At 40.6% G+C, this 72089-nt stretch overlaps 1 protein-coding gene across 1 annotated transcript; it reads right to left on the minus strand.

The window, feature by feature from the left end:
* Nucleotides 1–16868: 16868 nt before the first annotated feature.
* On the minus strand, nucleotides 16869–49390 carry LOC111271512 (calcium-activated chloride channel regulator 1). The gene is made up of 8 exons (XM_022852355.2): nucleotides 48211–49390; nucleotides 32874–33210; nucleotides 32418–32586; nucleotides 22912–23175; nucleotides 22686–22779; nucleotides 21132–22277; nucleotides 20525–20813; nucleotides 16869–20072 (listed from the first exon to the last, which is right to left on the minus strand). Exons 1-8 carry the CDS (start codon nucleotides 48391–48393, stop codon nucleotides 18643–18645), a joined length of 3912 nt encoding a protein of 1303 aa, XP_022708090.1. The 5' UTR covers nucleotides 48394–49390; the 3' UTR covers nucleotides 16869–18642.
* Between the last annotated feature and the right edge of the window lie 22699 nt (nucleotides 49391–72089).

The raw sequence follows: 72089 nt of genomic DNA on the forward strand, positions 1-72089 counted from the left end.
TTGAATGAGATAGGGCATCGTTCATCGATTGGCAATCATCATCGGCAAGACAAACTATCGCCTCCTGGGCCTTCAGTAATGTTGCTATATTTTCTATCAACTTCCACAAAAAAAAATGGAATTTTTGAAGTTCATATCCGTTAGGTGTGACAAGCTTCTAGAATGGGTAAGACTCCTCTTGTTGAAAACAAGCAACGAACATTCTCATACAAGAATACGGAGCCCACCAATCAGGATTATATCCATAGCAAATCGCTTGAAGACTGCAAGCAAAATCCACCTACTAGAATGCTATTAGATTTGCCCGACGTGAATCTAAAGCCTAAATCAAAGGTCATAGCTCATGCGCGAATTTCGGTCCTATAAAGCAATGTGAGTTCGCAAAGTGACATGAAATTATGATATGGATACCAATATTAATACCGAATTAATTGCTGTTTGAATAGAGATATCCAATAATACCTGCTTAAGCTTAAACGAAGGAGCTTCGCTTCGGCATAAACTATCGCTATTGCCAAAGCAGGATATAGAGTTGCGGTCTCTTGTGTTGTCCCGTATTCTAATCCTTCAATTAGCAACGATTTCCTGTTACTGTACCTCTACAACGTTGTCGTCCGCTGCATGCAGCATTTACGCGGGAGGCTCGCTTCAGATAGTCAAAAACAGTTGCATCGTAGTAGCACTCCGAAAATGTTATGATGGAATGGTAGCCACCAGCGTAGAAATGTAATATGGCACACATTTCCTGCATTTTACATGGACGTCAGAAGCACCAGTCTAATGGGCAATTTAGCATTCATAAGCGGTTGCAGAAGCTTCATTATGCAGGAAGCTCAATCATAACCGGATGCGTTTCTTACGCATAATTTCTTACCTCGTATGTATAACTGAGTAACAAAAATAGTTTTGAAACTATCACATCCTGAGTCTTGTTGTATAACTATCAATGCGATCATGTTTAAAAAATTCATTCTAGAACTTGCTTTGACCTTGGTTGTTATGTTACGTTTAGATTCTTCTCCAACTTTATTACCCTTGCCAAAAACGGCCATTGATTCCTTTTTCGGCATGAAAATCGCCGGGGATCATCCACTAAGCTCAACATCCCACTTAGCACCTCGATCGATTTGCCCACCATATGGAAGCATTGGTTGACCTGCGGTATTTGCGACCCTTTTTTTTCAGGTAATTTTAGATAAATTACCGCATTCCTATCACATTCGTAGCTATATCATTATGACATTCTTTCTAGAGAAGTCACGACTAGTGGCACTGAAACCCAGAACTGAAAGTCATTACCGAGATTACTCCACCTGATTGTTGAACTGAAAGCATTATGCTTAACCCTTCTGCCGTAGCGTTCTAGGTTACATCTGGCCGGCCTTAGCCTGCGCATAAGCTAATGCTTGCCAAACCACACGGATCACGTTATGATGTCTTTGAAAACTTGAGTAGTAAGGTGATACTATGGAACAGATTGCGTTGGCCTGTAAGCTGCAGTAAAAAGTGAAGTTCATCGCAGTCTACTCGTTACTGATTAACAACATTGAACAACAGAGCGCTGCGGTCCAACCAACTGAGCACTTTCATTCACTTGGCGTAAAAATGTACGATGCAAGTAAAATTGCTCGTTCGTAACTTAACAAAGTTACCTCAACAACTGAAACTATTCGAAAGCTCGAAACTCCCACCGTTGATGTCTGTACTTGATTATCGCCAACCAATCAAGCCAACTCTTCATTTTAAAAAACATTAATGATCAACAAAGAATGTCCTCACACAATTACAATACTATGAAATATTTTTTTTAGTTTTTTTGTAAATGTATTTTTAAGCATTGAAAAACGTTAATGGAGCAAGCCTAGATTTATGCAGGTGGATTGTATTAAGCGTGCCATTATTCTTATTCATATTAATGAAAGTACGTACTCTATCATTGAACGCAGCAGGCTTCACATAAAAATGCTGCTATCGCGCTCGGTGCGTATAGCTTCGCTGGGGCTTAGAGGCTTGCACTAACTATTCTGAAGTATTGGAAAATAATCTTTTACATTATATATTTACGTTCTTAGTATATTGCATATAAGATCCGTCACCTAGCATGTCTTGAGTATCAATTTTAGCATAATCGACTTCCTAGAAAAACCGTGTTTAGTATTGGTTCCACGTACGAATTTTTCGGCATCCCGTCAAGTGTATTGACGTGTTTTTTCGAAGTAGACGTGCCGTATCTACAAACAATATAGCTACAAATGAACGATTGCAAATTGTCGCATAAAGCCAGCTTTCTTTGCAATGGAATAATACAAAACCAGAGGTTCACGCCTAAATTATTTCATTAATGTATTTGTCAAATTTTAAAACACGACCTTTAATAAACACCAGTGAATTGCCTATAAGTGTTGAGGAGCATTTTAAGGTATATTCAAGGTCGAGTATGGCTTATTTGCATACTGTCTAGAATGCTGAACTTGAAAATAATTTTTTTAAAGTCAACAGTAAATATGCAGAATAAGTAAGTAACAGTTCTCGCAGAATCTTTGTGGCACTCCTGACGGGCGATTGCTCAGCAAATTGAACTTGCCAGTTACGGTTATCTTGATATTCCATTTATTGAGGTAACTGCAGATTCAGGCCAATATTTTTTTTTATTAATTTAAAGTTTCTACTTCAACCTCGAAATAGAACAGTGGCAGACTCTGTCGAACGTCTTTGAGAAATTGAAGCAGATGGAGTCAGATATTCAGATACGATATTTAATCATCGAACTAGCTATACAAGAATAGGCTTGCCTTTCATGGAGCCATGCTGGATTCCGTCTGATAGACCCGTTTTAAGAGCGTATTATACAATGTGATAAATCACAAGCTCCTTGACCCCACGATTTAGAGTTTTTCTTATGCACTGGCAGGGTAAATATATTATCGAAATGGTAAAAAGCGATCCGGTTTTTACAGCTACGTAACAGTACGAGTCGAAAAAGCTCGGAGTTTTCTCGCTGTTTATAAATTATTTGGAGAGCACAGCTGTGAGTGAGGCTGCATTTGAAGGCAAATGTCCTTATCTTACGTTCAGTTTGTACAAACGTAATGCAGAGCGAAAAACAGCCAGGCTCAGTATATTCTAGCTCGTATGAGCTAGTTTCGCTTGTGTTATTAGTGACCGAAGCACTAGAGCGGAAAACCTTTCAAAAAATCTCAGACCTCTGACTCGTATGCTCCGTTATGACTTGTCCATTTCCCCTTAACCTTCTCTAACCTTATGTGCCCGTTCATCCGCACACGTAAGAAACTTCTTAGGGTTCGGAAATTAGAGTGCTAATTTTGCACGAATTCTTAATCAACAATACATAACTAACGCTTTGTTTGTAAAACCGCGTTTGAAACTTGGAAGGTCGGTTATTCATTATCGGCCTGTTGAATTTGTCGGAAATTTCTGGAGTTCGAAAGCGCCTCCATGATTGTCCAACAATACAAAGTGTAGCGAAGTAAATAATGCATACATCGACAGTACATTGCACCTAAATAAATCCTAGCAGAATCGAAAGAACGAGTGCCGACTGGCTGAAAACAAACGCACACACGATACTATTTTAGAAGTGAACATGGCCAAGTGTGTTAGGGGTTCAGAGTTGATGAGGAAGGGGAGCTAAACGATTAACGACAGCTGGATTCGATACCAGACCAAGGTCAATGGACGGCCAATAAACGCTTTGCTATCAGAGGCTCGGGTAGTGCTCGGCCGGTCGTGCCAGGCCCGACAGCAACTTGGTACGATTTCAGTGCATTTTTCTGTTAGCGTTTTTTTTTGTTAGTCTGAATTCTTGCACCTCTTGAGTTTCTGTCATGGTTCCGTACGTTATAGTTACTATTTAGGCTACAGTTGACGATCATGAGCTGTGTAAGGCGATTAGGCCTATCATATCACTACGATGTTAACGTAATGTAATAAACAGCAGTTGACAAGAACCTAGTCTGAGGGTAGGACAATATAGAATTCTATTTGGCGCAACGTTCAACGGTGCTACCTGACGTAAAGTCCTTGATTTAGACAATGCTTAATCGAACCTAAAAAGTTGACCACATAGAGCTACAACAAGGCCTCTAAGGTGAATAAACCTGGGTCTAGTAATAGCCAAGAATCGTGAAATCAGCTCAGAAGAAAGTAAACACATATACAATCGATATAACATTAAATGATTTTATCCCGCAGCTTTTATTTGGTGTATGTTGCGAAAAGTGGTACCGGATTGCAACCGCAAATTGGAAGAGACTCTATTAAGACAACATTAGCAGAATGCCAAGGTCTAATCAGAAGCGTCAGTAAACCAGAAGACAGATCGTCTGAACTTTTTTTCCTTTTGTACGACTAAAGAGAGGTAATTCGCAACTTAGGTGATCGTCCTTGCAGAATAGTTCCATTCGAACAGATGCAAGATTGTCATGAGCTGCGTCAAAAAGGACGCTAGTAGAGATGCCATTTAAAAATCCGTGTTGACCACAGAATGGCCAAACGCTTCGCGTCAAATTAGACAATACTTTTAGAGGAATTGCACATCTGCGACGGTGTGCTTAGCTTAAGATCGCAGCCTAGGCTCAAATGGCTCGCGTCCCGAGAACGCGATTTAGGGCGTGTACCAATGTGTATAATACATATATTTACAATTTTTTCTATCCACATCGATGGATGGCTAAACCGAGTGTTCAATTGCCGTTCGTATCGATTCATTTATAATAGCGCCGCGATTTCATATCGTTGTGATCGCACGTCAGTTTGTACATAAGGCCGCACAAGGCCCGTTGCCTGCGCGCTGTCACGCCAACAGAGATTTTCATCGGATGACCACACGATCTAATCGAGTAAATTCGTAGCTATCCAAACGTGTATATACGCAAAGAAGTGGAGGCGTAAGAAGCGTCCGTAAACAGTGGAACACGTATAATAATAACTTTGTTCACCGTACACAGTCGTATTCAGCGTTTGGAACATTAGTTTGCTATCTGCCATTAAGTGCGGAGAGCTGCATCCAGCATCAACGATCAGCAGCGAAATGGAGAAAGAAAAAAGGGTTACTGAACTTACGCAAATAAGTAGCTATCATGAAATATATAAGCGTTAGAGCTACGATACAAGTTTTTTAGCCAAGCTAATTGTTGCTTGCGGCTTTCTTTACCTAATTCATACATACATAAGTCCAATGGTTACTTCAATATTAACGTAATTGTACTTTATATATTGACGCTTACTGATACTTCAAGCTGTCTTCTTTGCCGCTCGCGGTGAGGTGCGAAATTATTACCGTTCATTCGAAAGAGCAACGCGTCTTCATGACGGAATAGAGGTCTATAGTTTTATGATAATAATACGATAGTATGTAATTGCTTTTTAGAATAAAAAGGTTCGTGTGTAATTTCGTCGTCCAACACATCGGTGTTTTGCTCCTTGTATACCGCCAGCGTTTTCCAATTCGAATACCATTTACTAAACTCATAGTTCCTGTTCTATAACCCGGCCTCGCTCCTGATCCTAGCGCTGCTTTAATTCCAGACCATGATTCCATGTAGGTATGAATAGAATTAATAAAAAGGTAAGTCACTCTATCTATCCACTTTCAAAAGCCACGCTACGGCGCACACGTACGGCCAATGTTTATTACTAATTTTATACAAGGTATTAGGAAAAGTATTGAAAAACTCATTGGTCGAAATTTTCCATGTATCATTTTTTAGCGTGGCGTTTTATTATCAGTTTAGGTTAGTAAAAACACGTCCCCCTAGTAGCACTTGCTGACAAACCATATCGGTGGATTTCAGCAGTATTTGAGTCTGCTGCTATAGAGCCAAAATGTGCTTAATGTACATTAATGGAAGGAACGACGACGACGCCAGAGAACCAATGGAGGATGGACTTACCGCGGCAACAGCGGCCAACTACGCGGCTAGATAAACCGTGCGCTGGACATACAATGGAGTGCCCATTACGAGGCGAAACACACCATAAAATAGTTTTCTTTTTACTGGAACGGCAACTTTTTTCTGCTCTCTTTGTAGCCATTAGAGCTAGTGCCTAGACGCTTACAGAATATCCTTTATAAATACGATAATACAAATATGAGTAAAAGTTTGCCGATCTCTGCCAATCTTTTTAATCTTGCGTGGCATGGTTCTAGACGTATATAAACAATACGTAGTGAGCGCTAAATGAAAATGAAGTTATACATTTAGATTAGAATAATTAGAGAGAAGAATTAAAGCAAGTATAAATGAGAATTAGCACAAATATCCGAAACCCAGCTGTGCCAATCATATGAAAACAATTTAAAGATTTCTTTTTCCACTATTTCTCATAGTTTGTATGCTTAACTAAGCATTGGGAAATGATCAGTTGTTATGTGTCTAATGTATAATCGTTCTTTGACAGTATCAGGACAAAAGTTTATCCTACTAGGACACTATATCTGTATAATGTTTTGACCTTTACAACGGATATTGCCGTTACAGACAGTTGGCTTCTTTCACCACGGAGCGAAATGTGTCTATGTTCAGTTTCGCTCCTAAACTGTTTCATACGACCCTAAGCTTAGCAGACAAATATCTTGCTTGCCCACCATGACGAGAACACTATTAAATCTCTCTGGCGCAACCTCGTAGGCACTACTGTTATACTAAACAGAACTTTTACTATAACCTCAGAGGAAAGCTTGTGGGTTTTAGATACGTTTTCTAACCATTCTCTACTATGGTGAGGTAATGGAACAATAAATTGCGTGGAAACCAAAAAGGGTTTACTATATAAATAACAACGGCATTTTGCATAGCTTTGCTTTGAAGCCTGCTATAAAAAATTTCTTAACTATTCCACCTCAAATGTTGGCAAAGGGGGCGGAAGCGGGGCAAAATCGCACGGACTTGCACAGTCGACCTGCACAACCAAGTTAGCACCTACTGCGCTGGACAAAACCAATACATTCCAACTTACTATAATTCTAATCAGCATCACTTATTTTAAAAAGACACAATGTAAGTCTATTCGACAGAGTGCAGGCGATCGTAAACTTCCAAGACTGAATGTCCTGCAACGATGCTGGGTCTAAATCTCATTTAGAAGAGTATGTACTGTTGAACCCGAGACGCCTCTATGAAACGATTAATAGATTCCTGATGTTTGACGTGTTATTTAACAAGTTCTTCAACAAGAGTTGACAACATACTCAATCTAAATGCTCGCTTATATCCTCCTATAGTTTTCTATACCGTGATTTACATAAGCAGAAACATGCCCTTGTTCAAGCAACATTCTGTGACTAGCAATGATTATAGCAAATTACTTACAATAAACAATATATAAAAACATACTATATCCATACATTATCGGCGTATATATGACACAGATGAGTCTTGACACGCGATACATATCGTTACATCCAGAGAAATGTTTCGCGATGGCATTTAGGCAAGGCTAATAAAGGGCAATCTATGCAAGTAGCTAGTTTATAGTGTCCCTTGATATCTAGGCTATACATTTGGCACTATGCTAAACGCTGTAACGGTTCAGCGAGCGCACGTTGAGTGATATCGAAGGCCACGACAATTCCGTCAACGAGCCTAGCCAGCGAGCTTGTCACAGAAGAGCCATTGCCAACGCTCAATAATCTTGACGCTTCTAGCACCTAACTATCAGGAAGGCCTAATGGGCTTAATAGGTTAACCCTTAAGATTTGTCCAGCTGGACCCTTAAAACAAATCGCACCACTGTCTGCGACCAAACTGCACGCATTTGGTAGGCAACGCTATGTTTCGGTCTGGCTCGAGAGCAGAGGCAATAAAGATTGCGTAACTTTATTTCTGATTGGCTCTTGGCGCTGAATAGTACTAGTGTGAAATGCGGTTATCACGACATCTGCTAACACGCGTCTATACGAAAATCTGCATTTTTTATTAGTCTGCTTACTTGTATCAAATCATATTCACGTCGTAGAGAGCTTATCAAGACGAGAAGGAATTGGATTGCTTGGCTATTAGGTCTAATGTAGACTAAAATAACCAAACGAAGCGAAACAGCGTGCAAAATATGACCATAGTTAAGGGTCCATCTTCCCTATTGGATATCTATCCTTAGTCCGCCCATATTGACGAGTGAAAATGCTTTCGTACAATTCAGTGAGCAGTTATGTATACGAAGGTCTCCTACGCAGAAATCAGGTTCATCTCTAATGTATTGCAATCTGTGTGGCATGCACCCTAAGGCGGATCTATCTGAGCATGTTGATTTGAGAGCTGGGGAATTGAGTAAATGACGGTATCACATACTAACCCACATCGATAAGTTAGCTAAGTCTACTGTGCGTACTGTGATATGGGAAATGTTGCTATTTGAAGCAGAAGTTGAAGAGCAGTAGTGAAATCTTCCAGGCCCATATCACTGCCTATGCCCTTCTTTTCCTTATTTAGCATAATTTTCAACCGATCTGGCGAAGCCTGAGCATTCAAATAGATGTGGACCCGCTTGCAGGAGTTCTCCGGCGTATCTTCATTTTGACAACATTGCCATTTATTACTGAAGTGCTCGTACTTGCGCGTAAACTCCTGCACATTATCACGCGCCGCTTATCATCGCACTAAATTGATATATCTTAAAGAAAGGACATTTCGAGTAAACTACATCCTGTGAGCACGATAAACTTATGCCTTTGCACGATCTGATTAGCAAACGGGTATAATCTCACCTGAAACGTCCGAATCAGATCCGATAATTCTACAATATATGGTCGAGTGAATTGCAATTACGCATTAACTGTCACGTATAAGTAAAATGTTCAAGTTTTTCCAATTGAATTTAACTCAGCGCAAGATCATCTAAAAGGATCACGGATAGAGTAAATTTACGTTACAAATAGGTTTCCGTTAGTTTGCCTATTTTTGTTTGGACTAGATCTTGCTGCATTTTATCGTGCATCCCGGCAGGTTGTATCCCGGCAGGGAGCGGAATAGGGGATCGAAGCCAACGGAGTGAACGACCCAAGTCATGGCTCATTTATTAAATCCCCCAAGCCAGCCAGTATGTTAGTCAGCTAACCCGAGGTAAGTGGGGCATCTCAGAGATGTTCTCTGCTACCGTTACCGGTTTCTATATGACAAAGAGGAAAGCCAGCAGTGGGGAGCGCTCAAGCGTGGCCTGATGCCAGGCCCCATTTCTCCCTCGTTCTTTCCCTATAGAGCGGGTATGCAAAGGAATAAGGGTAAATTACATATGTACGCGCAGTGAATAGTGATCATCATATATGCTGATGATATGCCACAGAGAAGATATAAACATATCAAGTTTGACAACGTTTGAGTTTAGGAGAAAGCCGTAAACGCTGTGGCCACATTCCTGGTATGCATGCTATTACCTGTCTCACAGATTCATTGGCGTAACCTGTGTGCGCTTATTCAACAATCCAATAAGCGAGCTAAGGGAAATGCCGTTTGAGGATGAGTTTCAATCCCATGTAAGAACCTATATGGTCACCTAAATATGATCTACTTCTTAAACCGTAGATTCATTTTTCCGGATTCCCCTTTTGGATATCTGTAAGCGAGAAATTTTCAAACATTCATCCTGTAGTCAGCCGTAAATGCTAAAACGAAGGTTTTTTTTTTTTATTGAAATCAGCTATATTCGAAATAAATCTGCAAATAAGCAGTGCCGCTAGCCAAAAAAAATTATTTGTTTATAACAAATAGTAATTATATAAACAAAAGGGAATAACAATAACGGTAATAATAATTATGCTTTCATAAGCGAATTCGGCGGACTTTGAAATTCTCTAATTAGTAGGCTTAGAATAATAATGTGTAGTATATGTTAGAGGTACCCTCCGTTTTTACACGCTTTTTGCAAGGCTCTGCCAGTTTGTAGACCACCATATAGCTGCCATTGGCGTTCCATATGTAATTTTTTCTGTCTACGCCTTTTCGAAGTAAATCGGCAATAGGAAATACTTATCCACACGAATTGCCTGTTTTAGGGCTGAAAAGCTTTATGATCACACAGACTTAAGTTGAAAGAACGAGCGGGTTGAAGCCAATGTTGGACTTCCCTTTGTTCAACCCAAAAACTTGTTTAAACACGGCGATAAGTTCTGACATTGCCGTTGCCACCAAGTACATAGACTTCGGTTGCCATGTCAGCAGTCTATGAGTCTTTTCAGGAACCGGACACAGCCAGCTGCATTCATTGTGCCATGTTCGGCAAGTATTTCATAGTAATGGATATTCATGATGTGCATTGCAAGTGCTATCGTCATCCTACGTCTAAACCCACTTGAAACTACCACCGCACTCGATTTCCCTCTGTCGCGACGCTATGGTCCCTTTCCGGCTAACGGTAAGTATTGAGCTGTGCCCCGTCTGTGGTAATCGTATGCTCTGGATGGGTTTCTTGTTGATTAAAGCTCCGCAAATCACACGTGGAATATACCACACGTATCCCAAACTGGCCTGGAGTCAGTTTTCCGGATACTCATTTTTTATTTAGCTTTTTTCCAGTTTCCAATGATTGAGTTATCTGTAACACGTTACATATGAAATGCCAACTTTGTCCTACAAAGCCTTTACAGCTCGTGTTTGTCAAAAGTCATTTTTAAAGTCCGCCGCAGACAATATCAGCATTAGCAATAAAAGTAACGACAATATATGCAAATAATAAGAGTAAGTTTATAGCCGGAAGTGAGCAGTCTAATAGCTAAGAGAAGTACTATAGTTACGAAAAAAAGCTAGACTTTTGTAAGGTGGAACACTGATTTACTTTATACCAGCCCCAATAACATGTTTTCGTTTTCTTTTTTTTATAGCCAGACTTACTTTAACTTACTGTCTATGCATAGTGTTTGGTCAGTGACAAACACTAGTGCGTAGTCTATCATTCTTACGTATTCACAAAGTATAACTATCGCAAGCTAACTACGATCGATGGAAAAGTCTACAGTTATTTTTTTTCCTGCCGGACGTGAGAGCAAATCCTTATTTGTTCCCTTATATAAGCACAACTGTCGTATAGTACATGTCGTTGGTAAAACTTGAGCCAACAGTTCTCTGGCTTTTTAATAGGTAAATGCTGATACACATCAGCAAGCTGTCCCATATGGCCTATTTGTTCCGGTAGATTTCGTACGGTGCTTTTAGCACTAGTCGTTATGTGTTCAGTTTTCGTCCGCTGTTCGCTCTACAGCTAACGCAAAACCATGACGTGCCTTTATGATATAAAATGTGTTCCGTCAGGAACCGTGTGCAATTCGTCACAATCATTTCCTGCAAACTCGTTGTTATCACCAGTATATAGCTAATTGAAACAGCACCTGTGACAATTTGTATTTTGTGGCTTCTTTGCACCATAGCTTCCGGCTATGGAGTCTCTTGACATAAGTACAAAAGCCAAAACATGCGTTTTGCGTTGTGCGTATGACATGCCGTTGTACAAAGCTGAAAGGCCTGAATGATCTATGTTTTCGTGTAAATTTCTACATACTGACAGCTCACCTTCACTAATCTGTTTTTGCACGAATAAAACGTCTCTGCAAAGTCCAGGCTTTTCTGCCCGCTCTTGCATTTGGTTCTGTTCTTGACGCTTTTATTCACTAACCTGTTTTTTTGCTAGGCCTCGTTCGAGACGACTCGAAATAATTCCCGTATCGTCGTTTCTTTATAGGGCACAGCATCCTGGCCTCTCTAATGGATAGATTTTAATAAATCTCGGAGATTATTCTCAAGAAACATTTAAGTATCCCTCATTCTCAACGTCGTGCAAGCTCTAAACGGTGGGGACGACGGTAGCAGAAGTCGTTTACTTCATGATTCGGTTTAGCTATCGTGTGGAGGTCACACAAATGTACCACAAATAGAATAATCGCAGCGAAGCGAAGTCTGTGGCGTACTCACGAGAAATTCAAAATTTTCGATTTATTACCACATTTGCAGGTAGTAGAAATAATTATCTGTGAATACGATTCGTTCAAACATTCAAACCTGTAGTTTAGAGACACTTCTGTATTCAATGGAAAGTAGATACAACTAACTCGGCAGGGTTGTTTACCACTTTTTTTTAAATTTAAACAATGGAAAATAGTTTTCATAAAACACATACTAAATTAATGACATCTATTACGGCCATTTTCTAGATTATCAATCTGTATATGTATCTAAACCTAGCCTCCTTTGCTTGCCTACACCCTATCACTTTAGCGTGTCTCGCACTAAAGACTGCTGACGCACACTCTTCGTTTAAAACCGAATCGTGTATTCCTGCGCTAGACGGGCCATACTCGCCATTGCAACGCTCCTTGATCCTGGCAATTCCGTATTATCTGCCCGTACACAACGTTAAGCGCACACATAGCAGGTCTCTCAAAAGTTTTATGACGGCCGTTGACTGACGCTGTTACCGTTGCTATTTTGGAGGTTGTCGTTTTTGTCAGCTTACTCTGCCCCCAGCCTCCTCTCTGTCTACTTCATCCACTCCGCGGCGCGCACACACACCCTCAAACGTCTTACAATATTCCCTTGTGCCATCTGTTTACGTGTACCGCAAGCCATGCATCGTGGAGCAATGTTACGGCTCGATCGCATTCTTCGTTTCGTTTTCCTGTTTCCTGCAATAATTGTCTTTCCTGAGCAACCCACTAGACTGCGCTGAGGGGCTACGGCGAGCTGCGTTCTTCGGCCCAGGCACTCGACGGATCAACCTGGGCGAAAGTTACTCCTCACAGCCATTGTGCACGAATGAAGTCGTTTTTTGTCCGGGTCCTATTTACTGCCATCCTTAACAGCAAAATTAATACTTTGAGTACCATCATAATTTCTGGCGTACGCTCTCGCAACGCTTTATGAAGCAGTTGACCCATTTTGCCAAAAAGCTGACCAACATTGCCAGATTTTAGTTTTTTGTTACGATTGCTCCTTTAACCTATCGAACTGTTGGTTGGGCTAGACGTTGTTGTGTCAACTATAAAGGACAGATACTTTAGCAGATTTGGAAGATCGCGGGTCAATTCTGATATCGCTAATTTTATGTTATGGTTCAAGTAAGTCTCAGCTTCGCCTATACGAAATGCTACTAAATCGCAAGCAATATTCATGTTGTTTTTTTTTTTTGTTAGAGGTCTAACGCTCGAGGGTGGTTGTATATAGTTATGTATTTTATCTTATTATTATTACTACTGTATTGTGTGTTACTGCATAGAAGTTCGAAAGAAGAAGTTTTGTGAGTTCGTTAACAAGGTAGAGTTGGGAAAGGAGTACCTATTAAAACTTCGAGTGGAAAAATCTGTTTAAGAAGGGTCCTAACTCCTTGTATTTCATCACGTTTTCCTTTCTTTGTTTAACACCCAAACTACATCGAAGAGAAAAGCCATATGTAAGCAAATTCTATTATTTATATCATAAACTATTGTATTGTAAACGATGTATACGCTTTCCTGGCCTACTTTCTGCGAAATAAGGCACTCCAATTCAATTCAGTTAACAAAACCTTTGTATCCAAAAACCATGAACGCATATGACACACGAAAAGAGACACATTCGCAGAAGCTTAAGAAAATCACCATATTTCCAACTGTTCTAGCGTAGCGAACCAAATATCGTCCCATATTTCCCCGTAGCATTCAAAGGAATTGTTTCATCCGTCATATTTTCCAGCCCAAGCGGCATGTAGGGGCTCAACGGTATACACGCAGCCATTCGGGAGCCATTCGAATCGAATGGAGTTTGCCGGCTGTTTCGCGGTTTACGAGCCCCCCAAGGTAATGACTTCTTCCGCCTAATTAGTTTATATAATAACTGCTACTGCTACGTATTTATATGTACATTCTCTTGTAGGATGGTGCAGGTATGATAGGAGAAAATATTGAACTTCAGTAATTTATATGCATGTACATATAGGGCTCGCTAAATATACTATGGTCGTTTTATGATGGAACTGTGACGCGATGTAACCCCAGATGAGGGTTACTTCCTAAAATCAAACCACATTAATTGCCGTCAGTGTAAATACGAATTCGCGCATATGATCTCGAAAGCAACTTAGCAAACCATTACGACATTTTCTAGGCTAGTATTGTTCTAGTCATTTACGAGACAAGAGTTATTGTGCCACTGGAGATAAGGCGAAAGGTAGATGAACTTTTCTTCACAACGGTCTGTTCATTTACAGTGGAAAACGACTCCTTTTGCTCCAGCCAGGTCGTTTTCTTACGCTATTTGGCTTTTGGGTCGCTTTCCAGTGTGCTTGGGTTCGCCGGTCTGCGTAATCGTAGGTCGACACATTTTCAGCCTTACATTGTTTGTTGCATATTGGTGATGTGCTTAATATAGCCGCTTTGCAAGGTAGCTACGCGATGCATATTCGTCCTCGGTGAATTCTACACGCCCGCTCCGCGTTGTCTTCACTGGCCTCTTGTTCAGTGTACCGCATATAAAATGGCCTGTTTCTTTTTTTAGCTGCTTTGCGCGTCTTCATTAGGATAGCCCGCGTAGTCCAATGAGTAAACGAAAGAGAACGACGTGTCTAGTAGCGAATGCATGGCAAGCGTGGGCACACTTACTGCAAAGAATTGCAGCTGTCTTAGATAGGCTATTTAACTAACTTAGAAATAAAATTTGCGTACAATATTCACTTGAGATTGAATGCTCTGGAACGCTTGAGCGTGCTATGACGTTGCCTCTGTAGAGCAACGAATTACAAAGGTATGATGAAAGTATTAAATAGCAAGTCCTATCAGCTTTTTTGTACGCCTATTGATCTATTTAATTAGTACATAGCACATTAAAAACGGTTCAACTCGTCTCAACACTAGACGTCTTGCTTAATTCCTTATTGCAGAAACACTTCTTCAGAGAACGGTGCTATTTGTCAACTAGACTATGACCTCTTTTCGTTGCTACTCGTTCCTCGCTGATCCGTTCTATACGATATATATATTCTATACTATCGATATTTCTAACTAATATAAATGCGGTTCAGATCAGTGCGGTCTATTCAGTCGTTTGTTTAGCGGCGATAAGTTCATTCGAGCGATCCCCTGATGGCTGGCAAAATTGTAAATAATTGTATTAAAACTCTGAGTAAAAAAAAAAAACATTTGACTTCCATAGCTGGTTAAATATTTCTGGCTCACTGGTGTCCTGCTTTGTCGTATTATGCCTAATGCTGTTTTGTAGTTGTACGTAAATGTGTCGGCATGAACTTTGCGATGTGTAGCAAATGAGCCTTTCGTAATGAACGTTTCGGCTCGACCTAATAATATAAATGAGTACATTTGTCCTTTCGAAGCAGAGAAGGACAAAGCGAGCGGGAAAGAAGTAGATGCAACTAATGGATTTGTGGTGGTAGCGATTAATATCGGCTCTATTGCAGCGAGTAAATTTGACTCAATTCGAGACAGAAATGCTCCGCCATAACCGGCACTTGGGCTTCCTGAGCAAAAAACGCAGATAAATTAGTCGAAAGTCAAAGTGTAACCTACAGAGCACCTTGCAGCAAATTAGTAATGATATAGATTGGATTTTACATGGAAAAATCTACGTTGTTAGAAAACAGCGGTCGACTACTTGACAATATCATATTTATATTTGTCGAAATACAGAAGGTTTCATGCTTGCAATAAGAAGGTACCAGCATAAAACGTACGCAGATTTCACTTTCAAGTTTGCCCCGAAGAAGTTTGAGGTATAGCTCAGAATTTAAAATTTAATTTTCGTGAAAACTCATATGGCGCCTTGACAACTGAGTCTGATATGTACCAAGCCGATCCCTCAATCAGTCAATCCGAAGGTTAAACAGTCTTTTCTGTTCAAGTCGAGGCCAATACATCTTCATGTTTATGAAGTATTTAGAAGGTTTCCTCTTTTTATAAATTAAGCGACCCTTGTTCCATAGCCCTTGCCGTTTCGTCACTATTTAGTGGGGTATTAAACTTACTAGCTAAACTAGATTCCACTCGAAATTTCGTTTACTGGATGCAACACGGTAAGCAGACCTAATACCAACAAGACTATATATAAATCAAGAATATTAGGATTTCGCTTCAAATAATCTCCATTAAAGCTATATGCGATTGTCGCTCTGATGTCATCCATAGGTCACCTTGGTCGAAAGTAGAATTCGCATAGAGCCCCGGCCAACCAGCGTGGCTCTCTACGAACATTGGTTCTCCCGGTCTCCTATAATTGGAAGTGGCTTCTTTTACTTACCCCCATCATGTACGTTCTTCTATTGCCGCTGAGTTTGGGCTTTCTAATGGAAAACACGAACTGTGCCGCTTCTCTGTTGTCTGTCTGTAATAAACGGGCTTCTTTCCCATTCTTACGCGCAACTCTAAAGCAGCTCTCCCCTGTTGATGTTTTGTTGGACCTTTAACAGAGCGGTTGTTGCAGGACGTGATTGTGCAATTGCAGCACGGCACAATAATCCTGAGAAGCTTCTAGGTCCGTATGCTGATATACAACAACTTCTTCGTTCGTCGTAAAAGGCCATAGCGGACCTTTGTTAGACGGTGATTTACTACATCTTTTTTTTTTTTCGATGTTGTCTTCTACAAAGAAGCAATGGCTTGCTTTTAGTTATTTCTGCCTTTGGTGTGTGTTTCGGAAGACAAAAACACATCAGCTTACTGACTAGTTACCTGTAAATGAAAACATGTTGGAAAAGCAAGAATGTATGACTTTCCAAAGGATCGAATTAGATATCAGACACTATCGAAGATTATAAAAACCTTCACAGGGTGGATTATTCCTATTCTACTCGTCTTGCAGGCACCAAGTAACTTTAGAGTGAATAAGTTAAAGATGTACATTTCGTATATAGAAAAGGATTGAAATGGATACACTGTTGCGTCTTGTATGGTATATATAAACTTTATTCGTTCTTTTCATTTGCGACCACTAAACAATGACCACTTCGGAAGTTTCGCTCTGTACAGTGGGTATTACAGATTATAAAATATAGAGTTGTGCTAGTGCGCTACCCATTTTCTAGATGATCCATTCTATTGTTGCTGTTTGTATTAATTGCGTACTTATCATTGTACTGTTTTATCATGAAGATCCTCCGTTCAAGAGAGGTGGTCTGAATCTTCCATAGCACCGACGTACAATTTTGCTTGCCATTCTTTAATCTGTGCATACGAATAATGGTAAAGAATCCTCTTTGTTCACGTGAATTTACTATACCAATATATGATTATGTTGCTTTTATTCATTCTACAAACGTTACTGGCCGACAAACGTTTTACCTCACCGAGGCATAGAACTCGGTATATTGAATTGTTTTAATATCGGAAAAAAATTAGTGTTTTATAGTGTTCAGTGAAAGCTCTCCATCTCATACACAGGTTGCTGTTTTCAACTTTATATTTGCTATGTAAATTCCTATACCTAGCCATTTTTTGAAAGTTCGTATATTTTTAGGTATTTTTTAAAGGTTTATACCTCAGAAACTATAGTTGGGCTAATTCCAAGAAAGTGGTTATTAATGAATTGCTTCAACGCTCACCCGATCACGCCTCTCTTCAAGATGTTTTTAAGAATACTAGAAATTTTTCATTGAATAAATTACTTTAATAATTCAATTAATTTCGTCAAGTAAAAAAAAAATCATTTGCTCAGTGAAGGTACTATTATAACATGCGTGCCATTGCCCGTAGAGATCATTTTTAGTTAGTTAAAATAGCTAACCGCAAGTATTTTAATAGGCGTCATTTCCGTGGTAATAGGTAATGCACGTGTTTATTTACATAGTACTATATTTCTATGTATGTGTGTTTAAATATTCACCCTAACCCTCGTTGTTTCCAACACGCGGCTGTTGTTCCAGACAACGAAAATGATTTTCAAGAGGTCGTACACCTATCCGCCACACGTACCCAAAGTGCTTTAAGCATAAATGGCCAGATGCACTCGGTTTCCTGGTCGTTAAATTTGCTATTTTGTATTATTTTATTATATAAGCATTGCTCTCCACGACTAGAAGCACGTAAACTCGTCAAGATCGGAGCTTTATATATATTATGTACAATGGATACATTATAAACATTCCAATCTTTTGAGATCCGGAATAGTATACACGTAGTGTAGTTACAGTATTTATCACAATTAACTGGAACGCCGTACAGCGTAGCGGGGTTTCTCTCGCAAGCTATTCTAATAATCAACACGTCTGTTACAAGGTCAGCTTATGCACGTAGGGGGATCAATTTGATAGAAATTAACAAGGTTTTGAAATAGCACGACGAATTTCGGCAGTGTCTTACGCTGGCGAGAAACTACTGAAGAAACATAGACTATGGAGGAGGTCGGCCCTTCCCCTGGGATGCTATCTGTTTATCAAACGCATTTGGTAAATTCTTGAAGGCAAGCTAGAATCTAAGTTACGTAAGATGCATACAAACATAGACATAAGGAACAAAGTAAAGATGCTTAGATTCATATATAACCGATATGCGTATATTGCCAATCAGGTGGGCCAAATAGCGATATTGCTCATTAATCGGATAATAGCCAAAACATAAATTCTAATTGCTGATCAAGCGTTTCTCCCTCAAAACTCTTTATTCACCCTGATTCCTTCGTACGTTTAGGAAGTCTGAAGATCGGCCTATTCAGCCGTACTTTAAACGTGCGTTATATTTCTAGATGGTGCGTTTACGTGAACTCCTGTTGGGGTAACTATGGCCGGAGAGTTGTACGGCGGATAAATGCTGTTAGTCACGCCTACGGGAAGATGCTGCAAACTGCCATTCATCTGATTAGATGTGGCGGAATTAGTTGCTAAAGACGCGCGGCCTCGGAGAGGATCCATTAAGTTACAGAGGGCGTGGCTAGTCGAATGAACGGTCTCGTCGAGGTGTCCTGATTGTAGAGTTAGAACTGAGGGCTGTTCATTGCGTTGTTTGGCCCCCTGCACTTTGTCGTAGTGCTCGAGCAATATATCAGCAGGCCAATGGTTGACTGGTGAGAGACCTGCCTGTTGTTGAGATGTCATAGGATTCATTAAAGCTGGGACACCATTTGAATTACTGACTGCAAAAGAGTGATCAATGCCTACTGTTGTGTTGTTGAAGTCCATGCTTGGGCTGAGCGGCAAACTTCGTGACCCAGATGTCATTGGACTAATATCTTCTTTCACTATGGATGAAGGCGTTAAGAGAGGACTCATGTTATTTCCTTCTGAGTTCTTCGGCATCGTTCCAGTGTTGTATGTGTCAATGTTCACACCGTTACTTTTATCGTCTTTCGTGGCCTTTTTCACCTTGTCCAAAAGTGGATCTCGTCGTCGGCGAGCAAAAACAACCATAATGACGCAGATTCCAAGGACAAGTACGATGAGTGGCACCGTAACTATTAGCGCGAATTGATTTGGGAGGAAACGAGTTCCGTCCCGCTGGCCAAACAGTCCCTGGTCAGATGCAAAGGCAAAACCGCCCTTGGCATCACCATAGCCTCTAGAGCCACCATGATCTTGAGAACCACCAAGACCCCAAATTGAGGGTATGGTAACCGCTGCAGGTGGCATTGCTGAAATCATAGCAACATTCGACACAGCTGAGGTTACTCCATACGTGTTGTTTACTTTCAGAGCAAAGTACTGCGGCAGCAGGATATCATTAGGCAGCTCGAAATAGACTTGTTCGAGGGTGCCCGCCTCTTTTGGCAACAAAAGGCCGTCGTCGAACTCCCAGTAATCGATCTCATGACCGCTCTCAGCGAAGTGTGCTATCGCTTCGTCATGACTGTCGAATCGTTTCAGAATATAGGAAGCTGCCCGTCCATGATCTCGTACGTTGCCAGATGCAGTCCATCGCAGCGAGATTCTTCCAGATCCTCCAGGACTGGACTGAAGGTAAGCGACGTGCAGGTCAGCAACACGAGCGGGCATCGTCCATGAAGCCGAATAAGTTTTGTCATCTTGCTGGTTACCAAGTGCCACACTCGTTACGAAAAACGACCCGAAGTCAACGCGACGAGAGAACCTTCGAGTCGCATTCTGAGCGGTCCGCATCACCATACTGCCGCAGCATGCCGTATGAGGAATGACGTCATCTAAAAGTAGTAATAGTAGACCATCATAAATATATCAAGAAGGTGACTTTATAACATGTTCTTTAATTAATTTTATCGTAAGAATTTTTTGTGCAAAACAACACAACTTGCCCTTGAACGCAGCTTTGCGAACGCTAGATTCAAATATCGCAAGAATCATTTTTATCTTGCTATTCTTGCGAAATGTGTGTTTTAAACCTGGATGTTTGGAGCAGATTTTTCTGTCAAAGGTGATTTTTTTAGCTTGACAGATCTATTTATAATTATTAGAAGTGATATCAGCTGCTTACCTCGGAGAAGAGACAGCAGACCTTATCGAAAATAGAAAATATCAATAAGAGGAAAATTTCCGACCTATAAGTAGCAAAGCTTTATTAAGGCGTTCTAAACCCGGAACCAGGTCGTCCAAGATTGTTGTTAACTAATATCAATTTAGTGCGATTAATTCGTACCTGGTACAGCTGTGCTTCTTAGGACAGTAGCACTTCCTTCACTTTTGGCTTCAACGATCAGGCGATGTCGACCGACTTTCGTGATACCTTCAACGTATCTGGAATAGATTCCATCATCCTTGGTGATATCGGGATCTCCGGCTCCATTATCTTTAAGCTCAACCCGTACTTCTGTTTCGGTTTCGTCCGACACTGGGGTAATTCTGGCCACTACTGTCACATCCACAACGGGTCGGCTTCCTTTGCTAACTTTCGCATAGACGACAAGGCCTTTATCCCAAAGGGTGACCTGTGCACATTATCAATGTACTTATTTTTGTTTTTAAAAGTGACTCATCGCGATGATAACCAACATAATTCAAGTCGTTTGAAAAAATCCAAAAAAAGAATCCACTATAACATATTTTCTATTTAAGCGATGCATGTATTATTTTTCCGGCAGTTTTTAGTCATTTAAGTATAACTATGTTATACTAACATGTTGATGTTTTTTTTTGCTAATCATTATTTATTTTTATTGATTTCTCCAACAATAAACATGTTTCGAAGCGTACCAGAGCAGTGAACGAAAGATAGTAGAAGAAGTCATTAGCAGCGTTTTACTTACGTTGTAGCTTCGTTGTGAAATCCAGACATCGACAATGATGGGCTCATTGTTTTCGTCCGTGGTAGGCTTCGCGGCGGCACTCACTATGATGGGCTGTCTTGTATCCCGGCGGGTTTTGGCCTCGAGTCGCCAACGTCCAACGGCGGGTTCGGGGATCTTAAACTCATAATACCAAAACTGTGCGTTGGTCGAAACGAACTTATAATCTTTAGGACTGTAGACTTTCTTTCCGTTGGCCGCGTGACCTGCTGGAGCGTACAAAACGATGTCCTTCGGAGACACGGTCCAGGGTCTATCTGATCCGTAATCGTGACCAATCAAACGAACCCGCAGTTCGGCATTGAGAGTGGGATCAATATCGAACTGAAATACCATCTCATTCTGCTCTTTTCCGTAAAACTCTGCCTGTCCAACGCAACTAAAGCTATCGTAATGCGCTGCCGAGGTATCTAAATATGTAAACGCATAAAGCGCGTCGTAAAGTTCCTGCAACGCACTGACGGTAACCGTGTCGTCTATAGGTGTATTGTTTACAGTCTTAATCCGTCCATTTGTTCTAGACACAAATTCGTCGAGTATATTGTTCACAGGCTGTGCGACACTTAAAGTAGACTTGGGCTTTGTTACTGCAGTCGTCATAACGTCAGTCTGAGAAGCAGGGGCAACTGCAAGGGCAGTAGCAGTGGTAGGGGTTTGGCGGTTAGCGTCTGGATCCCTAGACGTTGAGGCGAAGCTCCGTGATGGGAAAATAATCGCATCTACTCGCACTCCCTGGGCATTGTAGCTGTGTCGTAGAAGGCTGCTGAAATTTTCGCTGCAATGGCCATCTCCAATGACCAGAACACGTTTGGTGAAAGTGTTGTGAGCAACACGTTCAGTGATTTCCGATGTATCGTTGAGGGCCATGAGAGCTATGCGCAATCCGTCTTCAAGAGTTGAATTCACATGATTTCCATTTTCCACCTCTGCATTAAGCAGGAGCAACGCGTCAACCGCGTTGCGAACACCTTCATCGCTTGCGGCAGCTCTCCGTAAGGCGATTTCACTTGCGACAGCGCCGTACGTCACTAGAGCGATCTGCATATCGCCTGGAGCCTCACTGCGTAAAAACTGATTCAGTGCTCGAAGGATGTAATTGCGACGGTTCTGACCGGCAGCGAAGGAACGAGAGAAAAAGAGATTAAAATGTGCACGTTTGGCACAAATCTCTGATAGTCAAAAAACGTTACAGGGCTTATAATTTAAAATGAGATGAATAACTAGCTCCCGTGGGATTTCTCTAAAAATGTAGACACTGAGAAGCTCACTGTAAAATCTACATTTTATTAGATATGTTATTTTAGCTCATTTTTTGAATAAACACCATTTAAGTTAATAGTTTAGTTGATAATTGATATAGCTGACTAATCTCTTTAAAAATGGGCACAATCTAGTATGTAGAACCCATAGGTGTCGCCCCGGGTTACGTTGTTTACTAAAATTGTATAGACAACGCGTTTTGCTCAGTGTAATTTAAGTACACCAAAACGACGTAAAATAGTATAGCCCACTTACGTGTTGCATTGTCAACTCGGTTATTTGAACAACAAAAGCGACTACTTGAGCCTGTTCCTGGACAAACACGAACCGCGTACGACCCAGGAGTCCGCTAAAATAAAATTACATAAAACTAAAGTTTCATTTAAGACGAAATACGTAGCAATTTTGATCTTTTCATACATACGCTAGAACCAGCGTTAGTAATATGAGTTATCTACTTTACTACAAAATCTTAAATTACTTGTATGTCCTGCCGAAGAAGTCAAGATGTTGCTCAACGATATCGTTAGTGGATCGTCCCTCACACATAACATTTTGTTTTGTCGGCAGTGCATGATCATGGGGTCGTGGGCCTCCACAAAAATGAGTGGCCGACGGTAGACCGCTCATGATCGACGCTTCGACAATATCCCGTTCAGCAGAAAATACCGGAATACAGTCTGGATCTAAAGGCAGGCCATTCGTCAAATTGATCGTAGCATTGCATGACATTCCCTTGCCGTTCCTGTAATAACAAATATATGAGTCAGTGTGGTAGCGTGCACAACTGAAAGAGTGTCCAGGGTCACAATTTTTGTTGCGAATATAAATGTGTACCTTCATCTTACTAACAATGACGGTCCATGGCATGTAAACAGCAGGAAAGTTACTATATAATTTCATCGTGGGATTATACGGCCTCTAGAACAATAAGAGTAAAAATGATATTAATAGTAATGATTATTATTATTATGACCTGGTAACCACATTCAAAAGAAAGAAAATCTCGAAGCAGAAAATATCGATCAACTCACACATTTCCTGCTTCTTTTACATTCTCACGTGCACATACATACATGGAAACACGTACACAAACACTTGCACACAAAACACATACGAGTGTAGCAATGCACATCCTTCTTTCTGCTGTATCCGCTAAAATAGTGTAGTAAGGGAAGGGAAGAGAAAAAAGAGTTAAAGGGAGAATGGAAAAAACGAAAGTGAAAAAAACGGCCAAGAGTTAGTTCCTTGCTTCACCCTCCCTTCCTCTGCGCCTTAGCCGTCTTCTACCCCATCGAGTCGCAAAAGTCCCCCGGGCCTTGTTGTGTAGTAAGTGATAGTGCACGCCCGGAGGGCTCTACGTGAGCGCCATGCTGATAAGTATAATAACGGCTTAGGCGAGATAAGAAGCAGCAAGTGCTTCTGCAACGGCCGCAGCGGCGGTGCCGGCAGCATCAACGACGGTGTTCGGCTCCAACGCCATCAAGTGGAACAATACCTCTATCTCCGCCCTTCATCGTCGGTGTTGGTTCCTTTTTTTCTTTTTTTTTTTTTGCACTCACCATTCCGAGCCACCACTGGTCTCAGAGCAAAAGCGGACCAAGATCCTAGACCTAGCCAGACACAGATATATACACATACACGCAGAGGCTATGCCAAGCGAGAGAGAAAAACAGTGTCGGAGCTAGAGGGTAACCAGGCAGGGGATCGCTTTTGCGCGCGAACGAAAGGAACTCAACGCCGCGCAGAAAACATCCGCAGGCTCTAGTCCTGCAGAAGAAGAGGCCCAATACAAAGGCAAGGGCACGCAGCGGACAGTCTAGACTAGCTGAGGAGCGAGCAAAAGAAAAGCGAAGCCGAAGCGTCGCCGACGCACCGGTGCACAGTCAAGGGAACGCAAACGTTTCTTCGAAGAAAATAGAAGACGAAGAACGAAAGCAAATAATAGCTAGATAAAGTCCCTTGGGGGTCGCCTGCGAAATATAAACACTCGATAGCTATTCTCTCTAGTTTTCACCCGATGCCTATTCCTTCTCTCTGTCTTGTATGAAAGGAGACTATTGCCGCGGCGAGGCTGCTACTATTACAACTACGACTGTCAGGGGCTAACAAGGCGGTGGGACCTAGCCGGCCAAGTTCTGGGGCTTTGTCAGTTCCGAGCTGACAGGACTTGCTGGGTTACAGAGCAGTGCTAGTGGTTGGACTAGAGGAAAGCGGGGAAGTAGCAGTTGTAGGAAGCGGACTTCGAAAAGGTCGGATGGACAGTGAGCAGTGGTAGGGCTACGGTGGAAAAGCTGTAATAATGGGTTAAGCCACAGTTGAAGTTTGAGCCTTTGACTTGACGTCGACCCAGCCACAAGATCCGGCTGGAGACCGAAGCCGTTTGCTTGTCCCTCATCCGAATTCAACCGAAAACAAGAACGGGTTGGCTTTGGAAAAACGAGTTGCGAAAAGAAGAAGGTTCAAGGTTGCAATGGAAGAGCAGGACCACTTTTGTTGTTTTCTCTCTTCTGTTTTACTGTTGCCTTCTAAATCTTTTGTTCCTGTCTCCCACTCTGTAGACGCTCGGTCCACGTTGTATTTCCAGGATAGCATTGTATATATATGTGCATAGTTGGACCCAAGAATCGTTCCCCGAACGCTCGTTGCGTCCATCCCGCCCGTGCTTCCCTTTGCCGAAACCCGCAGGCATACTCTCCTGTGACTCGTTGTGTCATCTAATGCCATTTTCTACTCATTTTGTCTGCTTCTGATTCGTCCTTGCCCTCCCGCAGTTTTTATTTTTTTCGATAATTTACTCCTTCCTTATTTTCGTTGTCTTCTATCTGTGGTTGTCACTTCTTGCTACCGCCGTCATAGTTGTAGTTCTCTCCGCACTTCTCTCATTTCAGTATTTTGTGCCTTGCGCTGTCGCTCGCCGGCTAAAAAGTTACGGACGCGCTTTTGCATCCCCTAAAAAGCTTTGACGGAGCACAGTATTAGCGCTAGCTGTTACGGTGCCTGATATTATTACCACTGAACCGAGTCTTTCACGTTTCTTTTCACGTCGTTTGTCCTAAAAACGATGAGCACTATAAGAACAGGAGGCTTCTCTCCTCTGAAATTATCGCTAATGTACCTAAACCGCAATTAGCTTAGGGTTTATGTTGCAATTAGGTCCGCTATGCAGCCTAACTAACGAAATCAATTTTAATTGGAATTTAGTCGGTGGTCCTAGGTGAATCTGGTTTCGCGGAAGTAGGCAGTCTTTAATCGATCGAAGGTGCAAAATAAGTACCAAAAAAGGACAAGGAGAAAAGGCAGGAGGAATGCAAGAAATAATGGGAGGAGTTGGTAATGAAGTAATTGATAAATTATGGTCGATTTGGACAGGTTTAGTGTGTGTGCGTATGTGTCTTTTTCAAATACAGATGGATATACTGGCGCGGGCTATGCTTTAATAACGAACTAATATCGAATTATTAGATACAAGCTTTGCTAACTGCCCAGACACCGTTGCTAGTCGTTCTGGCTGCTTATAGTTGAAATGAAGGTTTTTTGAGTTCCATGTTTAGCGCTGCTTACACTCTATTTCTAGCTGACAAAATCAAATGAGGCACATACTCAATAGCTGTCTCCTTTTATGCCAAATAAAATGAAAGGGTAGGTCTATCCTTTTATTGCTAGGTACATATGCTTAAATAATGTTTTCGATCAACGCTTCTATTGTAGATTTTGACATGTACGAAGTAGGCCGCAGGCAGACAAACGGCCAAAATACTTGAGCCTGGCGAAACACTAGTCAATTTATAGAACCTAGATTTAAGTAGTTTGTTTAACTAAGTGATTGTTTTTAAGCACGCCTGTATAATCCTTGTTTATTTATTATAGTTGGCCGTAGAGAAGACGTTCGTATAAACATATGAAAGGGATTAATATTCGGGAAACGTTATTAGTTATAAACACAAAAAGCTTAGAACGCAGCCTATCTGTGTTGAGCCAATTACTTACATCTTCTTCTATTATATATACAAAAGGCTGTGCTTGGTATGATATGATCGCCTCCGTTAACTGTTTCCCACCTTCTCAATTTGTGGCTATTATTTACACTGAATAAGCGACACGCGGCTTCCGTTGGCATCACCCTTTTTCATCCCTATCCATTTCTACTAAATAGCCCACGTTCTCGTGCCTTCCATCCCTCGACGATCATACTACTGTGCTTCCGTTCCAAGAAGATATCATTAACCGTGGGAGTTGAAGACTTGCGTCTCACGCATCCACCCTCTTGTTACTTTTGTTGTTGCTGCTCGAACTCTGACGCCTAATATAATAGATAATATCGCTTTCTAGAAACTATGTTTCTTCGTACACGATTCAGAGTAGCAGACAGAACAGATCCCTATGTTTCGAATTTTGAGTCTGGTGTCACCGGTCGGTCGAATACATCTATCGTGTACGAAACCTACGCCACCTACCCGATATCGTTCTCTTTAATATAATGGGTAGATAAACAAACCAAAAGAGATTGACTGACATTAACAGTCGGGCATCTTGATTCGATATGAATGAGGCCAGAAGGCCCGTCTCAATGATCAGTTGTGCAAGGAGAAAGCCATCATTAATTTTTGTGAGAAATAGAGACACAGTACGATTCGTTAATATATGTATATATATATATATATATATATATATATATATATGTACATATGAAAGAGTTCTCACGAGTAATCATTGTCGCACTCCTTTCGTCATGGTTTTAACTGGAAATACCAGAGTTATATTATGTTATTATATCAAATCGGTGGGTCAAGCAAACGGTAATTGAATCATCTGCTCGAAATGTATCAATCTAAACGATTTCAAAATGTATTTATTTACGGACAGCTTATGCCGAAATAATTAATTAACGACAAAGTTATCAGCACAAACAGATTTGCGGCAAAAAATAAGAAAGGTCTTAATAGCAGTTACATAAGGATCGCAATGTCGGCCCGATCGGAAACTAAAAGCGTTATTAACAACGTCATTGTAAACTATTTCTGGCGGCCCCATTAACATAAATTTTTCTATCACGAATCAAACTCCTTAGATCTTAAAAAACAGTTTTCCTTTAGCTGTTTGTTTGCACTGGCTGATGTCCTTTAGGTTCATGAAATGCCACATATATGTACTAGCCTTTTTACATAGTTTTCATTTTGTAAAATAACGAATTCTTTTGTAAATTTTCGAATAATCGGCGTATGTACTAGTACTGCGTACAATAGGAAACATGTAAATGGACGCTGAGGCACATTTGAGGTGAAAGATCCAGCTTCGCTGAGCTTATACCGCACTATGACAACAAAGGGTTGGGAGGCCAGGTAGGCATCGCATTAATCTAGACTTTGCAGATCTAGATCCGGTACACTCGCCTCTTAAGTGAGATTGCACGGACGACAGAGACACCAGATTTCTTCAAAAACAGTTGACAAACTTCTATTTTTGCGTCGCTTCTTAGGATCGTTTCGATGCACTGTATACAAAATACATAGATGTTGGAAATCTTTCAGCTGTGAATTGTACAAATGGCACCAGCCTGTCCAGCTATTTCATTTACTTAAATTCGCTGCATTAAATAATATTGTGCTTATTATTTTATCATGTAGTTAAACAAAATTAGCTATCTCTCATACCATATTATGCTAATGGGCCGATTCGCGTTGATAAGCAAATTAATAAATCATAGTAATTAAAAAAAATTGTAGTTGAAGAAGAAGGTCCTTTAAATGGGCACTAAGATCTACGGCGTGGGTCGGAAAGTCTACAGATTGTAAACGAACGAATAATTTCCATTTATTCTAAGAAACTTATTTTAGAATAAAAAAAAAGTCGTATCTATCGAGACCAAGAGTTGAATCAAGCCGTCGTACCACTTTTAATTTCAGGCTGTCACATTGTATTTTAAAGATATTTCGGTCTATTTCAGTGTCTGTTTAAAAACAGTTTACGGAACGATAAAACCAAAATTGACCTATCTTGTCTCCATCGATCGGTCAGACAATGTACATACCTATACAATACTGTGCTTAAGAAATCATCTCATTTAGAACAGCTTTTCAGACTTGTGACTTTACAAGAGGAATCGTTTAGCTCATAATCGAACATGGGATAAGTTTAGTGCAAGCAATTATCATTTGTAAATAGAACAGTTTACGGGTATGACGAGTGCTGACAGCCACTGGGTCTCTTTTTTATTTGTTCCACTTTAAACCTGTTAGTAAAAAAAACTCTGTCAAACACTGACCTAACCCACTTGTTGGGTATGCTGTAAGAGCTTTGGATAGCATCACCGTAAACAAGAGTCGCATAGCACCACTCAGTAGGGTAGCCAGCACCCTACATAAAGCATTGTACCGCTAAAAGTTGTAATAGTTAGTTCCGATTGCTGGTTTGCAGCATATTTGTTCAATGGCACATGCGATTCCACGATCAACTTAAGTCCAAATGAATAGCATAGCTCGAACTCATAGCACTAAACAGTCATATTTGTGTACTTTGCATTTCAGCTCTACATTACACCTATATATATCGAATGTATAACATAAACGGTCTTAAATTTAGCGGGTAACGTCTTTGCCTGCTAGGCTTGGTGGTCTAAATTCGAACTTGGGCATAGACAGACTTCGTTTCGTGCTGGGAGCCAGCCGGACGTAAAACTCGAAGCATAAACGTTATGTCAGGTCACGTGCTTAGCTTATTAAATTTTTGTATGCCAATAATAAATAACTTGGGACATCTGTGTCAGTACTGACAGTACATGAAGCGAATGTCCTGGACACGGCTCATCATTACTATATCCGAAAGAAGTTTGTAAAATTATATAATTGGCCTTTGTCGGTGCTGGCACGATTTTAAGGCTCAGTTGTATTAAAAACGAAAAAGGAGCTAGAAAAGAAAACAAAAAAGGCTCTTCAAGATAGAAAATGGCATAAGCCGATAGGCCTATAGAAAATATCTAGTCTAACATACGCCAAATTTCAAAGGTCTGTAAACAAACAAAGCTCTCTCATGTACAATCATATGCAATCTGCAGACGCACACTTCACTGCTTGACAAAAAGGAAAGAAAGCGACGCGCCTTTTCGAACATCTGCTTGTTGGTAGAAAAAAGTGTTGACACATCCATGAGCGCTTTTGTTGACTAATGAACACATTTCATCGAGGGATATTTTTAACTCGATCGAGGCGGCTATTTCTGAAATGCGGCCGACCATAGGGAGTACCCCAAGTAGATAGCTTACAGCGTAAGATAGTTTCCTTATGGCAGCTATACCTTGATTCGAGCCGCGAGGAGCTGAAAGTACGCGACGAGGCGTGAAACTTTAGGCAACAAAGAGCGGCGGAAATGCATGAGCTGATCGATCAAAACGATGAATGTTGCGCTTCCTCGCGAAGCTCGACAAGAAACTGTGGCTAGGAAAAGGCGTCGTCGCATTTCGCGTAAACATCGAACCATATTCGTGGATATTGTTGTTCTGTACCACAGAATAAAGATAGCATTGGGTAATTGGAGAATAATAGATAATGCTTAAAACAAAGTATAATCTAAATGGAAAGCACCGTGCTTTTTTATAGCCGAATGCCATCCCATTTTATTTTTTTTTACATTTACTTATTTTTTGTTAGGTGCTATGCAGTTGTTAGAAGAAAATTTCAATCGCCATAACATATATTTCACTCTCCTTTTCATATATGGCATATCTCTTGTTTATTTCAAGTGTAGCCTAAAAAAAATTCAATATAAATAAAGTGTATTATACCGGATACTTGCTGTATAACATCGTACGTTAGAAGATCCGAAGCCCAATCGGTTGGAAGCCCAAAAAAAAGTATTGACAGATTTCAGTTTACTATGCGTTCATCTAAAACGTAATTGTTATAACTAAAATCACCTGACAACCGACAGGATTAGGTTACAGCACTTGCGTTTTTATAGTGGCCAAAAAACAGAACAAAAACATTTTTGACACACACTTGACGTTTGTCTATCTAGGCTTACGTCAATGAACAGGTTGAACCTAGCTTTGTGGTGATACGGATCAAGTAACTCTATCTTACTTGCTTTTTCAATATAGAAATAGAAAAAAAAAAAGACATAAAATGGCCGCGAAAAAAGCGTAAAACAATCTTGCAAAGTGCTGTACTACAACACTTTGCAACACATTGATAATTGTCAAGAAATGGCTGCCTTGATCTTTCGAAAGCACAGTTTCGTCCGTAAGGCCGAGCAAAACTACTCACTTAACCTATCGTCTATAAATAAGGCGTACTGATATGCATAAACATATACGATCTGATTCGTATCGTTCGCAAATGAATAAGCCTTCAGTCGTCACAATGGCATGCATCGTCGTTGTTATTATTACCTTTATAAGGCAAGCATGCGTTGCGTGCACGGATGCACGCGTGCATACGTATTCGTATCCGTATTTTAATCATCCTAAACATATGGCACGCATTTTATGACAATGTGCTGCTATTAGCTATATGTTAAAGTTGAGCATGTGCAAGCAAACATCAGCCGTCGATAGAGATGGTCCTGGTTTTTGATTAGCTTGCTTCTGATCTTTACACAATGTGTAACAGTGCAACTGCTTGTTAGGCGACCTTCATATATTATGTACAGAACAACAATTTGCTTTATTATTAAGCGTACTGCGGCGTGCCACCTACGACGCATGATTGTACAAACAGTAGAGGCCTGTTTGGCCACAAGCAATATAATATCTGAGCGGAAAAATGCCACCACAGCATTCCTATGCGTTTTATAATGGAATATTTTACTTTTGTCGGTCACGTTTGTTAGGCTCCACCTTGTACCGACGTTATTTTAAGAGACACTGCAATGGCGTGTTCTCTTTTTAGTCGACGCAGATAAACAATAGACAGGTAAGCAATGTGTCACAAGTCGACATATTGCATCTGAATTCGTAGCTGAAAACGGAAAGTGCCTGTATCGGGAACTGCTGTGACCAGGCCTTGACTCGTTGCTTGCTTGGCCTCGGCTATCACGAAACAAGTCTACCCATCTATATATAGTGGCTTAATAACATCACGAGTCTTTGAGCTCTACCATATACAACTCGCCCGATTAACATCCATTACTATTTATCATCGTTACAGAAATATAGGTGCCTCTATACCTTTATTCACTTCAAAATAGCCGTAAAAATGTGATCGGTCTGTTTGATTTTGTTCTTGCGTGACACCGTGGTTAACGCGCAGGCCAATCACTATTGCGGCTATCGAGGATCAGCGATTGACCGCAAGTAATCGCGCTTAGCTCAGGCAGACGACCAATTCAATGATATCAACCTTAAGATAGGTTGATACCTATCATTGAATTGGTTGCTTGGGAAAAATTTGCAATCACAAAGATGGTTGTTGCTTCACACGATCATGAGCAAAGCTCACAGGTTCTAGTGCGCTATTTCGAGAACGATCGTGACTTGATCGCCTGAAACACGTTATCCGGTGAGGCACCGCTATCGTGTACGGTTTGCCCGACTGTATAGTGCTATACTATATTATCGATTACTAACCGGATGCCATTGCAGGTAAATCCAAGACTTGTTTTTGTCAATTAATCCAAGAGGACGACTGATTTTTACTTCAGCTCAATTAGAAATATTACAGTGCTAGGAAAGGTGAATCTTTAATATGAAATATGCCTAAGGACCAAGGAGAGACATTCTCAACTGTTCCGTTGCTTCCGTAACTTCATCTGCGATATAGAGTTTGCATCGATGCTAATCTCTTGGCCGCTTGACAGCGACAATTTCTATTGCTGCCTGAAAATAGTTTAGTATCGTGCACTGCTAATTAACTTGCCCAGATTACTATCCCACTAATGGATATCCTCTTGGCATCCTTTCACATCACCCTTATGATACGGTGGCATGTGATTTATTTTCTTATAAGCCATTTATTATTATGACATTACAATACTATTGCGGTTTCTACAAACCTGAACTGTGGCTTTACTGGCCGGTCGGTGCACACGTTGACTTCGACATCTTTGGGATCCTGGCTTCCGGGACGGAGCACATACAGGGGGTAAACAGGATCCCGTGGGAATCCATGTTCCTTGAACACTCCGTAGCGATATGCTGCCCACTCCCGCAGGAACACGTGATCTGCAGTGTTAATGTTTTCATAGTAACAGCAAGAGTCGTTGTAAAAATAGCAGTTTGCTTAATATTAAACCGTCAGAAAGAGGAACGGAGAGCGGTGAAGAACATGACTTCAACCATAGGACTTTGATTGATTCCAAGCTAATCTATAAAAGGGGCTATATTAGAGAGGGTTTACAGATCAAGGTGAGCCAGGATCGACCCAAAGAAAGATAACAAATATGGAATGATCACCCGTACGTATACTAGGCACGGCGTAATTATCAACATCATATTTAGATAATACTTACAAGGTTTGCCGTACTTGTCGTGACGATCGGGAGCATAGTCACTGCTGGCCGCGTATCCACGCAGGAAGGTGTCAGGAATAACGAGGTGCCTGCCCTGCACGCCACAACCTCCGTACTGAATGGCGAAGGGGTTCTCTCCGAAAACGGAGTCCTCACCGCGTTCAATAAGAATGTCGGCTTGATCCCATTGTTGCCAACTGGGTGCTTCCACTCGGGGAAGCGGCTGACGAGCCCAAGCGCCCTTGGAGGACCAAGACCGAGGAATCATGACCGTCACCTCACCGAGAAACACTCCTCGAACACGGAAAAGTTCGGATGAGGCATTCCTAAGTATCGCCTGAAAATCAGCGAGGCATATATTTATGTTGTAACGAATGGTTCGTGTAAATGGTTCTCTGCATGGCTCTTAATGTATCAGTAGTAACACTTAACCAGACTTAATGTTCTCAATGTGACATTGACAAATCAGTTATATCATCTAGAACGACTTGAAAGTGGCATGTCTAGAATGTTATATATGATTTAATAATGACAAAACAACATATTAATGACAATTTTAGATGACCTGTTGAATCGACAAGGTCTAACTGTTCTTGGTCTTCTTCTAACTCAACCTTGTCAAAACCGTAAGGTGAACAGTTCAATGACAACTGTCAAAAGTAGTCATAGATTTTCCTACATGTTATTTTTAGCTATACCCTCTATTCCTGAATAAGAGACAGATAAGAATAGAGCGCGCATCGCACATCTGCACGCCTATGTGCATTATCATATCGTATTATGTCTTGTAGAACTCATTGTGGCTTTACTCTTTAAAGTAAACATACTGTTTATGGCTTGCCTATAATACGCCAAAGTGGTGATGGCTAAAAGGTTTGCTTGTTAGACAACGCATCCGATCAAATCGGAAATATAGTAAGCTTCTTTGCGTTCTTCCAGCAGCGCCTTCGGTATCTAAAGCCCTATGCAGTCGATCTGTGACGTCTTGCTTGCGCACCAACAGGCCTTTCTTTTACTATAGTCTACCAAACTTTTTCCAGACTTCCTTTGCCAAATCACGATTATATATATATATATGTAATGTATATATATATATATATATATATATATATATATATATATATATATATATAAGAAAAATAAAGACTTATGTTATGAAAATCTGCTGTTATCTTCTTATATATTCGGTGTAATTTATATTTGAACATATGCATTGGTAAACATACTGACTAGGAGTAGCATCCGGAGAAGGCTCTTTAATAAATCTGCTATCGTCACCTCTATATACAACCCCTGGCTTGGCGTGATTCTACACGGCTACAACAGTAGTATAGATGTATACCACAGATTAGAGTAAAGCGAAGATGGACGGCCCCCTATACAGCAACATGCACACAAAAACCTATTCACCATGCATAAACACTGGACAAACATCTAGAAACAAACTGACTGCCTGTTCATTCCTGTTCTTGCTGCCTTTCTCACGAACGATCGCGTCCTTTGCTGATTTCGAAATTCTGTCAAGGAAAATACCTCTGCCTGGTTTCAGATGGCACCAACATTACTACCGCTGCCATCAGGCTCTATCGTTCTGTCCCTTGTATTTTCGTCTTCCATTCTATCCTATCATGGCTCGTTGTATCCTGCCTTTTCTTGACACATGTCACTCACTTTATGGCCTGCTGGCTGCAGGACAAATAAATAACTCACTTATGCTTCTCAAATTTCCCAGCCTAACGACACAGCCAATGCACAACACAACTGGGTACAGTTGGTCATGCTCAGTTGGGGCAAGCGATAGTAGTCAAGATGGGACAGGGGCCCGACACAATGCTTCGAGAGTATAACTGAAAAGAAATGGGCAAACGGATGCTCATTCGTATACTACAGGTGGATATATGCAGTCGATTTCAATGATTAATATATTTTGCATACGATATTTTCTGACAGCAGGTCGAAATAGATTAGATGACGAATAAAACAACCGAACAAATATCTCAGTATTTGGGCACATATCTCTTGTTGTCAAGTTCGACCCAGTTGGCAAGATTATGGTCTCATAGTATTTTGCTCCAAAATGTCAGCTATTAGTCATGAGGGCAATCTGTGATTAATTCTGCCTGCTACGCTATATGGCTCTAATCATTTTGACTATAACCATCTAAGAATGTATAAAGTAACATGTACATACATATACATATGTACCTGTATGAAGTAGGTAGTTTAAAATTAGCCTGAAATAAGTTTTCACTAAAATTACACCAGATAGATCAAATGAGGGTCGGACAAAAAATCAATTTTTTTTTCAAATCAAAAATGATTTTTGTAGTTCTTATAAAATAAAAATTATGAAGTTCAACAGGTTTTTTACGTGTAAGACGACTACGGTTGCCTAAAGCTTCGGCCCAAACAAATCATGGCTTTTCCGCACTGGCAAAAGAGATTTTTTTTTTATCTGTTAGTGTTCGCTCCCAGACTATGGACGGCAAAATAGTGAACGCTCTGAATGGCCCACGGATTCAATTGAACGCCATCTGCGTTCAATAAAAGGACCAAAAGTTTTGTAGATAGACCATGCTACTGCTACATGGACGACAAGAGGCAGTTTTTCTCCCTGTCTTTCAAATCTCCTGCCACATAAGTGGTTGATACGACAGAGTCATTCCTTTCAAAGGCTCAACGACCACCGAAAAATACAGCCAAGGTCGCCGTCTTTCACTTAGCATCTCTGGAGATCGAACGTAGAAAGGCAAAGCGCACTCAGAGGAATCTACGAGAAGATCTTACGATCGCTGCCGTCGACCCTAATCATCATGCCATGTCCGCAGTCTAATGTGAATATCACATTTAGCCTCGATATAGACCTGCTTTCGTTACGAACATTAGCCACAACTGGTATATGGCATTATGAGGAAGATCCGCTGATCGTAATACATAGCGTGGCCTAGAAGTACGTTCGTATCAAAGGATTTGCTAGGCAAATCAGAAGTCTATCTATGCTAGGTTCCAGAAAAATGTAAGCTATAGGTAGATAGTTTTGGTTGCATCTATTGCAATGTGCCCCAATGTTCCATATATAAGAGCGTTGTGAAGTCACCTCTAACTCACCAACTTACTTAATCGAAACGTAGCACCATCAGTAACGTAAAGTTACGTTGATGTGGTTTAGCTCCAAGACAGACGGGATCACCGAAAGTTATGCGTCACCAGCGATTCTCTATACTTGAAAAACAAAAAGTAGTCGACGAAATACGAAAGAGTGTCGTACAAAAAGGGGGCAGGGATCACGCGTTTTGCTCTGCGTTGTATGAATATACAATGTGTAGAGTAGCCCTAGTCTTCCTAACCCTTCAAACCATAGCGGGTTCATCAGCTGTAGCATTGGTCGTTGTGCCAGACAGAATCATCAGTAAGATGAAAGTTAACCAGCGATTGATTACACAGTATCGAACATTCGTTGTTTAGCGTTCTGTTGAAAAACGGTTGTCTGCAGCCGATGAAAGAAAATCAATTTGCAGCCATACACGTCAAGGCTGGACAGAACGTGTGCTTGCTAACGTTGAATCCAAATTTATGTATTCCCTTCTCTTCACAGGTCAACGGATGGATTGTTGGGAAAAATATATCCGAGCTTTACCGTTCGTCGAGGTGCTTCTTTATTCTATACGCAAGAAACAGTCACTACTCGGTAAATTAGGTCAGTGTTTGCAGTATGCAAATGATGATAATATCTCGTTTCGTAGCTTCATCCACATAGAATTTATGCTGTTCAGAGTAACAGATTCTATCGTTCATTTGGTGTTAGCAGCTATTTTTGAAACAGGCTTCTAGTGAAGATCTCTATTTGATCTTTCACTATTTTGTTTCAGTAAACATTGGAAAATGTATATAATTTAAGCTAATTATTTTAACCTACACCAACACGTGTTGCTTTTACCGAAATTGATCCAATTACTATGATTTGAACACGAAATCGAAAGACAGATCTTTTTCGTGTTGAGCTTTTCAACAGATCCAAATGAAATAGTTGAAGCAAAATTGTTGAGACTTCACGTACGCCCTACAAAAAAAATATGATGATGATGATGATTTTCGTAAGAATAAATATATACGAAATGGAATTGGCTTAATAATGGGGCATTTTGTAACTTTATAATAACTTGACACACGGTATCGCACTTTTACTTAGAGCATCTTTCACTAAGTGCATCACGGCCTAATAGAATAGAATAGAATATACAAGAGATCATTTAACGTAATCGCGTTTTTCAACTTCTTCTTTAATAAGTGTTAAGGTATAATTGATTACACACAGGGCATTTCCGCTGCAGACGTGAGATGTGCGGAAAAAGCGTGATGTTTTTCCGATTTTCTTTTCAATTTCTTCTATTTTTTTCGAACGAAACGCTAAACGAAATCGCTAACAACGATGTAGCATCATTTTTGTCACTTGCTAGATTGGAAAGAACTTATTAGGATTCGGTAGTTAAGTAAATACGTTTCGGCATTTACAGCTCCCTTTATTAGGAATGGCAAAACGAAGAGGTGGCGGCAGCAGCAGTCGAAAGTTGTCGGCTATATGTAGTATCAGTTCAAGGGAAAACACAGAATATCGGTGTTGCAAGCGATCAACAACTGACATCGTCCCTCTAACGGAGCTAATACGATATTACATCGAGGGGTAGCTAACTAAGAAGTCGCGATATTCGGTCCTTAAGATGCCCTACAAAATCAACTTGTAGACGATAAATTTAATTATGTTTTTACGGACCCAAAATAATCATCGACTTTTGTATTTCGAAAAAACGAATGATGATAACGATGGAAAAACATGTTTGTAGGCAAATCCTAGGCGATACTAATCAGTGAAACAACTGGCAAGAATCTTTTCATTGAAAAAAATATTCTATAGGAAACGTCGGATTATTTAGCTTCGCGTACATATCTATCTATCTACATTAAGGAATGTTATTAGAATTTACTCTCTAACAACTATGCTAATGGCCACCGTTTTTAGGTACAAGTTATTAACTTTGGTGCACTCTATCGATGCTTCGGGACTCTAAAGAAAACTCGCGGCCGAGTTATATACAGAAAGTCATTGCTGATACCGGGTGCAGGTGTTAGCTTATAGACACATACAATATCGAAACTGGCACCTTTTCTTATACTTTGTTTCTAAGATTTTATATAAATAGAAACAGACATTTCAACGAAATTTTACGCAGGTGCTATTCCATGTAAGCATGTTTGTTCAATATAAATCACAATTTACCGTAAATATAGTTTCAATTCGCGACATAAAGCGCCCGCGAGTCCTTTTCAAAATGCTTCTTCTTTAATTCGCAACTTATTTTTGGATTGTAAGCGTGTGCCAAGCGATATTGGCGATAGAAAAAAAAAATCCACTAAACCTCAATTTTGGGCTGATAGCAGGTCGAAGATTGTAAAAATGTACGGCTTAAACCGGCTAAAAAGGCACAAACAGCCTTAAATAAACTAAGCGTTGGGCTTTATGTCTTCTCTATCAAAAATAGTTTTTAAGCCTTAAGTTTTTAAGTTTAAGATGAATTTTTAAGCCATTTCTAAAACCAATTGAAGCTCTTTCGGCTTGCCTCATGGCGAGCTTCATCTGATTTTTTCAAGGTCGTACGAAAACAGGCAATGACGTAGACTGTTGATTTTAGGCAAAAGTTATTTATCTCGGTGGGGATTTCTTCAGCGCGACGAGATTGGATAATGGGTTATTTTCACTAAAACTGCGAAACGAAAAACTCATCTTTTTTTTTTTTTTACCATGACACGTTTGTTACTTGGTTCTAAAAAGGGCAGGCTTTCTTCCATTACGAAGAATGATAAATGACCGCATGCCCGTTACAACGGAGAGCGCGCCAAAAATTTAACCCAAATTAAGGGCTTATACTATAGACTGTATGTGCATATATAGAAGCTTGAATCAGATATTAGAATTTTTCCTAGACGAGCGGTACTTCGTTGCTCTCCATTGATGAAGGTCATTCGAAAAATTCTGTTTGGAAGCAGCGATTACATTTTTGTATCACATAAATATATACAGTGGTTTTGTCTTCTGCCTGTAAAATGATGCAGGTAATTTGTTATCTCTTCTGAAGGGGAGATGATAAAACTGCCTATCGGCTTGGCTTGTCCCAAAGTAGAATTGCCGTCCTGGTTTTTCGTTGGTGCAGGGACGCACGAAAATAGTGAGAAAATATACGGTGTTATGAAAACCGCAGTTATCAACAGCAGTGGTGTGATGCTTTGGGTTACTATGAGAGTCCAGCTAGGCCTAAGCCGTCATTTTCTCCGTGGGCGAAAAATACTCACCTGGTCTGGGTGAAATGCCAGATCATACAGTATACAAACACGTTTTTGTCGAAACCAAAAAGGCAAATGCGTTTAGTACGAGAGGATTAAATTAGGATCTGCGTTACTTTGCGATATTCTAAGGTACAGTACGGTAAAAAGCTACGCTTGAAGGTGTTATGGGCGAAATACACGTTAATAAGGGGAAAAACAGGATGAACTCGCACGAAAATATGGTGAATGATAAAATCTGTTTAGGATTAAAAAATGCAAGAAAAAAAGATGTGACCTTGCACTTATTGAACGATTGACCAACGGATTCATTTGCAGCAAAACGTTGTCAAAACACCGCACTACGTGGACAGCTCTATGACTTGAATTTACTAGGCCCAGCGAATGCCTGGATGCATAGACGACTGAAGGGTTTTCATGAAAGGTGACCCAAATACGATAATCAAAAACGAAAAATCGATACTAATTTATATTTCTATTACTCGTTAACCACGCCTTATACACTTACAGTATCATCTATAACCAAATTCTTCTCATTTATGCATTTCTCAAAGCCACGCGACCATTACGCGTTTGCTTTATCGAGTATGGAGACTCTATAGCAAGGGGCAGCTGTATTACATGAGCTTGAATGGCTGGCAAAGTCCCCATTTCGCTTAACGGTTTTTGTACACGGCACAAGCTGACACTGTCGTAGCAAACATATCGGCTGCCCACAACACACATCATCCATAATCATTACGATCATATATAATTTGTATGCAAGCATAATAATAGGAGAAAATATTAAGGACGGAGTTATTCCTATGAGAAATGTAGCCTTGAAATTGACACATGTGTGGACGTCACTCAAGAGTTATGTAACGCTCAGCTAACGACGCGTTAGCGGAGCTATTGGGACGAGGGAAAGGTAAAAGACGAAGGGAGGAGAAAACAGTTAAGGCTAGGAGACCCGACGGGCCCATAATCATCTGCTCGCTGGTACGATGCTTCGCTAATTTTACATTATTACAATATATCTTGGATCGTCCTGGAGCCGAGGGCACGGTAGAGGGAGATAACAAGATGGCGTGCAAGCAAAAGCAGTTGAATCGGATTAAAGATTACTTCGAGAGGAGGGCACAGAGTAGTAAAAGGATAACATGTTACATAGGACCTTTTTTTTTTTAATACAAAATGAATACGCCCATAATTTACTACGTGATTTATTAATCACAATTAATTGTATCTATTGAATACCTGGTGGAGCAAGAAAAGAGCTCAAGAGCTAGAAAAGAGAACCGTATCTTTGATTGACTTGAAGCCTATTAAAAGGACATGATAATAACGACAGTACTTTGTTTTATTTCGAATCAGTAGTCTGATGATAGTTTCTAATGACAATTATGCGCAAATATGAACGTACCTTGTGTATTGGAAAAAAACTAGAAATCTTACCAAAGCTTTATTTCATAAAGAGATAAACTGAGGCTTTCAGGGCTTCTTCTTTGTCTTGTGTTTCTCCCTTCGAACTCCTAAGAAGTTCTTGTTTACTTACGAACAACGAAATGACGTATGTGGTTGCTACTCGGGCTATGTACGGTACTGAAGAATGAAAATAAGATAACGCTAAATTCCATATAAGCGTTACTGAAGATCGCCTTACTAGATGTGCAAAAGAAACGGCTCGATTTATTCTAACTTACCCAGATAACCATATTACATCTAACTGGTGTTATTAGTTGAGTTAACTAAGAGATGAACTGATTCACAGAACACACAAGCCTTACGTACGTTGCACCATCACACGTATATGACAGCCCACCATAATGTGACTGCTTGTTCACGAGAAACGTATCTAGAAGTAACCACACATAATAAAAATGCTAAAAACTAACGGGCCACGGAGATACGTACGTCTTTACTTCAATATGTGTACCGCTGTTTAAGTCAAACGCCTGACTTTTTGCTTCAGATAAAAATCAACGTGGTAATTTTCCCGGTCCGAGCTAGCTGCCCTTCTCCTTACAGTAACTGTTACCTATTGAGACTTCTAGTGGTACCTGTGATTTGTTTTTTTTTTAAATTACCTATGCTTTGTAGTATGGATGACCAGCCAAAAAATTGTGGGTGGCTACTTCGATTTCGCGTTGGTACATTCCTATATGATAATCCGCCAGTATTATTGTCATTTCACGTCATCTGCCTTCGTAGCAAATTTTTTCAGGCGACGCATAGCAAGAAAAGCAGGCCTTTGACTGTTATTACCAGCAGCAGAAGTACTTTGTTCCACCAGTATGTTTTCGGTAGTATGCTTCTCGTGGCTACATCCAATGGATCGGTGGTGGCTCTAGCTCTACAACCTCACCTGAAATCGCCACCGCTTCGGTGACGTTGAGACGCTCAGCGGCTGAAGTTGATCAACGTATTATCGATGCACAGTGCCAAAGTGTTCGTTTTGTGCCATACAATTCACTACAAAAAAAGGCGACATTACCTACAAAACATTCAACGTGCTATAGTATAATATATTTATACATATCGCCTTTTTGCAGTACTTCGATGACAAGGTAGAAACCCTGTCTCCGAGAAGTCGACCGATCAATGATATTCAGAAGCACCCATAATAAGCGAGTCGCCGATGGCGGCCTGAGCACCGAGGTCTTTGCTGAAGCAGATCAGCGATTCTAGCTGTGACGAGTAACGGCAGCGGTAGCAGGCACGAGCTAAGATATGGCCTAAGCGTGTGGAGAATTTTTGCAGTTGAATGAAGCCGGTTGTTCGTATCTTGCAGAATTTCGTTCGTCTCCGTTAAATCACACTACCCTTATACGTTATGTAGTAACCATTATCGAAGATCATAATCATATAAGTAGTCACAGACGTGCATGAGCATGCATGCGTATACATTTTCTTGCGTCATCAATACTGTACCTGTTTCGTATCTATTAAGGAGCAAGTATATCGTGCATACGTGATGGTAAGTTGTAATTTGCGTTAGTTAATGATTGGTCCTGATAAGTCAAGTATATATGCGTGTCGTTAACTGTTTAATGCTTAGCAAATTGATGCATGGCTAAAGATTTTCGCCAACTTCGAACTATACAGATTTTTGTAACGTCGTACTTTATCTACCTTTTAATAAATAGCCTATTGTTGTCACAATAGAGCAGGGTGACTTCTCAGAGCCGATTTAAGTCTGTACGACTAAAAACAGAGACGATCTAGACCCGCGCACGCAGGGTAAAACTGTAGTTGACCATTCTGTGTCATGGAAAATCAGTTAATGCTAACTAATGATGAAGCTGTCTGTTTCTTTTCATCCTGCAATCCACCAATATTCGTTAACACTCGAAAGGTCATGCCCAACGATCTAATACGTTTCCATATCGTAAGACACAATCCCTGCTGTTAAAAGAAGGCTACCTACAGAACATATTTTACTGTGCTTACGGGAAAAAGTTCAGTGATGAAACTTCTCTCATAACAGAATACTAGCTTGGTGTAACATACAAATTGAAGCTTCACTGTGTCCTAAAAAAGTAATGGAAGGAGTGTCTGTGCTCGAAAAGTGGGTAATGAATAGGGTAGATGAATAGGTTGTAGCATCGATAGTGTAGGTTATAGTTAGGTGACCTCCCTAGTAATATTCTGTGGTTCTACCATGACACAATAATATTGCTTTTAAACTAAAAGGACAACAGGGCCCATTATACAGTAGCTGTTAAGAAATAACCTACCGCTATATTTTTGCATTTATGGCGACTGCGCCATATTGCAAAACCTGGACTATCCGGTCAGCGGAAAAGTCATTTTGACGAAATCTACGTTTCAAACGGTACCGCTGCAGCTGTTACTGAGTGCGTTTTTCTTGTTTAGGAAAACTACGGCGAACGAAACGAACATTTGCTATATCAAAAAAAAAAAAAAAAAATTAGAGAGACGCAGCGAATTCCCTAAGCGCTCACGTGACTAATATAATGAAAAAACTACTGAAAAGAAAATTTTATTCGGCAAGTAGGCAATGACTTGCAGATGCAACAATTGTTATTTTTTTACTAGCTCCTTAAGTTTTATTTATAAACTGCTAGGGTGTGCTTTTAGATAAACAGAACAATGGCTTTTCTCTGTAAACACTGGAAATTACTCTGCCAGTTAAGTACAATATGCTATGGTATAGTGGAAAATTGAAAAGTATCATTTTAAACTTACGTCCCTGGCATCTTTTCAAAAATCTCTTTGCTCGTTTTACTTCGCATGGGGCGCTTCAGCTTCAACGTTAGGCATATGACTTTGATAAAAAAAAATCAAGCTCTACTTGGGGCTTCTCAGCCAGTTTCATCCTAGTCGTATGACCAGTACTTTTTATTATTACCACTTTGCAATAAATAGCACCATTTTCAGTATAACACCAAATACTAAATCGTTACTACTCTTCCTTTCGGTTTAATATCTTTACTAATTATCTTCTATCGTCGACTGCCCTTCAAAGGTGTTTCTAATTTTATTTGTCAATAAAACAACAAAGGCAGAAATCGTGATCTTTTTTTAATAGCAGTCACAATAAGCTGTCAGTATCATAGCGAAATATTTTTGCCCGACATTGCTGAACGAAACTACTCCTATTTTGTTCAATAAAATGCATGGATTGAAACCGCAGTGTCTCTGTTTTTCTTGTAATCGGTGGTCTTGTATCCCTTGTTCATGCCATCCTAAAATCAGCCATTGTAAAAGTTGGCTCTACCTTTTCATATGCAGATGCCGCGTGATTCCGTAAGTGTTCCGGTGGAATTGGTTTTTTTCATAATCTTTGTCCGGCCACTGGCCTGTGTGGGGTTCGACGGCTAACAATTGGGGACAACAGTCGCCACTGTCGCAACAGCAGCGCCAACGACGGCGATACCGAAAGCGATAGAACTACGAGCGGTAGCAATTTGATCCTTCAAATTCAAATCTCGCAGTTGCCTAGTCATGATTATCGTGGACGTTGTTTCCACCGCCAGAGTCGTCACTAGCCCATGCCTTGGCGCTGGCTGCGGCGGTCGTGTCACTTGCGTGACACTGGACGTTCACAGTAGACATCATTTACAACGTCATGGACGAGCGAGTCCACGGATTGCGATTGATATTCGATGTAACATAGCACAATAGGACAACAGTTTGATAGAACGGAACTGCATGGACATGGTTAAGAGTGGCAGAGGCTCAAAGGGAGCAGGAGAGCGGGAATTGGCGAAGATGTGGGTGACAACGACCAACTCGCTGGCATAACCGTATCAGGCATTGAATATGACCCACGGTGCAGCCGCAGCAGCACGGTACAAGAGAAAGGAGACAGAGAGAGACTGAAGAAGTCACTGTTATACCCTACAAGCAGACAGAGAGATTTTGCCGCTAGACAAAATAGTAAACGAATATTGTCCGAGATCGCGAAATCACGTTCGCGTGATCCTTTGCTTGACCAGTAAACTGTAGTGTATTAGGTTTCTATACCAGGTGCAGGCATAGCCCGTCGTACTTCCTTCAGGACAACTGTAATTTTAGATAGTGTACGTGATGGTGAGGTATTGCGACACACCGAGGATTAAAGCCGCAGGAATACGGAGAACTACAATATATCGTTGACAGGCTCCACACATGCCATGACTAGTATGATACTCTTGATGCTGCGTCAAACTGTAGTGAGCGTCTTCCTTAGAAGCATACGTCGATATTTCCCTATATCCTTTTTAAGTCAAGAATCAAACTCTATCGGTTGTCGGTGTCCGTAGTGTACCTAAAGGTATAACCTCGAGACATATACGGGCGTATGGGAATTCACGGCCTCTAGCTAGGAGAGAAAGCCAAATCCCTGCCGTGGGCGTCCCTGTTCAGCTCATGCTCGATTTAGCTTTTTTTTTTTTAAGTGCATTCTGCTAGCAATATTATTTTTTAAAAAGTAACACTGCTAGCAGAATTTTAAAGCTTTGGGTTCTGAGTTCCTGCAACGCCGTAATCGAAGAGTAAATGGCGTGAAGTTACAGATTGGGGTTATACAAAGTTCGATCGCAAGAAAAAATTCGACCGTTTCTCTTCCAACTCCTGTTTTATACCTGAGGTAACCGAAGCCGGAACTGACAGAGCGGAATGCTGAATGACCCTAACACATTCAGAGAGTAACCCTGATGGATCAATGGAACAGTCAAAGTAGGCATAACGTCTGTACGAGAGATGGTTCCTGACCCGCGCAAATGCATGTATTTTCTGGACACCGTCCGAGCACATCAGAATTTTCACCTAGCAGTAATAGAATGCCAAAATCAAATGTGAAATTCGCTGCCTGCCATAACGATGCACATCGTTGACAAAAAGCTTTGGCTCAAACACCGATAACCGACAAGACTATAATCTGTCTTAATCGATATTAGATGTTTGTTTCTCATTACGCAGTAGCTTTTTAATGACAAAACACTACCTTAGTTGATAAAAGCTCGTCAACAAGATGCCTCTGCGCGGTAAGCTTTACATTTAACATTCTGCCTTACGAAGTTATATAGAACTGTTGATGAGGAATAACACTGAAAAGAGGTATGGCGACATGTCGAGAATAAAGGAACGTGAATCTGCTTCTCTGGAAAGGTCTACGCGTCCCTTTTCAAATTTGCCCTGGACGTTCCATAGACTACACTAGGACGCCGTTCCTTGGAAAAGCTGTTTAATCAACAATTTAGCCAAGTTGTTATGCTATAGAGGGGACGTCTATTGTTTTCATGCGTCAACATCAAAAAAGCGCACCACTCACAGTTATACGCGATTTTGGCCATCACTATAGCATAGGCAGCATGATATAGGTACATGACCTATTCTCGAATGACGTTCTTGACTGGCCATACAATTATGCCATCTGATCGTCGCTGCTGACTCAGCCGACGCTTTTTAGGTGAGTAAATCATGCGTTGACCTTGCTGAGTTGTCGTTATGAACTATATAGCTAGCGGAAACCAACTGAGGTGGCCGCCCCATAAAATTTAGCAGTGCAACAAGCCTATCAACCTTTTCGTGCTTGTTTATATCATTGGTAAGGATACTACACTACGTCTGCAGAAAATCGGAGAGTTTCATAAAATATCAACCACAGGGACTCGGAGCACACATATATATATATATATATCTTACAAGTGACTATGGAGCATATATATGTATATTACATTTTTACTTACTTAATATTACACTTGATAAATTCTGTTTAACAAATTAGTTGCCACGTCTGCCTACGACACCTCAGGTATGCCGATCTTATAGATTTTACATTTTTTTTTACAATTTGTACTTCCAAACGCGTAAACGACCACGTACACAGATAATAAGCAAGAAATGAAATAAGCCTCTTTCAGGGTTCATTAAATGGCATTCTGTAGTTTTGCTGTTAGACTTACTTCCCATCGTAAAATGCGTTACCCTAATGCCCTTAGAAAAAGCAGCGAATTCCTTATATTAGGATCAAGGTGCAGTTGGAAAGGACATCAACGTCAGAGACAGGGCAAACACGGGCGAAAGCTGGCCCATATATTGGCCAATCTGCGTGCCTGAAAAGCGGTAAAATCTCGAAGGGGCACTTAAAGCCCGTTTCCTACCACCCCTCTGCGAACAATGTAACCGAAAATTACTGCACTCGTTTTATATACAACTAGATCGCGTTCCCAACCGCTTCTCCTTGTGCGCATTTCTTTCGAAGATTTTCATGTTTCTGATTAACCTTTACTTCAAAAATCGATTCGTCAGGATAGAGGGAAGCAAGGCTATTGATGGAGATTTCGGTGTATCAGAATTGCAGTATGAAGAAAATTTTAAGAGCATGCACAATGCATCTGCCAGTTAAGGATGGTTTATGCGTCTTCTGTAAGGCGTGCGCCTGAAGGCTGAACTGGGCTTTAATTTACGTACTTTCCAGGGCTTCGAGGATGAATAGTGGCAGTCATAAATGAGATAAACATCTCCGTCTAGGACAAGTTTCATGAGATACGAAGCAGTTTTATAGCACGATATAGGCTATAATTTCAACGAATAGATTTAACTTTTGCTTCGTAAGGCCTGGATTAAATGTGCGCCCGTGTTATACTCTATAAGGCAGAATGTATCTAAGATAACTTAAGTGTTACGGTGATTTGGTAAACGAACAAATAGATGGCTGTACGTTGAAGAAACATTGTCAAAAGAAAGAGTTTGATGAATGCTCAGTTGACGCGCTATTTAAAATGTACAAATTACCCTCTTGGAACGTTGTGTGACGCATCGAAATACTAGGCCTATTTTTCCGATGTCGTATCCTTGTTTCGAATATTTTGTTACATGAGTTCGTTTGTCATTTTACAAGCCATACATTGGGTTGTTACCCACGAACGTTGCATGTGAATCCAAAAACCTTGTAATTGCACAAGAAATAGTATTTACTAGCTTTCCAGAAGCTGCGAATGTAGTGAGGACTTGGGGTTTTTCAAAAAAAATAAGCAATAGTATACGAGGCTCAGGATTTCTGTTTCCTAAAAATCTACGACATCGGGTTACATTGTGCTGCCTGGAAACTTCTGAATTAATCAATGCGATTTGAATTTAGCGGTCCTGTTGTTGTCTTTTCCATTCTTTAGGACTTTTAAAAATTTGATTGCTTTCTTTTCTTTTTTTTTTTTATTAATTAAGAGTTACACGTTCTAATGTATCGACACGCTATAATTATCATGCTAGAATAACTAAGAGTCAATTGTAAAATAGAATTAAAATACGCATTGAATGTCTAGTTACGTTTATTAATAGATAAAAAAAAAAAACATTAGGTTTTTTTCGAAAAATTAGAAGCAAATGTTGCGAAATAAAGGGGCGATTGTTAAAAAAAGATGACAAAAAAAACTTAAAATTGCTCTGTTATTGAAATGCGACTTCTGTAACGTCTCTTTTTAAAGTAATTGCTAATGTATACCTTTAAATAGGGTTGTCATACATCGTAGATATGTTTAGTTCTTGTTTGCTTTTGGCACAATAGACCCACCTCGAGGTTCGGTATGATGGTTTTCCCGTGATGTTGTTTGATCTTCGGTGAAATAGTTACCACAATGCCTCGGTAGGCCTTGTCCCTGGGATCGATATGTACTCTCGAGGCACTTGTTCCTGCCCCAAGTAATAAAAGCGCAGCTATCAAGCATAAAACCCACAGAATAAATCGTCCCATCATGGGCCAAATGATGAAGTGTTCGCCTGTGAACAACAGTGTTTCTGAGTTGATTAAAACTGCGACTCCCGATTAAATTTGTTGGCGACAATCCAATATTGTATTGGCTTTTGAGGAGTGTGTCACTTGTTAGTCCGATGAGCACACAGATAGCATACGATTGCCTAAATTGCTGGATAGATCACTTAACACTCCGAAGATCCTCTAGGACACTCGGTGTTTCTATGATGAGCGCACTTTAGGGTATTCTTTCTCATGAAACATGTGGTCCTATTAGATAGTATTCAGTTGGGTATATGAACTTTCATACACTTGCGATTCACCGAAGCCAGTCGAAATCTAATCACGATCGCGTCCTACGAAGTTCATTATCGGGGTGGACGAGTTTTGATAAGTTCACTGCTGTGCTCAGGAGACGAAGCTGCTTTTTATGCTTAGACTAATCTACACGAGATTCTTCAAGATTAGTAATCGTCAAGAGATTGTTGAACTACGTTTTAATTAAATGCGGAATACGTCAAGTTGAAATGCTAAGCGTTGCTTTTTTTTAGACTATTTTCGGTTTACGATAAATCCCAGCTTAGAGCAGCTTTTTTCGATGGGACAAATTTGTTTTGCTTAAAAAAAAAGACGAAGAAAAGGCTTGTGAATGCATGCATGATGTTTCTTAAGCCGACCGTAACAGCGCAGTTATCCATGCGGTTTCAGAGGCTACCAGTGGCAATCTGTTGATTAGAAGATACCCGGTAGTCGGGAGGCTCAGGGTGGAGAGGATGTAGTTTGTTGGGGAGAGGGCAGTCCGGGGGAGGGCTTGTCAAGCAGAATGGGTAATGGGAAAATTGCTTGTTAGTTCGACGAGTTCTTCGTTCGGGTGTGGGATTCTGCTATTACCGCAGATGTTGCGCATAACATGCCCTATTCCTCATACAATATGATCGAAAATCTGGGTCTGTTTGTATTATACGTCGTCGTTGTTGTCGTCGTCGTCGTCGTCGTCGCTTTCACGTATGGCCTAACCTAAAACGATTAAGGGCAGACAAATAAACTTTGAGCAAAATCCTTTTGATGGGAAGGCGGCGAGAACCTGACTTCTCATTAGTAGTCTTAAACAATGCCGTATGCGCGTAATGCTCTTACGGATATAATTGATAGTTTCTACGGATATCTTTACGCTGTTGTTTCTAGTAAACGTCGCTATTTTCTATAGGTTGCTTGCAAGCCAACTTTTTACCGGTTTAACAAAATAATATATCGTCTATTGGCCTGAGGATCATATAAACTTTTTAAAGACTTGAGCAACGAAAAGGATCGGCGCACAGAAATAGCAGTCCACTTGCATGGACTTAAATGCATCGGATCTGCTATAATTAGTAGGCACGATTAATAGCACAGTTTAACATGATTACGTTAATGTTCTCCGCCATTTTTGTAGATACGACTCACAATGAGGCGCTAAATCATAAGAACTACTACTTTTTGTATGTATTTGTACGTCTCATGGAGGCTACGTTTGATGCTATAGTGTCTGGATTTAAATACACTTTTTAGAAAATTTCAAATAATTAAAGTGATTTGTTGTAAGAGCTTTTTTATTGCCTCTTTTATTTGACTTTTTTTTTTTTAATGTTATTTCTTCATTATTGCTTATATTATATTTTAGTTTTTATTATCCTAGTTTAGCATTTGATAAGACTTTCCACTGCTACTATTTCGATTTGGTGTTTTTCATTTCCACTTCTTAAACGACCCTCGCTAAGCAGTTGGTCATACACGAGGGATATTTGCCGCCGACAGTGCAACCTGGGTCTGTGGAGTAAGGTTGAACATGAGAGTACGACAACTTCACCCCGTACAAGCTTCTATAAACTAACTAACTAACTAACTAACTATCTATAAATTTAAATGGTAAACTTCTCAGGGAAAAAAACATTGCGAAAATATGTATATATATATATATATATATAAGAGATTTGCCCATTGCTCCCAAATTTAGTTAGCAGTTCTAGAAAAATTGATGCTTGTTATAATTATTATTATTATTATTATTAAACTGCAGTTTAACTTTACAATTGCTCGTTCCGTAAAACAGCACAATATTTACTAAGTAATTCTTATTATTGTATCTATTATTACGAAGTATGAGTAACCTGCTTAATACAATTCCTTTGAAAAAGATTAGACGTTCTTGTCGGTAAGCTATGTGAAGGGACGGATAGAAATCGTGGGGTCTCTTGTGCCACTACGCTAGGCAAGAAATTGGCACCGGTAGACCAAATGTGAAAGACTCGTGCAGAAACTATTTCTGCTTTTTGACAAAAATTATAGCCACTAAATCGGCGCTACCCGCGCGACCACAGCAACTGAGAAGGTGCCTAGGTTAAGTAAGCACAGGTACAAACTCGGTTATAGACAAGTCTCCATGACCGTCAGTTTGTTATTAACGATGTTATTACAAAGCTTTACGGATCACGGTCTGTGTACCATAGCTGCGGGTAAGAACTCAGTCACCATTGTCATTGTCAATGTAAGCCCTATTACAGTCACCTTACTTCTACCGTATGTGTAGCGGAATATGTTGTTTCGAGCCAGTGCCATCATTTCATCAGAAAATTGTGCCTTGGATACTTGTTTTTTTACGTTAATACGTTATTATTTTCTATTTAATACGTCATATTAATGTAAGTTTGCGTTACCATATTGACGGGTTTGCCTAGCTACGGTGTATTCTCTTTTAAGTTGATGCATGCTGGTATTGTAGGTTTCGTCTCAGATTCTCATAACGGTTGATTTATGGTGAACGTATGTTTAAGTTCAAAAAAGCGCCTATTAGGTTACCTACGAAACGTACATAAAATGCATCTCGTCTGGTCAAAGGCTGGTAGTAGGGCTATCAAAAGCCGAATGTTCATACATCTATTTATGTGTCGTGTCCATGTCTGTCTGTGTATATAAAGGGCATGTAAGAAGTGTGTGTCTGAAACAAGGCTAAGATTTAGAAACGAACGTAGATGCTCGACAAGTTCTAGCGCCAGTGCGGGCTGTGGCGGAAGATTTCTCAAGATTAAATTTAATCTTGGTCTGTTTAGCAGCCGCAAGAAGCGGGTAACAAAAAGGAGAGAAGCGAGATTTAAGTATAAAATGGAGAAGACGAACAAAACTAGACTGGGCACCTGGGTTGGAGTTCATCTAAACGGGGCTGAGCATTTATTCATGTTCTGGTAACCCCTTTTGAATGCAATCAGATAACGTGAAAAAAATGCGAAAGATGACTTGGTCAAGTGATCACTGCGACATCAGTTTTTATGTATGACCCATTTTTGAAAAACCACTCATCAGGAAAACAGCCATCCTAGCGGAAATACTAATTGAACAATAAGACAAACGTACAGCCATTTAAGAGAAGAACTTGTCAGGTGATAGTGATTCACTATACATCTTGATCTTCGCTGGTAATACAGACGCTCCGTCGAACTGACACTAACGACTTTTCAGAGATTAAAGGGTAGAAAAAGAGAGAGGACATTGTTTAAAAATCGCATCGCATTGAATGGAAAGGCAATGATGAAAGGTGCTATTGAATTAGACAGAAGTGAGCCTTTAGACGCTCTTCCAGATATATATATATATATACATATATAGTGAAGTTCAAGCTCGTACGTACAGGGAAAACTGTTCATTCCTTTAAAACAGGAGATGTCATAGCAGGATTATCATACGATTAACCTATGGCGACAGCGCTATGCACAAAAGCCGCTTTGTATGCTATCACGTGTACGCACGCACGCACGCACGCACGCCTTCCAAATCCTGGCTTCCTCTAGGAGTTTCATATGCTATTTGCCCTGTATGACTACATGATATTAAATAACAACATGTCAAAGCTACCCCGCGGAGCAGTGTGGTTTCGCATCAATTTCTAGTCACCGCTGCTCTTTATTCGGATTGAATCACTAATTGGTAAACGAATGCTTTTCGTGTCGCTTTGGACCTGTACGAGATGAGACTGTTTATATTACTAGAGACTTGTTTATCATCGATAGTGTTCTACTTTAGGTTAAAGTGTTCTATCACTTTGATAGCTAGAAGCTATGTTGTTCGGCACAGAACGAAGCGAAACAGCTTCCAGCCAATGGAAATTGTTGTTGAAAGACAGCCTGCTTTATGCGGTCCATTTCAACAAGCGTTTACTTTCAGGCCAGTACAAGATAACGACCGGCGCGGATGCTAGGACTGTGGCTACGATCATGCTATATCGTTATTGCCACTGTCAAATTGAAGGATGAGGTCATTAAGGGCTGCTTTAGATAAGTAATGAACACTTGGAATTGAAATAATTTTTATAGATCTGAATAGGCTTTGTTAGTATTTTTTTTTCCACCAATAATTACCTCTCCCTAGTACTAATGCAGCTGATTTGTACAGCTGATAAACAGGATAACTAGCTCACAAAAGCAATAAGCCGACGTTTCTAGTCAAACAGATACAAACAGTTAGGGCAAGTGCAATAACTGCAATACTATCTAGCGTCCGTATAAACCCAAAGCTAATCCCAGACACAAACTCTCTCTGGATTTGCGTAAGGTGCCTGCTTCCAGTACGTGGGCTTGCAACGAACCACGGAAACGATGTATTTCGAAAAATTATCACACAACTACACCATGTTTATCAAGGCATGCAAACCGAATATCAATAGACCAGTCGTTTACTGGTGTATATAAAGGCGTTCCACTTCAAACACCGTCCGATCACCAGCGAACAAATTCCTATGTTTGTTACGTAAATTAATTATATAAGAATAAAGCTAGTAACATAGCACAGCATCTATAGAAAGCCTATAAAAATAGAACTTTTTAGCGATGATAAATTACTCGAGGGTGTCACATTGTATTTTCTGCATTATCACTTAGCTTGCGAACATCCATCCTTGGAATCAAGATGAACAAACTCTATTCAGTTTCAGCGATATGCGATATGGATCATCTATTAGGAATCAATTTTGAGACGCCCGATACTATTCGGCTAGATACATTACGTCTATATGACTATTACAAACCTCCTGTGGGATTACCTCGATTACGGTAACGCCCATTTGTTTATAACAAATGGCAACACTGCGACCTCTATACATTGAGATTTGAATAAGACGAATCCGTTCGATATTGCTGATGTTCGATGGTTAGTATAGTCTATGGCACTGACGCAGGCCATTAGGACAATACTGGAGTCGATTTATACGAAACGTTTTGCATAGATTAAACTGTATTAAGCGGACAAGTGTATATCACGTAACTTTGAAATTTTGGATTCAGCTACCGTGTAGAACCTCATATCTATAGGCCATATCCTGTTACAACTAGCAGTAGACATGCTTGGAATATCTATACAGATGATCCATAAATAGGCAACTTTCTCGATTGGCGAGTGTGTGATGTATGTTTCAACGAGCAATTACTATTATGAAAAGTCAAGCCTAAAACCGACGATCTTCGTATTTACGTTGTACCGTCCCATACTGGTTGACGTCGATTGAACATTCTATTACTTGATCCCCCAGCCACTGGTTGTCTGCATTTGATGCACAGAACATGGATACGATCGATGTTCCCCTGTCTGCATAATGTGTCACGACCAAATCGTTTTGCGGACGGAAGAGGAACGGTGGCACATTTGAGCGAGACCACTGGCGTACAAAGGGACGCTTCACAGACTCTTCTGGCCTCGGGCGTCAGTTAGCCGATAATGGTTGGACTTGGCCGAAAACCAAGCGGAGTAGTAAAATAGAAACCAAGGCAGATCAAAGTGGATGGATAGGAGGACGCTTGTGGAAACTTTTATTTATCTAAAGCCAGAGCAGGGAGAATTTACCATGCTATCAACTAGAAAGAAGGATATCAACATGTTTAGAAGAGCAATATAAAACAGCTATGCTCGCTTTCCGCATTTAATGCTTGAGGGAATTCAGCTGGCGTGGATGGCAGGTAAAGTAGAAAAGTTAGAGGGGTGCCTCGTTCCACTAACCTTCCTTTTACTCCAGACTTCGGTTTGCTCAAAGCTCAAATAACTTGTTCTCTACGACCAGAGAGACGAAGAGCTGACCAAGAGAGTTATGCAATAGAATAAACCTGATTGGACTCGCCAGTTAGCTGAATTGGTAAGGTGGAATGGTATACGAAAAGTAATCGACGGTGTTGATCTTCGTTTGGTACTCGACGCGTTTAAAGATCGTTCGAAAGTTATTCTGTTCACGCTGTATATTTAGCGTAATGTTACACATGGGTAATTCGGCCATTTCTAATACCCCTAAACTCTCCAGGGGTGAAGCTCGAATTCGACGGTATGCTCCTTTTGTGAACATGCACACAAAGCGGAACGTTCACAAAAGCAGCTACTAGGCGTGCAACAAGAAAATCATTCAATATCATATCCTGACCGCGCCTACTATTCATAACACTATTACTATCTGTTTGGTGGGCACTTGTTAAGTACTGCCTGGGGGTGGTAGAGCACGCCATAGATGTCAATGTGGTTTACGTGTGCATCACACAGTGTTGCCTATTTTGGAGAACCTAAACTCTTCACTGTATAAAATCTAGCAAAAAATATAAATTGCCGCTATGGATGATTCTTAAGAAAAAGAATAATGCCAAAGAAGAGAACCAGTTTGTCAAAAAAAATCAGTACGGTTCTATATGTTATAAAACAATTGCTTTGAAGCGATTCTTGCAAAGCTCATCTTGGCTACATGGCTGAATATCTTTTCAGAGCCTTAATGCTTAATTGACAATTACGAATAGATACAAAGAGGACTTTTTAGCAATAGAGCTTCGTGTATAAGAGAGACTACACGTTTAGACTTAAAGAGACAAGAATCTTTTTAACTTGAAACTTAAATTATTCATAACTGGAAAGCACGTTAACGTAAGCAGAAGACATCCCCTCGGTAAAGACCACCGTCTAATACTGAGTAGATCTGGCGACTTGTTATTCAACGTATAATAGAAGCTTATCATATTTGGCTCGCATCTGACATTCTAAGCCAAGATAAAAACTTAGAATTGCCGGACATCTACAAACCCCTTTCCGTACGATCACGGCGACTGAATTTCAAAATGGGCACACCTACCCGTATCTATTGCAATCGTATTTCAAAATAGTGAACTTTTACTATCATCAGACCCTTTATTAATCCTCCTTAATCAAGAGACATTGAAAACACATAGAATCTAGGTGTTTGTTGAGTTTTGAACGAATCGCACGCTGTCATACGATGCGTACAACGATGTACTCAAAAACTCTATTTTCCGTTTTTGGCAAGGTTAGTTTTAAGTTGATCATGTGCTCGATTTTTTTCTATAAATAACTTGTCATAGTTTTTTTCCTTTACTCTACCACGTTACTTCATTGCAAGTTTTGTTATCCTTTGTATTACTGCATTTAAACAATTGTAATATGGGGAACATTATTTATATCTAGGTGTGCCCATTACTAGATGGTAATTTGTCGGCATTATTCGGGAGCTAGATGCTACAATTCGGTAAAGAACTGTGTTGTCGATTTTTGTTAAGAACGAATACAGAAATTCTCTGTTTTGCAATACTGTTAAGTTTGATTCTTTAAGTTGTCAATTGCGCTTTTGAATCACTATTTTTAGAGAAAGTCTCTCGTATGCATCTCTCGGAAGTACTACTTCCTCTTTCTTTTGTTTCCTTTAAATTCTTTCTTTCATCTTCTAAATTAAAGTTCTGATGAATCAAATTTGCAACTATGAGGGATTGTGTATTTATTTCATTAAGCATTTATGTCTGAACCGGATTTCGTAAGAAGGCTGGTTAAGGCTGCGCAATAGCCATGGCATGCTGACGCCGCAGAGGGCTTCGCGAATCGTTTAGGACCCACCTGTGGCTGCCAATAGGAAAGGTTTCTTGGCTAGAGCTTACAGCTTGTCACAACCCGTTTCGAAAGAAACAAAGCAAAATCGTGTTGAGACTTTCAATTTTGGTACTTGTCACTCCCTGCTGCTGATTGACAATATTTGAGGCGTCCGATTTACGGCTGCTAGGCTACCTTCCATCAAATCTGATATTAAAATTCGAACGAATCTATTAAAGCTTAATAAGACGGCGTTCTTGTTTTTGAATGAAGTGGTTTCGGAGCTGTTTAGGCGTGAACATTTCTCTGGACTTGAATGAAAAGACTTATACTGAAACTCTACATTAACAGAAAAAAAAACAATAAAATGGATTCGACAGTATCTAAATATACGGTGAGGAAAGATCTTTTTGTCTGCTTGCAAGGGAAGAGCTTAAGATTCGATATGCATAGTATTTGTCGTCGACCGACAGGCATGAAAAGGTTCAGAATGCTACTGCAAGTTTATATGGTTTTAGAGAACTCCAACGACTATATGCTTGCTTCAACAGAGTTCCTTCAACGATTTCAATGGGTAACCAGTCTAATCTGAGGCTAACTGAAGAAGCGGTGGTTCATGAATATAAATCATTTTTTTTTTTATAAAAAAAATGAACGAAAGAAAAAACAACATGCTAAATTAGATCGTATGACGTGATCGGTTCTCCCAAATTTCTCTCAGTGCAATAGAATGCAACACGTCACGTAATTTAGTTATAGCAAACAAGGGACACACTTTAGCTTATCTATTCTACACGGTTCATTTGCTATGGAATCATTGACCTCCGAAGTAAATTTTCACTCATCTCTTTGCTAGCCGTTATGCCCAAGAGTAAAGATTCATAGCTATAGGGCGTGGTGCTAATGTTGTCGTCGGAGGATGCCTTTGACGAGAAGTTCTTTCGAAGAACAAAAATCAGCATGAAGACATGACAACGTAACTACTATACCGTCGGATGACAGTCGTATTGCGCATGACGATAATCGTTACCACAATGACAGCTCCAACGACAATCCAGTAAATCCAAGAAGCAGATGAAGCACGACGTAACAAGCAGAAGTAGAAGAGACAACGGATGGGGTGACGCATTCTTTACCTGGTATAATAGTATTTCCGTAGAATTTAAGACACCCAACGCAAAGCTCAGTAGCTCTTTGGTAGATTTTCTCTAGACATGCTTAGCCATCATTCTACAAGCGTGTGTAGAACCGCAGATCGACGTGCGCGTCTTTGATTATTGACGATTTGCTCGGCGGGAGAAACATCGTTGGTTGACGAGCTCACACGGAATGAATAGCGGCAGTATCTTATTAACAGGTGACCATAGATACATCATAAACGTGTCAAGAAGCACGAGCACATATTTTTTAGCCAACGTACTTACGTGTTGTTCATCAAAATGGTCGAGATATGTATTGGTTAGAGCTCGCAAATTGAAGTGGAACACATTCACCACCCTTTACACGTCTGCCTTATTAAAACCTAAGTCTACCAAGTGAACACTAGAAACCGTTTAGATTCGGTATAATACCTCAATCAGTTCCAGCGAGCGAATGGGGAAACGTTATAGTTTCTGCTGGACCTTTAACATGTCAGTAAACAAATATGGCAGCTATGAAACGCGCTACAGCGGTTGTGGGCTTTGCCATTTCCACGACTGGAATATCGTTTAACTCGGGTAATCTTTTGCGTTTCCTTTGAATATTTACACACTTGAACTTGAATCAAACATCGCTCAAACTAGGCGGTGAACTATGACTGAAGTAAGTGATAGATATTACGAAACTGGATGGTGTCTACTGAGATATCATCTGATGCGTCATCGTCTCATACGCAATAAGTATTCATAGCATAGTTAGTAATCGATGATATTAAATTCAGTAACGAAATTACTTCTTTAAGGGTAAACAATGAGTATTTGTTGGTTTTTGTAACTGAAGTTCTCGAAATGAACGTCTTCAGTGTGACGCTATCGATCGTATAGTATCGGTGCGGTAATAGCCAGCGTATTGGGCCACTCGATCGCTCAATCACTGCCTATCTACGCAGTCCGTCCCGGCGAACATCAGAGGGTCACAAAGTACCGAGACGTATATGGCAGTGCCTTAGCATATTCTCATAACGAAGATACTCTAGCTCGTAAAGGATTGAGCCTCGGAAAGGGCTCGCCTTGTTCTCCAAGCGTTGCCACAAGCAAACGGCTATGTACCTTGTTATGGACACGAATGGGGTCAAATAAATATGCCAGTATCAAGATAGTGAAAGTAAATACGTAGCCGTGCTAATAGCTGCGGAGCCAAGGTTTAGTTCGAAGCGGGCCAGTACGTCAAAGCGCGATTAAATTTGCCTTATCACGAGCACTCATTGTAGATGTATCAACAAAGCAAAGATATTTATGCGTATTTATACTTATATTTGAGAAAGCGAGATGAAATTATTACCTATTGGATTCACCAACAAGTGGGTTCTTATTCGATACACCAAAATGCGCCCATTCAGAGTCGCAACGTTGCTAGGAGGGGGCGTTAGGAGGGGGCTGGGGCGCTGCGAAGACAAATGATTTCGTTGATTCTATCAACGAGCCGGGCAAAGCGATCATGCGTCTTCTAGTCAGAGTCATTTCAATAAAACAATTAAATTTGCTTCGTGCCAGCCTTCTGTTATTCTTACTTGAAAGCATGCTAGTATTTCGCCATGGTAGAAAATAGCTAGTGTCGATGCACTTGCAGAAGGCTCGTTTTCATCACTTTATCGAATGCTGCTACCTTTAGACGCTCAGATATAGCAAAGTTTGCTCACCCCGACTCTTTTCTTTCGGGCTAGCAATATATGTTTCGGGGATTCGAAGCCCCGAAACGGCGGTTGAGAATTGCTAAATAGCTACATTTTGTCCTATTCGCGCTAGTTCCTTTAAGGTCGCACTAACTATGAACGGTTGGCGAAACGGAAACCACCGTATTCTATTCGATTTTACTGTGCTCTCGGCATCATAGATAAGAACTTTCGTAAGTTGCAGGACTTCTGCTGGAGAACACTTATCCAGCATGTAAGCGGCGCTAGCTTAGAATGAATTGAAATGAATTCTCCTAGGCAGCCGAGGGAATAATCACTGCTGTCAATAGTTGTAGACTGAGACCAATGGTCGCGTAGAAATCCTATTAAAGCTATCTAGTTTTACCATTGTGCGCCCCTACATCGAAGTGGTTTTCCAAGACAGTAACCACCAACCAGGGATCAACATGGAGTTCGAAGACGGCAACGACGGTCTCCTGATATAGAAACTGGGTTAGAAAATAAGCAGTTCAGTGTCAGTTTCACCGTGCCGGCCGTAAACACCGAAGCCAAACGCCTACATTGCTCTAAGGCTTTCGCAAATTACTGGAGTGGTTAATTTTGAATGCTCGACTGCTAAATGGGAGCGACTATGAGTTTAGTTTGTATATCGCGTTTACCTATCACTGAACTACATGGTTGTCGCAGTGACTTGGCCGGCTAAGGCTGTGGCCGTAAAGAGCCAGGGCTCGGTAGTTCAAGTCGTGGTGGCGACGTATATGGTTGTACAAAGAAGCGTCAGTGAAGTACAAATTGCATATATCGTTCGTGCGTTACGCTTTGCATTCTATATGCTGAAACCATTTGCACAGTGGTCCTTTGAGAAGCTGAGTCGTTCGATTGGCGACCTGTTGTCCACCTCAGTCAACAGCAGTCGCTGAAGTGATCAGAAGTTGACATTTTGATCAAAAACATCCCCTTTTTATTCTGGTCAAAATCGTGCTATACATTACTCGTTGCTATCATTCGTTCCCGTCCGTCCTGACCGAATAGAATACCGAATAATGCCGCTTTGGTCGGCTTCAGCGTCTGCCATTTACGCGTCGCTTGTCCTGACAAACAAACCCTTTCGCAGCTTTCCATGACGAGCGGCTACTGCTGTTGTCGATTTTTGCGTCGTCAAAACTGAGCGTTTGTTCCGATGTTTCTTTTACTTTAGTTTTATTGCGTAAAGGAGATATTATAGTGTGCATTTACTCACCCAGTCGCACATGTCCGCCGCATCATTGCCCATGTCGCTGACGCTGAAGACGCTTCGATTTTGCATTTAAGTCGGAAGCTTAACTGCTAGCTTGCGGACGTACGTGGCCGGTACGCATTAGCTTGCATGCCGTGCTAAACAAAGGTGGACATGGACAGAAGTTTAGTTGAAGGAAACGTATCCGAGAAATAGAAGATGGCTGGAACATTCTACTAGTTCATAGTACTAGTGTATCTGGTATCGTGAAAACCAAATTTTAACATTGTGGTATTTGTTCGCAATTGATTTGTAAGGATCCAGACACATCGGACGCGCATACTAAGACCTATTGAGAATCGTCTTTTGAGTATCGGCCTTTATTGGGGAACAAAATTAATAGTATAGTTCCAACGTTCAATGCAAGTAAAAGTGATCATCACGTGCAATCATAACCGGAAGGGTGATTTGTATAGTAAAGCTGGAATCGAAGAAATCAGTTCAATATAGTTATAACTCGTATGCTATGTACAAAAAAAATGAAGATGTGTTAAAGCGTTTCGTTATCAAAAGCTTCTGAAGAAGCTCAAGTCTGATCACTTGGGTTAACGATTTTCTGAATTAACGAACTGTCAAAGAATCGATTCGATCGCTTCCACCCCTTGGCTATGTTCACCGTATCACTGCGTAGGTACCTCGCCATTCTAATTTCTATCCTTACATTCACCTATTTGATCAATAGGGCTTACAGAACATTTCTATATATTACGTAGGGTCAACTGTTTATTCGAGCGATTTCCATAGTGAAAATTTTACTTAGTTTATTCATATTAATTCATACATTAATGCGATGCGACATCGTTACACGGAAGGCCCAAATGGTTGGTTTAATCCAGTAGATAACATAAGCCGCGTGGCAAAAAGCGGCAGATGGCCAACATTAAAAAACTCGGGTTGTTACCAGACCGATATTTAGGAAAGGTAAGCAAGGTTACGTTTCACATCAACGCTTCAGCATGCACAAAACAATTCTCGTCCAACGCTAAAGTAACATTTTCGTATAGCTAAGTGCCGATAAATCTGCATTCCTTTTCTATGTAAGAAAAATTAATCTTTCAAAATACCAGCCAGCTATTGGACGTGTTGCAGTGTACTTACCTTTAAAGCGCAAAACGTCCCATTCTTTGGTAGTTCTTCACCCTATCTTCAAGCATTACTCAGGAGCGAGATTAACGAAGTTCATGTCTTAATGTGTGTTCTGAAAGCAGAAATCTATCTCACTCTCGATGCTTGACCATCGTTCACATTTGGGTCATTGTACATTTGCAGTGTCACCAGACGATAGTGGTCTGACACCTGTCGATTTGGATGCATCCCCAATGATACATAGCATAGTTTAACGTACGTCAATGTAACGGCGTTGTCGTCTCCTCAATGCCCCACACACCTAAAGTCTCCGACAGCGTTAAACAATAGGAGGCGTAAATCAGCTTAGTTTCGCGTTACACATTCGCAGTAAAACGTCAGATTCAATGGTAAAAGTAATGTTCGTCTATGTGTTTGGTAGAAAAATTTGGCAGTCTGCGTTTGGGGAGTAGCTGAGTCTGTCGCGATGGCGATCCTATACGCCTAACATGTGCCGCATCTAGCAAATAGTGAAGCGTCTTGAAAACAGAGTAATTTTACATAAAAACAACATCGGATATGGGCAACTTTACCTGACCAACCACGGTATGGGCGTCACAAACATCGTTACTCTACGCACAACCCTGAGGAACTACAAAGGTCGATTATACTGATTAACTGCCATTATCAAGAAGTGCCTATGCTATAGCTTGCGCATGCTTCTTTGCAGATCAACGCGAGCTGACCGTAGCTTTCTGACGCTTCAACGTGCCAGATGTCTAAGGCATAGGCAACGTGTCTTTTGTCGCACTAAGCTTTGCAGTGACCGAAGAGCCTGATAAATCATTCAAATGCCAAATAGTAGAAGGTTATAGAGGCTGGTTTGCTACGATTGGTTACACGTTGACGCCGATCGGGGCTTCAATGTTTCACTATCTAATTTCTAGATCGGTACTCGACTGGGTGTTGGTGTTCCATTCGCTCTTGTCTATCGTATAATTCGGCATGCGTTATAATCATGAAGTGACTTCGACAATCGATATACTACGAAGCAGCAGGGCTGCTTCATGCTATAACGGCCCTAGCCAGCTTCGCTGTTGAATACACATAGGTCCGAGCGAAGCCATCATAAAAAAAAATAATTGTAAATCGCCTTCAAGGCGTAATAATAATAAAAATGCATTTGTTTGGCTCGCGCAGTGAATGGAGATGGCTGGTAACTTATCATACAATGTAATCAGGTTTTTGTGCGGTGCATTGCATTGCAAGCTAAATTGTCTCTGGTCCAGCTATTAATACTTCATTAAAATTTCATTTACAGCCGATCAGTACTACTTCGTTCAAGACTTGCCCGTATCAGAGATATGTTACGTAAACATATAGCGTCTCACAATCATTACGAATAGATTTCAGTTTGCAGGACTCCTAAGATTTATGACCGGTGACATCACCAGATCGCATTTCCGCTGTCACTAAAGTTACTAGTCTTGGCGTAACTTTTTTAGAAAATTAGTTTTACAAACTCGGTATTTTTCAAAGTTCGATAAATTTGATCTGCTATCTGAACCGAAGCTCCTATTTGTTTGAAGGACACAGAAAGTTTTTACTCAGGTCTTTGCTTACAGCCGAAACTGGCTCCTCGAATCGTTTTTAGTAGTCGTTGAATGACTCTACAGAGCTGAGGTACCGTGGATTTATAGTAATTGGAGAAGTCTTTAATATCTACTAACACAATACACAGTTACGTGTACTTGTTCTACGCCGAGACAGCTTTCTACAAGGCGTAAACTTGATAGAAATTAATTTATCATGAGAGTAAGAGCGTACTTGATAATTTATTAATCTAATGCTTGAAAAAACGCTTGCTGAATTGATGCTTCTGCCTGAACCTCCTCTGTGAAAACTTTGCTCAACCGGGGTCTCTATTTCATGCAAATGCATTGCAGGAAGATTAGAACCGCTTGCTATAGCGCTGGCGGAAAGCTCGAAGCGTCCTATCATGAGTGCAGCATCGACGCTTGCAATAAGCTGGTCCACTTTTAGTTTAATATTTTTTCGCCGTTTAAGAAGATATTTTATTTTCTTTATTTGATAATAAACACAACCGATATAGGAAGTAAATTAATGCTAGCTTGAGCGTAGCGTTATTTGACCTTTGGCTACGAACTGGATATACTTAACAAACATCGATCGCGTTTCGTTGACGTTTGGCTTACAATGGCGTACATCTCGCTCTTCGTGATACACTTCCATGGTATTGGCCTTTGCTCTTTTCACCAACTGAGACAGCAGAACAGCTGTAGTATTTTTTTTTTTGAGTAGATTCTCACCTTCCCTTTACCATAAAAATGAGCAGTGTATATTGTGTCACGCTATAACATAACAAACATTTAGGTCTTGCCCGAGAATATCTTGTCCATAACTTATTTAGAGATAAATTGTATAGCATATCTATTAACATCGGAAGCACGCTCCATTGAAGCTCGTGGTACCCTATTCATCACTGTAGTAGGGAACTTCGCTGTCGGAAGTTGTTGAATAGTTACGCTGACGGAACCACAAACCTGAATCGATGCGGATACAAGCATATAGTAGCAAATGCCAGTGCTTTCTTAAGGTTTCAATTCTGTGAAAAGCAGTTGTAGCAATTATTCAAAGGTAATGTCTCGATAAATTTTGAAAAAATGAAAACATAACGCAAGCAACGCGTATACTCAAACTTGGCCAATGTCATGACGGTACAGATGAAAGATACGTTTATCTAGAATAATACATCTATATTTTATCGAGATGCTTACGTGGTGCAAATGACCAGGGGCATTAGGACATTTACGAAATGCTTTTTTGTGTAAAATGCTTGTTGCGGTGCATTTGTTAGGAAGTCATTTAAGTTTCATCATTGATCTACTACATGTCTAAATGAAAATCATAGCTGAAAAGTTTCAGTTTATTTCCTATATGTCTTTCAACAAAGCTACGTTAACGCCATGCACGTGAGAGGCATCCTTCTGAAGATAAGATCTGCCGTGTCATCTGACTTGCATCGAAAGTAAAGTCAACATTTATTATTTTTTTTTATGTTATTTTCATATTGAGCTTTGGCACCATGCTGTCGGTGTGCTTAGTGCTGACATTGATTGATATTGGCAGATACGGATCTATATGGGTAAACCAATTTGCTCGAGAGTTCCGGAGCTGTGATGTGTCATGCACCGCTGATTCGACTAGTCTATATTGTCTTCTTTGAGCACTGTATAATTACGACATTTATGCCATCGGAGGACTGGCTACGATTGTGTTGTCGTTTGCCAGTTTTGGCCTGCTTCCTTTCGCTTGGTAACGGAGGTGCCCATTTTTACGTATGTCATTGTTAGTAGGAATAGCGTGATTTCTTATCCAGATTTCACTTGAAAAACGGATTTTCTAACCATACGCCTGTTAAAGTTGTCGGCTTATCCATTAAGCTCTGTGCAGCAATACATTTTTAGTAGCGATTCGAGGTTTTTTTGCTTAAGATGTGTAGGACGACGTTACCCAAAAAAGTGGGAACCATGCCTGACAGTAGATGTGCGAAGTATTCTGAAAGGATAACTAAAGACGTTTAATAAAAAAAATAAGAATGACAATGATGACTAGAGGCTAGTTTGGTTCTAGAAGCAGAATCCTTAGAGCGATGTGCGGCTACCAATGGAACCGACGTATTTATGGGATGTCTGTGAGGATATGAAACATGTTTTGCTTTCGGATGACGCAGATGATCCTTTGTGCAGCAATAACAAAAAAGCGTGATCAAAAAGCACTTTTGTCTAGAGAGGCTCATGGCGAGAAGATGAAGTCGTTTCCGCTAATTTATTTTTTATTGTGTTACTTTTTCGCATACGCTCGAAGGGTTTCCGTACAAAAAAGGCTCAAGTCCAGTTTTTATTTATTATGAGTAGTATATAATTTTTGAATACTTATGCTTCCCCCGACAATCTGACAATGCGTATTGCAAGCTTCAAAATATAGCCACTCCGAATATCACATAAAGCGAATAATGAATCTAGACAACCTTTAAAAGCCCTCCGTTCAAAAAGGCCAACGTCCATTTTAACACGTAGCTGTAATTTCAGAAATTATATAGAGAATTTTGCCAAATTCAGCCCAAAAATGTAACACAGGCATACTGTAAATGTTCTAGTGCAAGTACTTTTCTAATAGGAAAATTGGATTTTTCGAGTTTAGCCATATTGGACTCAAGTCCTTTTCTATGAAAACACTTTATATGCTTTTTGAAATGGTTTGTAGGACATCGATATATTGTATTATGGACGTGTGGAACGTGCCGAGGAACTGCAGACGTTGACTTATTTACCCTACTATGAATTTTAGAACCAACCATGACAAAAAAAATTCAGAATACACAGTCTCGTCACCTCGCCAGAGACTATCTAGATTGACGTAAGCGTGCACGTGTAAATCATCAGGTGGTAGAGGTGCGTGTATTCAAAGCTAACTTAATAACCAATGTCATTATGGGATGCAAAACGATGCGCGAAACGAAGTTCCTTTATGTTCGCAAGTGTTAACGTGTTGATGACACCTTTAATATACTTTGCGTTGAAGAACAGTGCAGGCTGCGTTCATTAAGTAGAACGGCCTACCCTGGACACGCTCGCCATCTAGCTGTACCTAAAAAGCTGTTTTGTGGACGAATTTATGTAATATGACGTACTATATTTTGGAGACTGTGATGTAATATTGCTACGCTAAACTTCCGACATTTTCACTGCAACAGTAGGTCCTAGGACTGAGCACTTACCGATTGTCCAAGGCTTTGCAAGTGCAATTATTGCCTCTGGGTGATGCCCTGAAAATTACGGGCGCTGTGTGAATTTAGAAATGAGTCATTTGCATTTGAACTGTTTGAACATTCTCCCCATACTCGTCACCCAAGCGAACCTGTCCCTATGACATCTAGAGGCACCTGACGGATAGGCTTCTTCTATAGTCATGGTCACTTTAAGCTATTAAGTACAACGGTCAGTACGTATAGATTTAACTGAATATGTCCTGGCCTAGATTTACAGTGAAAACGCATATGAAAGCTTTCTGTACAACCATACAGACGTGCTAAGCAATCAACAAGGTTAGCAGCCTTTCATTAAACATATCAACTTTTTCTACACTCAAATAAAAATCAGCTTGGATTATGACATCTTATTTCTACCATTTACGCCAGACAAGGTATTATTCCATCGCATAGAGTGCCTATGATCGCTAAAAGAAAGGAAAGTTTTTGATTCTTCGTTCATACTATATCTCACACAGTCATCTAAACATGTAGACTATTATTTGCCCTATTATCCGCAATTAACTTTCATGATTATCCAACTACTGCTGGATGTGCTGTGCTAATCCCACCAGGACGTTTTGGCCTGACAAGAAAGCTCTAGGTGCATTGGTTTTGATTATTCAGAGTGTTCTTGGGAGGATTCTTTGCGTTCTCAACCGGCTGGTTGCCGGGATGTTCACGTGTGCCTATGCTAGTGTGTATGTGTGTCCGTATCGCATGGTAATGGTTCCGCCCGGAGCATCAAGATGTCTGGGTAACCTGTCCCTCTATCTCGTAGCTCTTCTTCCTTTTTCGGGCATAGAGGGAGCAGGAACCTTCTCGCTCCCGTCTGAGTTACTCTATTCCCTCTTTCGCGTTTGATGACTACTAGAAAGGGAAGAAGGGAGCAGTAGACTTATGATGAGCATCTCGATCCTGTGTCCACTCGCTCGATGGCTAAAGGCCCCGGCTTGCGCGAATGTTTCTACCGTCTTGTCTGCGCACGGATACAAGAAATGGAGAGGACGGGCGATAGGGAGGGAGCGCATGGAGCTTCATTCCCTCCATCCTACCGCTCATGGACGGTGCGGTGAAGTGGTTGATACGACAAGACTATACGAATTCTATGAGCTATAGGTATGTAGGGTAGGTATTGGTCCTTCCTTTTACTCTGCTATAGAACTACCGGAACATTTGGATAGCGATGGAAAAAGGGAGGCGAGTAGTAGGAGCTTTGCGGGATACTGGGGAATATGGCCATGTTTCTCTCTTGCGCTCGGAAGCGGGCGTACTGTTGCCGAATACGATGTGAAGCCAAACCCTCTTCATCTCAACATCGTTCACTTTCTTGTTGGGTCGCTTCAAGCAGAAAAGTCTGCAGTGGGCCAGCGGTGTCAGCGATGAGATAGACGGACGTTGCCGCCAACTGACTAAGGGTAAGCGAGTAACGGGGACGCGTGTGCTGGCGGCTCAAGTATGCTACTGCCACTGTTGTTGTAGCCATGCTCAGGCGTCCTCGTTGTATTACGCTGGAGCAAAGCGCAAGACCAACGACGAGTCACCGACGGGTAGGTCCTGTCCCACACTTCGGCATTGTGCTGTCCCAAGAAGCCTGAAGGGTGTCCGACTCTGCGTAAATCCCCTCGGGCTATTATGTAATATCGGACACCACAGAAGCGCTACTCGGCGCTACGCCCCCCAGTAGCCATCCCTTTAGGTCTCACTCTGGTCCAATAGGATCTGTAGTGTGTACGAGCAGTGCAAACCGCCAACCAGCCCCTATCGTCTTTTACTAAAAAGGGAGCGAGCACTCGGACCCATGCGCGGATACTCAACGAAAAGCAACTCTGCAACACTCTTTCCTTTAGCCCTATTCCTCGATTCGTTTCTCTTTCTTCTAAGTTACGCTTCTTTCCTTTCGTCCAAGTTACTTCGTTCTTTTTCTATCCATTCGTGCCGAAGTTCGCTCCGAGTCGCTCTGCCAGTTGAGGCGGCATCGATGGCAGCAGCCGCCGAGACTGTAGCAACAGGACTATGATCGTTCTTTTCACTGTTGCTTCTCTCGCTTCTAACGGCGCTGTTCGCGGTAGATGGCGTGGACCAAGTTTTTTTGGATGATGAATCATGAAAGGAGAGACAACGGGGAACGATTGGAGTGTGTAGATGTGTAGAGATTCGCACCGGTAAATACTTCCTGCAATCTAGCACAATGTGAGAGGATCATTCGTAGTATAGGCGCAAGAGTGAGGATGCCCTAGGCTGCCAGATGGACAAGGCAAACTGAACATGTGCTACAGTAACGACTTGTAAAAAAAAACGTTGTTTATAAGGAATGATATCGCCGCCGAGAATCTTTTGTAGTTTTCCTTGTAGTTCTTATTGGCCTTTTTATAGAAGCAAAGAAACGCCCCGTCTGAATGCACGCCGAATGCATCGATCTGTATACGTACCACTAGGAAGTATTACTGTGTGACATGAAAAATGAAGTAAGGGATGCAAAAATGCTATGTGACGAAGTTCGAAGAATACAAAATCGCTGGCAGGCGAAAAAACGGCCGCTCGCTACAAGGACGGATAACTGAAAGCGGGCGAAAATTGCCTGAAGGTACCCAAAAATAATGAAGTAGCTAAAAACACATCCAGGGAGGTTCGCCTTTTTACCTCAGCTGAATGGTGCGCATTAAAGCAATATGGGGTGGTAAATCGGAAAACACAGGAGATCGAAGGATGTCTAGAAGGTGTAAAAATGCAAATCTGATAGGGTGTTTCGTTAATACAGCACGAAAAAAATCAGGATCATCCCAATAAAGTCTTTTGGCTAAATTAACGAATCTGAAGGTCTTTGGCAGAATTAGAAGTGACATCCTCATATATTTTCTGGTATTCTGTAAGTTGACCGTTAATGAAACTCGATAGTTGAGAAAAACCCTGTTCTACGGCGAGTTATCTTACGTCGTCCAAATAGAATGATGTCCGAACGGGATAAAGCAGCTTAGCTGTTTAAAAAAAATATTAACAAAGATATAAACGTGCTGTTTAGAGAGTTTGTAACACTTATCGCCTGAGCGAAAATAATTAGGACGAGATGTTCGCATAAACTCAAGCTTAATACGGCACACGAAAAAAAATGATATGCACCTACTACTGTTCCGTCGCGCTCGTAGAGATAACAAAAAATAACTTTCCCAAATACTAGAGCTTGTCCTGTGCTAGCGGTATTACAGAAGCTTTTCTTCGTATTATTATGGTTTTTTTTCTACAGAATTCTGCTCACATATTAGGTTAATTTAATACTTGTTGGACCCCAAGGCTGGCTTTGTTGTTTCTCTGGACATTGCACAAGGAAGGACTCTTAAGAACAAGACTAATTGAATAACGAAAAAAAAATCAGAAAATCAACTATTACTGCAATTTATTGGTAAAGACATTCGGATCTTAACCTATGGAATATATAATACCCAACTATTTACTTCGGAAAGTGTGTAATTGCATTGCAAAAGGCCTTCAAATATAAAAATACATCAATATCTGATCATGTTATTTAAAAATCGCTATCATAACGTCGGAGGAGAGCTTTATGGGAAATAAAAACATTTCAAGTAGATAACCCTCGATACATAAACCTGTTGCTCTAAGGCCAAAGCTTTCAGTTTAAGATATCGCCTTACGTGACGTACTTACGGTGAACAAGAGAATCTGTTCGAGACGTTTTTATATTGTGTTATTCGAAGCAAGCCATCTGTTTTGGAATTAATTAAATAGTTAGATTTACCGTAAAATAATTAAACAGTTTTACGCCAAAGAAGATTTTTACATATTTTTAGAAATGGCAAGTATAGTGTAATGTGCTATATATAATAAGTTATACTTCGATAAACATCGTGGTTGTTTCGAAATTGTTGCCGATAATTTCGAAAGACTACATGCATTTTGACCACCCTTGAAAGGGTCCTCATCCTTCCGGTGATAGGACGAATAATGTTTCCCACGGCAACGCCTCGAACGTTGCGAAAAGTAACATAAGGACACGTTCGCTATCATGCGTATACATTCTACTACAACAAGCAAAACAGGCGTTTGACAGAACAAAGTTCTTTTCAACATTAATATTTTCGAATCTGCCTTCCGTTTTGCCAATCTCATGGCGCCTATATAGCATAGAGGCTGGCCATTGCAGTTACTGTTCGACCCAAGTCAAGATATGACGTGATTGATGTCACTGGGTACTGTTGCCAGTGTTTGAAATCGATAGCGCTCGACAACTCTGCAGACCGAATGTTCATCGCGGTCGCGCTTACCTCGGAACAAATTTTAAGGACAACTAACTGTGAATCAAACGTGCTACTACCCTAGATGTACGCGCTGGTAGTCTTTCGTCCGTGCCCACCAATATTTATTTACTTCCTCATGCGTATCTTTGATATATGTGCATATTGTGTCTAGCTAGGCATATTGGACCTGTCTCGCTACACCAACCTACAACTCCAAACGCCGAATGGTACGAGCTCTCGCGAATCACACACAAGCAGACCTTTTTTTATTCATGGGCTGGGCATTTCTTCGTCCTGCTGGTACAGGTTTGCGTTTCAAGGCCTTCACTGCTGTTACCATCGTCTTGTGTTGTTCTAGCGGATCAGGGATCGTTCCGGAGGCTATCATGTGTTCGTCCTTGATAGGAGGATACCAGGGTAAGACAGACACCAGCGATACACATTGCTATAGCATGCGTGAATAGTCGACAGCACATCTTGTTTTACCCACATAACATTTCTGTTTCCTATCATAACTATATTTATATATAAAACAACACTGGCGAGCACAGTTCGGTATATGCCAACCTTTTTAGCCAATTCTAATCCTTAAGCATTCTGTTTGCATAAATTGATATCGCTGATTACTCTCACCATACTATCAGAACATCACATCCTCATTCTAATCGCTCAGCCGTGTGAGGATTTTCTCGATTAGCTTTTTGTGACCTAATGTTACTGCACGTGCGACTGATATCATTTTAGCTCTGATTTTGATTCTGAACAAAAGGAACCTGAAGCTAAAGAAAACAATATAAACACTGAATAGAGGCAGCAAATAAAAGTCAGTGGCAAAACATTTCTCCTGTCAGACGACCTCGAAGCTTCGTGGAGATACGTTATGCAATTTTGGTAATGTGATAGCTGCATGTGAGCGATAAGCAGTTTAAAACAGTTAATAATTGATAGATAAATCCTACTAGGGCTAAAAGAAGCGGTTAATAAGTAAATTGAAAAGTTTGAAACCTAATGATTTTAATTTTTGGGTTTAAATAGACTTTACTTAAGGGGAAAACATCTCACACAGTAGAGCCATTGCTTGAACTTTATGCAGTGACTTAATCGGACGGCAGGTCACAATGGCTCTTAAAATTAAACGACAATTTATGTGCAAAATTGACATTTATGTACTAAGAAACTCTTGCAAGAAAAACACACAAATATATATTTTGTTAGTACTTTGATTAATGCTCAGCCGTATTTTTTTCATACAACATGCTTTAAGAAAGCGAAAAAACCAAGCAAACATAAACAACCAACAGACATTATATATATGGATATCACTCTCAAACATGACGTGAAACGATTCATACCTGCAACAGCTGTCTCGTATTTTGACCTAAAAAGAACGCTAAGTATCTCCCATTATTAGGACTTGGCCTAATGCTGTGCTTTTTATCTAATAGACATAGTACGCATCCGTGAACGACAAGCCGCTGTGATCCATGGTGGACACATGATTAAAATGGACAAGAGCCTATAATGCGCTTATTTTTCTCCTCTTCCGCTTCTAGTGGCACCTTAGTGCTACCG

The sequence above is a fragment of the Varroa jacobsoni genome, unplaced genomic scaffold, assembly GCF_002532875.2.
Source record: "Varroa jacobsoni isolate VJ856 unplaced genomic scaffold, vjacob_1.0 contig00723, whole genome shotgun sequence".
Taxonomy (NCBI): Eukaryota; Metazoa; Arthropoda; class Arachnida; order Mesostigmata; family Varroidae; genus Varroa; species Varroa jacobsoni.

Coding starts and splice junctions, on each gene's coding strand:
- LOC111271512 (XM_022852355.2), bottom strand. CDS start 48,393: ATGATGGGACGATTTATTCTGTGGGTTTTATGCTTGATAGCTGCGCTT. Junction 33,211..48,210: donor CCATCATACCGAACCTCGAG/GTGGGTCTATTG, acceptor GCTGATTTTCAG/GCGATACTTAGGAATGCCTC. Junction 32,587..32,873: donor CGACAAGTACGGCAAACCTT/GTAAGTATTATC, acceptor TTAACACTGCAG/ATCACGTGTTCCTGCGGGAG.